We start from the raw sequence: 72089 nt of genomic DNA on the forward strand, positions 1-72089 counted from the left end.
TGCAAATGCAAAGTTAACTTTCACAAACTGCAAAACCTAATTATTAAATGCAGTACATGTTTGCATCTTTCTGAAAGTTTCTACATCAGTATAAATAATTTTTTGTGAATGTGAATTAGTGTATATTTAAATTTATTAAATATATATTTATAATTCATAAGTAATGTATCTATATCTGTATCTAAGTATAATGTATCTAAATATACATTTGCAAACAAAAATTGACAAACTCAAAACCTAATTCATATTCACAAGATTTTATTTGCAAATGCATTTTTTTTGTATTTTTGTCTTTCTGAAAGTTTCCACATTTGAAGTTATTGTAAATATATATTTATAATTTATAAAATATTAATATTAATTAGTATAAATATTTTAATCTCAGTCCTTTCTGATTAAATAAAGATTAAATAAAAAAAAAATAATTATGTATTTAGATATAAATATATTAGTGCTGTCAAGCAATTAATCGCTATTAATCACATTCAAAATAAACGTTTTTGTTTACATAATGTATGTGTGTGGTGTGTATATTTATTATTTATATATAAATACACACACATGCATGTGTATATTTAAGAAAAATGTTACATTTACATATTAAATATAATATAATATAAATGATATGCATATAAATATATGCATGTAAATACATTTTCTAAATATATTCCGTGTGTGTGTGTCTTTGTGTATATATATATATATATAATAAATATACACAGTACACACACATATATTATGTAAACAAAAAATATTGCAAAACTTGATTCGTATTTACAAAATATGATTTGCAAATCATATTCAAAATTTTAAATTTACATTCACAGAAATTCAAAATCTAATCTTGTGTATTTCTGAAAGTTTCTACATGATCGTATATTTTTGTGAATGTAATTAGTTTACACTTTTGTGAATCATATTTTGTAAATGCATTAATTTTGAGATTATTTTAGCTCGATGTTGCTCTGCAGATCAAATAATTGCAAAAGAATCAATGTAGCAAACAGACAAATGACTGAAATGTAATGAACTGTACTACTATAATCCACGATGACTCACAACTGACATGTTTCGCTTTGACACTCGTCTCTGAATCAGAACTGACTCCGGTTTGTTGAATGTCCAGTTTGACATGAATGTGTCTTTGATTGTTTATTGAGGCCTGTGTGGAAGGTCAAAGGTCATTTTTGCTAAAACAAAACCTGAGTTATTATGTAAATGTTCTCTTGGCTTTATTTTCCGTATTGCATGATAGTTCACAACAGAAAGCTCTTTTATCGGCTCTTTCTCTGTAAGACGGCATTGAAAGCGCGACGTGCGATGTTGAGATGGTGGCGCGACGTCGGCTCTAGATCTGTGAAATAAAATGTTGTAAATAACTGAAGCGTCTCTCTGATACATGATCAGCTGCGTGTTTGTGTGTAAGGATGTATTTGATGTTCTCTACATCTTAAGAAACTCCGGAGGAGAAATATCTCTCACGATGCGGCGCGTTCATTGACTGAGTTTGACAAAGCGTCTGAAAATCAATATCTGGCAGCGAAACTGAATTAATAAACAGCCTCAGAGTCACTGAAATCCGCTGTGATATCGGCACACGCTAAAATCAAAGAGCGCGGCTCATGGGAATATGTGAGAATCAGATCATTTATGTTCTTTAATATGTTGAGTGCAGTGCATTATGGGATACTGTATTCCAGCTGTTTCCCAAATGTAGAAGATCATCTGTGCATACAGTCATTTGCATACTGTGCAACAGGGTTATTAGGTTCATTATTATAACTAAACCTAAAAACAACAAAAAAAATGTATTCATTTGAAATGCAATAAACTTTAACCGAAAAATATATATATATATATATATATATAATAACATTTAATTTAGTTGCGAAAACAACACTTCAAAAAAAATTTCTACTATAAACTTAATAAAAACTGGACAGGCATGTTTTAAAAAGGTAATAAATTACTATTATTAATCAGTAAAATTTCTTAAACTTTAACTAAAATTAAAATTTTAAATAATTTACATGATTAATAAAAACTATAAAAGATACTAAATTAAAATAACGAAAAACCTATAATGTTACTAAATTACTACAACTTGAAAATAAAAATAAAAACTAATTCAAAATATTACTCTATATTATAATTGTAAAAGAAAACTTACCACAAAGCTTTAACTAAACAAAGTAGAAAAATGAAAAGTAATTTAAAATATAAATAAAAATAAGTTACTAAACTACTATTACTAAATAAAACTATATTAGTTACTAAATTAATTTAATACTACAATTTGAACTAAAAACTAATATAAATAAAAAATATAAAAGTTACTAAATTACTATTACGAAACAAATGAGTCATTAAATTACTACAACTTTAAAATTAAAATTAAAAGTCTAAAATTAAAAACTAATTTTAATGTTTAATAAAAACTATAAAAGGTACTAAATTAACATTACTAAAAACTATAATGTTACTAAATTAATAAAACTAAGAATTACTAAATTACTACAACTTTAAAATTAAGATAAAACAAAGTATAACAATAAAAACGAACTCAAAATATTAATAAAAACTATATTTGTTACTAAATGAAAACTTACTACAAAATTTACCACAAAGCTTTAACTAAAATTAAAATAAAAACAAATTAGAAAAATGAAAGTAACTTAAAATATAAATTAAATTAATAGTTGCTAAATTACTCTTACTAAATAAAACTATATTAGTTACTAAATTAATATTACTAAAAAACACTGATTCACTAATTTGCTACAACTTTAAAGATAAAATAAAAACAAAAGTATAAAAATCCAACCATTTCAAAAATCAAAACAATTTCAAACTATGAATACATAATAATAAAATAAGACTGTGCACTGTATACATGTATGTACTGCAGAAATAGTAGTATGAATTTACAATTTATGCATTTGGCAAACATTATTATCCAAAGCAGCTTGCATTATTGTGAAGTTGTACATTTTATTCCATGCATTCACATACACTGTATATTTTAGTTCATGCATTCCCTAGGAATCAAACCCATGACCTTGCCGTTGCTGTTTGAGCTACAGTACGGTAGTTTGTTGCAGCTGTTAAATTCTCAGCGTGAAAAGAGAAAAATCTGGCAAAAGAAACCAGAAGGCTTTCAGCATAATGCAGAGGTGACGCAAGTGTTTCAGACTCTCAAACATTCACATTTGCACTACTACAAATTCAGAGTGTTTTATGAACACATTGAGGCTCAAACACACATTTATAACCAATGTAATCACACATGTGCTCTTTATATAAAGACAGTCCCCAGTTAAACTGGTGCTTGTCATCACTGCATCACTGTTTTCACCAGATTTGATGATCAGTGTCAGTGACTGAATGATCAGTGTGAATCTGGGAATCACTGCTGCCTCCTGCTGTTCTGCACTGGAACGGAAGGTTAAAACAGGTTAAAGGAATATTTCAGCCAATAATGACACTAATAATAATGATAATTTACTCATTTACTCACATTAACCCATATGACTATATGACTGATAATATATTCAATAAAACACAAAAAGAAAAAATCCATACACATTTTTCTATACAAAGAAAATTCAGAATTATAACAGTATTGCATATAAATTATTTGCCATAAATTCATCTCAGAATCCAGCTCTCAAATCTCACGCATTGGTGTGAATTACTGTTATGATGCTTTTATCAACTAAAAACAAAGTATTAAAAATAAAAACTAATTTAAATGATTAAGACTATAAAAGGTACTAAATTAACATTACTAAAAAACTATAATGTTACTAAATTAATAAAACTAAGAATTACTAAATTACTAGTAAATTTAAGTATAAAAATAAAAACTAATTGAAAATATTAATAAAAATAATAGTTACTAAAGTATTAACTATTACTAAATAAAACTATATTAGTTACTAAATTAATAAAATCAGTAAGTTTAATGTTTAAGTTAAGTTTAACTTCATTTCTGAAGTTTCATTGGTCCAGTTCACCTACAGCAGGTTTATATATATGTATATATATATATATATATATATAATAAATCAATTTATTTTAGCTAAGAAATAAAATGTTATGTTTGTACAATGCATACAATTACAATAAAGTTATGCTGTAAGAAAATGGTATTTTAATTTAATAAAAAAAGAAAATTGAAAGTAAAAGTAAAAAAAAAACGTTTGTGAAATGTAAATTAAAATCTATAATATATATGTATATATATATATATAAAATAAAGTAAATCTATGTGAAATATCAATTAAAATAAATATATATAAAAGAATAAGTTTATGTATATATATAATTTTTAATTATATTTTATTATTTTTTATATATTTATCTATTATTTATGTGTGTGTGTGTATATATATATATATATATATGTATATATATATAATATACATTTTTGTTATTTTTTATATATTTATTTATATAGAAAACATAATAGAAGAAAATGTTCATAAAACATTATTTGCAAATGCAAAGTTAACATTCACAAAATGCAAAACCTAATTCATAAATACACATTTGAACTGTTGTAAAAGTTGCTACAGCAAACTTTTTTCTAAATATAAATTAGCATATATTTAAATGTAAGTATATATTTATAATGTATAAGTAATGTATCTATATATGTATCGAGGTATAATGTATCTAAATATAAATTTGTTTGCAAACACAAATTGACAAACTCAAAACCTAATATTCACAAAATGTAATCAGCAAATTGACAAAGAAAGTATTTTTGCATCTTTCTACATCAGTAGATTGACTTTTTGTGATTTTGAATTAAGCTACATTTGAAGTTATTGTAAATATATATTTATTATTTATAAAAAATATTAATATTTCTGTATTAAAGAAATAATTATTATAAATATTATTATCATTATATTACATTTAGGGGTAGGAGCTGTCAAATGATTAAACGCTATTAATCACAAAATAAACGTTTTTGTTTACATAATGTATGTGTTTGCTGTATATATATATATGTATATATATAATATAATTTAATTTAATTTTAGTGATTTTTGCACTTAACCCTTAACCAGAGTACTTTATTATTAGTTTTAAAATTGATTACTAGCATTCTGAATTTTAGAAAAAAATCTAAATATTAATTATCAATACATTAAATGTATTTAAGATATAAATATAATAGTGCTGTCAAATGATTAAACACTATTAATCACATCCAAAATAAATGTTTTTGTTAACATAATGCACGTGTGTGGTGTGTATATTTTATATATATATACACACACACACACACACACACACACACACACACACACACACACACACATATACGCATACATGCATGTGTATATTTAAGAAAAATGTTATGATTTTTATGCATTTAATTTGATTTTAGTGATTTTTGCACTTGACCCTCAACCAGAGTACTTTATTATTAGTTTTAAAATTGTTTACTAGCTTTCTAAATTGAAAATCAAAATATTGAATAACAACAGCAGAAACGTTCAAAATACATATAGTTTATATTTGTTTACAGTCTGTTATGACCAATTCCTGTACACTCAAGTCAAGGCTATGAACAATAAAAACACATTTATACTCCATTATACAATATTTACAAATTTGCGAACGAAATTTGCGTCTGTGCCGTAGGCGTTCTCGTATCAGACGAGTCCAAACTTCATCTGATGATCAACAAACGCCGACGGCATCCGACGACAGACACTATATGAACATTATCTACACAAACACTGTACAGTAGAAGATATATTACAACATACTGTAGTTTATAATGCAGAAAGATGCTAAATAAAACTACAACACTCAAGTTTAACAGTGCAATGTAAAAAATCCCAATCAAATGATTCAGAAGCTGCAGGAAGTGAAATGTTGTGTAAAAATGAATGGCTTCATTCCAGGGTTATTTTTTTCCTCGTTTCACACATTCGCAATGACCTGCATGTGCGTCTGCGGTTAAAGCTGCAGCGTCTCAATTGCAATATGACACCTTCCACTTTTAACATGCAGAACAGATGGACTGATGGGACTAAAACGACTAAACCAATCAGTAAAATATCCACTAAAATACACTAAATGATCAGACCAACAGCTCTTATTTATGGATGCTTGTTTCTGCCACAGGATGCAAACATAAAAATAGGGACTGTGAATTTTTATCTCACATTTTTATAGCAATTCTGTGGTTTATTTTTTATAATTTAGACAGTTTTTTCTCACAATTCTGACTTTTTTCTTATTAGAATTACAAATTGTGAGGGGAAAAAAATCAGAAGTGTGAGATAAAAATGCAATTATCTTTTTTATTTTTTTATTCCAGGGTGACAAAAAAAAACAGTATTGAGATCTCACAATTCGTACTTATTTTTTTTAGCATTTTATCATTCAGATGATAAACTCGAAATTGCGAAAAACAATTTTTTTTTGCGAAAAAAAAGTTGCCACTACCATAAAAAAAAACAATTGTGAAATTTCACAATTTGTACTTGTTTTCTAGCAATTCTGAGTTTATATTTTATAATTCAAATGATTTTTCTTGCAGTTCTGACATTTTCTTAGAATTATGAGACAAGAGAATTGTAAAATAAACAATTGCGAGATGCAAAAGTATTATTATGAGAAAGTCAAAATTATGAGATACAAACTCAGAATTCTGACTTTCTTTTGCACAATTCTGACATTTTATTTTTAAATTAAGGGTCAAAAAGAGTCAGAATTGTGAGATATTGTATAAACACTTCTGAGAAGTCAGATTTGCAAGATATAAACTTGAGATTGCGAGAACAAATGTCAAGAAACAAAAAACAGAATTGCGAGATCTCACAATTCATACTTTTTTCTTGTAATTCTGAGAAAAAAAACGTAAAAATTGACTTCAGAAACTCAGAATTATGACTTTCTCACAATTCTGAGGTTTTTTTGTCTTAGAATTGCAAGAAAAAAAGTCAAAATTGTGAGTTATAAACAGAATTATGACTGACTTTCTCATCAGTTTGGAATTTAAATCTCACAATTTTGACTTTTTTCTTTAATTTGCGAGAAAAAAGTCTGAATAGTGAGAAATTGTATAAACTCACTTTTGAGAATTTAGATTTGCTCCATAATAAACTCCAGATTGCGAGAACAAATGTCAAAGCTGTGATATGGAAAGTTGCAATTACCATTTTTCGTGGCCGAAACAAAAAAACCCAGAATTGCGAGATCTCAAAAAAAAAAAAAAAAAAAAACTATAAAAATTATAAATTGTGAGAAAAAATCTGATCACATCAATGATTTTTTTACATTTTTATTCCATGGTGAAAAAAACAACAACTGCGAGATCTCGCAATTCATACTTTTTTCTCACAATTCAGAGAAAAAAGTCAAAATTGCATCTTCAGAAACTCAGAATTATGACTTTCTCGCAATTCTTGAGTTTTTTTCTTAGAATTGCAAGAAAAAAAGTCAAAATTGTGAGATATAAACAGAATTATGACTTTCCTTCTCATTGGTTCTGAATTCATATCTCACAATTTTGACTTTTTTTCTTTAATTTGCAAGAAAAAAGTCTGAATTGTGAGAAACTGTACAAAGTCACTTCTGAAAAGTCAGATTTGCAAGATATGAAAACTGATGTGGAAAGTTGCAATTACCATTTTCTGTGGCAGAAACAAAAAAAAAGAATTGGAAGATCACATAAATCATACTTTTTCCTTGTAATTCTGAGAAAAAACTCAGAATTCAGTCAAAATTGAAACTTCAGAAACTCACAATTCTGACTTTTTTTTTCTTATTAGAATTACAAATTTGAGAAAAAAATCAGAAGTGTGAGATAAAGATGCAATTATCTTTTTTATTTTTTTATTCCATAGTGAAAAAAAATTGTGAGAACTGCAAGATCTCACAATTCATACTTTTTTCTTGCAATTCAGAAAAAAAAGTCAAAATTCAAGAATTATGGCTCTCTCACAATTCTAGAGTTTTTTTCTTAAAACTGCAAATTGCAAAGAAAAATTATACGAAAAAAAAAAACAATTGTAAGTTGTAAATTAATTTTTGTGAGGAAAAAGTAAAAAATGCGAGATATAAAAAGACTTTCTTTCTTGCTGGTTCTGAATTTATATCTCACAATTTTGACTCTTTTCTTTTTATATTTGAGTTTATATTTGATAATTCAGATTATTATTATTTTTTTGCAATTCTGACTTATGAAAAAAGGGGAAAAATTTTTTTTTTCGAGATCTCACAATTCATACTTTTTTCTTGGTTCTTTTCTTAAAATTGCAAGAAAAAGTCAAAATTGCGAAATATAAACAAAATTATGACTTTCTTTGTCATCAGATCTGAATTTAAATCTTACAATTTTGACATTTTTCTGTAATTTGCGACAAAAAAGTCTGAATTGTGAGATAAAGTCACAGTTACCTTATTTCTTAAATTCTGTGTCAGAAACGGGCTTCCATACTTATTGCTGACAATCACAGAGCACAACTAAAATCAGGCCAGAACGAACGCAATCAGTCGATGTACTGCGAGAGCCACCGGAAACCTTCGCCGTAACCCTGCTTCTTCAAGACGCTGCACATGAAGACCTCCAGCGGCCGCACGTTCAGCTCCTTCAGAGACACGCTGCCCTGCAAACACGACTCTAGTCACCTTCAACTATATTAAACTAGACAAACATGTTACTTTGCTGAAAAGTGTATTTCGGCACTGACCTTCCCAGTGGTCTGTCCGTCCAGAGCAAACACCTCTCGCAGTCTCATCTCGCTCACGGCCTCTGGACGGTCGATCTTATTTCCTAAAACCAGCACGGGCACGCTGGAAATCGTCTCGTCTGACAGCAAAGCCTGAAAACACACAAACTGACGTCAGAGAGAGGAACGTCTGCGTGTGATCGGCTGAAGGAACGCAGACTTACGTCCAGCTCCACTTTTGATTCTGCGAGACGCTCGTGATCGGCACAATCCACGAGGAAAACCACGCCGTTGACCGCAGGAAGGTAGTTCTTCCACACTCTCCGTGCTGCAAATGAAAAATAAATAAACATGAAAATAATGTCAGCTTTTTGTTCCGACAGAAATTGAGTGTACAGGTTTGGAGCGACATGAGGTGAGTAAATGATAAATACAAATTCTATTTCGGGTGAACTATTGCTTTCAATTTGTTGAATTAAACCGCATGACTGATGCTGAAATGGTAGTTCTGACCTTGTACGTGTCCACCCAGATCAAATGTAGTGAATGTCATTCCTGCGATGGTCAGCTCCTCTGACGCTGAGACAAAACACAGTCAAACCTTTATTCATCTCACAGCTCGATTGTGTTTTAATTGTAGTAATTGAGTCTTACTGGGGTGTAATGTGGGCACATGCTGTCCTAGTCTGTCGTCTTTGAGCATGTGCAGTAGAGTCGTCTTCCCGGCATTATCCAGCCCAAGAAAAACCAGCTTTCCAGACTTCTTATACAAACCTACACAAAAAATTATGTAAAAAAAAATAAATTATATATATATACACTACCGTTTAAAAGTTTGGGGTCAGTACATTTTTATTTTTATTTTTATTTATTTATTTTTTTTTTTTAAGAAATTAATACTTTCATTCACCAAGGATGTATTAAGTTAATAACTAAAAGTTTATTAAAAGTTAATAATAAATAATTTACATTGTTATAAAATATTTATATTTTGAATAAACACTGTACTTTTTAAACTTGTTATTCCTGAAAAAAATATTTGGCAGCACAACTGTTGATATTATCCAACATTGATCATTCTAATAATAAATCAGCATATTAGAATGATTTCTGAAGGATCATGTGACACTTAAGACTGGAGTAACAGCTGATAAAAATTCAGCTTTTCATCACAGGAATAAATTCTATTTTAAAGTATGTTAAAATAAAAAACATTATTTTATATTAAATAAAGTAATTTTTCAAATACTTTTATTGATCAAGCATGCATTAAATTGATCAAAAGTGACAGTAAAGACATTTGTAACGTTACAAAGTATTTCTATTTCAAATAAATGCTGTTCTTTTGAGCTTTCTATTAATCTGTGAATCCTGAAAAATAAGATGCATCACAGTTTCCACACAAATATTGTGCAGCACAACTGTTTTCAACATTGATAATAGCAGAAATGTTTGATAAAAGCAGCAAATCAGCATCTTAAAATGATTTCTGAAGGATCATGTGACACTGAAGACTGGAGTAATGATGCTGAAAATTCAGCTGCGCATCACAAAAATAAATTACAGTTTAACAGATATTCACATAGAAAATGATTATTTTTAATTATAAAAATATTTAGGATTTTTTACAGTAGTTTTAATCAAATAAATGCAGCCTTGGTGAGCAGAAGACACGTCAAAAACATTAAAACATTTTACCAGACCCAAACCAATTTTGACAGCTACTGTACAAGCAGTCAAGAGTCTAACTATCTCCTCATTTTTTATTCTGACTGTTTTCCATGTTGGAGTAATATCTGAGTGATTAAAGCTCAGAGATCAGTCAAATGTTTGTGACCGCAGCAGGTGTTTTTAATCTGAACTCACCTAAAAACTGCAGCACTCCACTGAAGCCTCTGTAGATCCAGTCGAATATAAATGACATTGCAGATGTTTCCTTAAAAAAAAAAAAGAAAGATTATTACTTTAAACATCTATTTAAAAAAAGCTATTTAATCAGACGGATAACTTAAAGACTGTACGTTTTAAGCTTCTCAAAGAAGAAACACTAATATTCATCTTCTGTAAATATATGCAGAATAAACAGACACACCACTAACAAACATTGCATGTTTTTACACTGTGTGCAGAATTATTAGGCATGTTGATAATCTGGTCATATTTTTTGACCAATTCCAAACCACAACAATCTTAATAACTACTATTAATTTTGTATTTAATCATTTATATGTGATATATAATTGTCTGTGAAGGCTGGAAGTGAAAAACTCCTTATATTCAGGTGTGCAGAATTATTAGGCATGTTTTCTTTTACGGATAAAATGAGCCAAAAAAGAGATTTAACCCAGACTGAAAAGTCCAAATTATTAAATGCCCATGAGAAGAATGCAATACTAATGCATTACAAGAATTTGCAAAGTTCAGGCTTGACCATTAGACAGCGAAACGCTTGTTGAGTCTGCATGGTCAGAAAAAACAGGTGGAGAAGAAAAGACGCATGTTAACTGCAAAAGAATTAGGAATTAAGGTGAAGAATTAGGTGTGACACCATCAGGAACCGTTTCCAGTTCTCCAGCGCCACCATTTTCCAGAACTGCAACCGACCTGGAGTCTTCAGAAGTGCAATGTGTCAGGTTCTCAGAGACTTTGCTTGGTAAAAAATCCTAAAAAATGCCCCTTACTTAATAAGAATAACAAGCTGACGTGTTGTGAAATACATGAAGACAGTTTTTTTATATGCTTTAGAGACAGATAAGTTGAGAGTGACTCTTGAAGGACAAGCATCACATCCTCTTGTGCCTCTGATTCAAGAATTTATCTTCCAAAATCTGGCAGTAAGTTTTGGGAGTTCATGTTTAGTCTCTTATCCTGAAAAGTCTGACTTGCAGAGATGGACTAAAATGAACTCCCAAAACTTACTGCCAGATTTTGGAAGATAAATTCTTCCTAAAGATAAAAGATAAAACTGAAAGATAAGTTTTAAAACAAAAAGATAAAGATGAAGATAAAACTGTCTTCATGTATTTCACAACACGTCAGCTTGTTATTCTTATGAAGCCAGGGGCATTTTTTAGGATTTTTTACCAAGCAAAGTCTCTGAGAACCTGACACATTGCACTTCTGAAGACTCCAGGTCGGTTGCAGTTCTGGAAAATGGTGGCGCTGGAGACTAAACGCTTCCTGATGGTGTCACACCTAATTCTTCACCTTAATTCCTAATTCTTTTGCAGTTAACATGTGTCTTTTCTTCTCCACCTGTTTTTTCTGACCATGCAGACTCAACAAGCGTTTCGCTGTCTAATGGTCAAGCCTGAACTTTGCAAATTCTTGTAATGCATTAGTATTGCATTCTTATTCTTATTTAGACTGATGTGGTTTGGAATTGGTAAAATGTGCTTGGTAAAAAAATACGACCAGATTATCAACATGCCTAATAATTCTGCACACAGTGTAGACATGCAACTAGGTAATACTATAACATTTTCTAAAACATTGATATTTAGGGTGCTGTATTATAATATTAATCAATGTGCATGTAAATATTATGTTAAAAATCCAGTACCATGGTATATCGAGGTACAATAACACCTTTACTGTACTCTATAGTGTACACTACATACAGCAGATCAGCTGTCAGTGATGCACATACACATTCTGTACAGTACATCAGTTTCCTACTTAATATTATATATTATAATTAGCAGTGTTGGGAAGGTTACTTTGGAAATGTAACAGGTTACAGATTACAAGTTACTTGATTTAAAATGTAATAAGTAGTGTAACTTTTCAATTACTTTATTAATGTAACTTATTACTTTTAATTACTTTTTGATTATTTTTCTACATTTCTAACATTTCTTTCACAATCCTTCATCACTTGAATTAAGATTATAATAAGTAAGCAGTGTTGGGGAGTAACTAGTTACATGTAACGGAATTACGTAATTTAATTACAAAATAAATGTAATTGTAATTAGTTACAGTTACTTTTGAAAAATGCCAGTGATTACAAATCTGAATCTTTTCACACACCCACCCACACTTACAGATTTAATTGACTTCTTTTAAATTGCATTGACTGCTCTAAAATGGGACGCCAATGTTTCAGGAGTTTAGGACACAGAATAGGACACATGCTTATTCGATAACTGTTTTATTTCCTATTTGGGTTTATGCATAAACTTTATTTTTTAAGATTGTTTTTTCCAAGGCATTGTTAGATGCCAGTGTTTTCTGTCATAACTATGCAAACATCTGATTTCAAACCCAGTATCATAGCTATTAAACTATTTCTTGTTATGATGTTATTTATGTTATGACATATAACGCAACTGCGTTCACAGTGACCGGAGTTTGATTCCCGTCTCGAGGTCCTTTGCCGATCCCGCTCCCCTCTCTCCTCCCGGCTCTTTCCTGTCATCTCTCTACTGTCCTATCACAGTAAAAGGCATAAAAAGCCCAAAAATATAAATATAAACTCTTTCGGGGCAACTTAAGTCAGTGCTATATGTTTGATAATTTTTCGTGGTGGAAGCTTTGTGTTTGGTTAGCTAATAAAATATTAAAGCTTAATTCAATATTATCTGTACAATTTCTTAATTCTGTCATCCTGGTATCATGGACTTGCTCTATTGTTGCTGCCATTTTTTGTACACTGTAATTGATTATAAGATAACTAACAGACTAGTACTACTACTTAACTATTTATGTGGTGAAATGTTGTGTAAGAAAACTGGTATGACTGCACTGTGTCCCTAAAATGTCTAGTTTGAACTTGACGTTTTCTAGCAACTGATTTCTTCATGGAAGCTTTGCGTTCAAATATTTCAACTCAGATCAGTGTTTCGTGTCTAAGTATTTTGCCACGTAACATCTAAATAATCTATCAAGCAGCTGTGTAATAAGTGAGATAATGTACATTCAGCCAGTTATCACAAAATAAAGATGTATGTTACTTATTATAATCTTAATTCAAGTGATAAAGGATTTTGAAAGTCTGACAGTGATCAGTGTTGAGTGCTACTGTAAGGTTCACTCTGCCTGGTTTAAATGTTTCAAAATGATTAACAGTTGAAAATATTAGAAATGTAGAAAAGTAATCAAAAAGTAATTAAAAGTAATAAGTTACATTACTTTAATAAAGTAATTGAAAAGTTACACTACTTATTACATTTTAAATCAAGTAACTTGTAATCTGTAACCTGTTACATTTCCAAAGTAACCTTCCCAACACTGTAAGTAAGGGATATACATACATCTATATTTTGCGAGAACAACTGGCTGAATGTACATTATCTTACTTATTACACAGCTGCTTGATAGATTATTTAGATGTTTTGTGGCAAAATTATTAGACACAAAACACTGATCTGAGTTGAAATATTTGAACGCAAAGCTTCCATGAAGAAATCAGTTGCTAGAAAACAGTTCAAACTAGATATTTTAGGGATACAATGCAGTTGTTCCAGTTTTCTTACACAACATTTCACCACATAAATAATGAAGTAGTAGTACTAGTTATCTTATAATCCATTACAACGTACAAAAAAAGGCAACAGTTGTGTTTGTATGAAACAACAGAGCGAGTCCACCATACCAGGATGACAGAATTAAGAAATTGTACACATAATATTGAATTAAGCTTTAATGTTTTATTAGCTAACCAAACACAAAGCTTCCGCCACGAAAAATTATCAAGCATATAGCACTGACTTAAGTTGCCCCGAAAGAGTTTGAGCTGTGTAATAATTTTTTATATTTATAATTTTGGGCTTTTTATGCCTTTTATTGTGATAGGACAGTAGAGAGATGACAGTAAAGAGCCGGGAGGAGAGAGGGGAGCGGGATCAGCAAAGGACCTCGAGACGGGAATCGAACTTGGGTCACTGCGTTATATGTCATATATTACATATATTATATGTAATAGCAATGATACTGGGTTTGAAATCAGATGTTTGCATAGTTATGACAGAAAACACTAGCATCTAACAATGCCTTGGAAAAAACAATCTTAAAAAATAAAGTTTATGCATAAACCCAAATAGGAAATAAAACAGTTATCGAAGCATGTGTCCTGTTCTGTCTCATTTTAGAGCAGTCAATGCAATTTAAAAGAAGTCAATTAAATCTGTAAGTGGGTGTGTGAATAAATTCAGATGTAACCCCCTTTGTAATCACTGGCATTTTTTAAATGTAACTGTAATTTAATTACATATTTTTTTTCTCAGTAACTGTAACTAATTACAATTACATTTATTTTGTAATTAAATGACGTAATTCCGTTACATGTAACTAGTTACTCCCCAACACTGATAATTAGTATACTATAAATATATCGTGTAACAATCATGACAGACGAAACACACACAGATCAGATGAGTGACAGAGAGTCATCAGGTGTAAGATAACACACACACACACACACACACACACACACACACACACACACACACACACACACACACACACACACACACACACACACACCGTTAATCCCGGGCCTGAATAAAGCCTCGACCGGTTCTCTGTGTCTCTGTGTGTGTTTCTGTGTGTTTTTATCGTCTCTCACCGTTTGTCAGACGCGTGTCGCGGCCTCAGTGCGTCGTCGTTAAATCCTCGGGTTTCTGACGCGATCGCTGCCGTTATTATAAGAAAGCGCGGAGCCGCGGCGCGCCGGAGCGTCTCTAGTAACCCGCAGAATCTCTCACATGAGCGCGCACGGCACCCGGACCGCACTTCCGCCTTGACGCACGTCACTGTCGGTGCGCGATCTCATTGGTTGGAGAATATTAATAATTTTACAGTTAAATAACATAATTAAATCAAATTTTCGCGTGTGTGAGGCATGAAAATAATGTCACAATACTTAAACAAACAAACAAATAAATAAAAATATGTTTCACATCAAGATCACGACGTCTAGAAAAATGTGTCTTTTGTTTAGATGTAGTTTAAGTGAACCTAAGTTTAATCTTGGTAATATTTTAAAATGGCTTTGTTTGTTTGCTTGTTTGTATTAGTGCTGTAAAAAAAAATCATCGGATTTTTAAGAACTTGTTTTGGAAAATATGTTCAAAAATGTGTTAAATTTCAAGTAAAACCTTCTAAAATTTATGTTTACTAACACTTAAGACCTTGCTCTTAATGCTCTTGTATATATGCTTAAAAAGGAAATTTGTTGATATAAACATGATATTAATGTTGATATTAAAAAATAATGTTTTATATATATATATATATATATATAATATACATAATGTTTGCAAATATATATATATATATACATAATTAATGTTTGCAATATATATATATATATATATATATACACACATAATGTTTGCAATATATATATATACATAATTAATGTTTGCAATATATATATATATATATATATATATATATAAATATATACATAATTAATGTTTACAATATATATATATATATATATATATATATATATACATAATTAATGTTTGCAATATACATATATATATATATAAATATATACATAATTAATGTTTACAATATATATATATATATACATAATTAATGTTTAGTGTGTATATATATATATATTTTTTTATATATATATAATTTTATATTTCTGTTTAATTTAATGTAATTTTTGTTTTCCTGAGCAAAAATAAATACCATACATTTTCCCTAATTTACAGAAGACACCCACTAAAATGTCATTCAGTGTCAATCTTGTCAGGCATATTTACAACAAAAATCAATTTAAGACAAAAGACAAATTACTTTCACCCCAAATACTAATTAGTTGTAATTTTACATTTTTAAAATTAGCCACTTTCCTAGGTTTTGCCTATTTGTCAGTTTTTTATTTCTCATTAAGAAAAAAAAAATTGAATATGCTCACTTATTCTTTTATATATTTTAATATGTAAAAGTCAGAACAAGCTTTTGTTTGAATTCTTACATAATTGTGTACACTGAATGACAGTGTAACATTATTTCAACTAAATTTTAATATTTTATTCTCCAAAACTTTTTATGAAACTTAAAAGTAGACACTTACATTTAATGTGCTTCTTTAATGTGCTCACAAACACCTCTCGTGGTGTGTTTGTGTAACTGCAGGTGAAGATGGCGCAGGTGTGGAGTCGGGCTGAGCATCAGAGCAGCTTTGATCAGCTGTTTCTTTGTCTGTTGCAGCAGCCCCGTATGAAGTGATCCTGTCTGGACCTGATCATCAACTGTAAGTGCAGTTCTTCAAAATGAACGCTTTGATGCGGATTTAATCACACTTTTGTGGCTTTAGAACGCCAGCCTGTGCATGCAGGTGTGTTGCGCATACAATCACTGACCGCTAGATGCCGCTGTTTACACATTATTCCAACACAATATAATTTATTCTGCTCAATCTGATGAGTTATATTTAATAGGCTGATGGGAAATGCACACAGAAAACCATGCATACAGAAATCAGTGATGTTCATCTGGATGTGAACACAAAATTCATTCACTTGTTTTGCACCCACACACAGAGAGACATTTTGGTGAGATTTTCTTAATGTTCATCCAATCTAATTTTTGTAAGTGACTTTTCTTTCTGTCTTAAAGATGTTTTCTTTGGATTGTTTGACTGCTCAAAAGAAAAATAAGGGAAAATAGGGACTATAACTTAATTAAATGTGCCTCCTGCTATCTAAATTTATGCTAAAAATATGATTAATACACTTTTACTATAGTAAAACCAAGGCTAATTTTCTTTTTTGATTTGTATTTTAGTTTACTTTTATTTTTTTCTTTATCCTTTTACGATTATACTGCGTTAATGGATTGAAGTTTTGTTCTGTTTAATAAAATAAAAAAAGATTAAGTCTTGATCTGAATCAAAAGATTCACAAACTCGCATCGAAGTCCCGTTCTGAACCAAACGATTCGCGATCCGCAGTCCGAAGTTCCGATTTGAATCAAAAGATTCACGAACCCAACCCGTTCTGAATCAAATGATTCGCGATTCGCAGTCCGGAGTTCCGATTTGAATCAAAAGATTCACGAACCCAACCCGTTCTGAATCAAATGATTCGCGATTCGCAGTCCGGAGTTCCAGTTTGAATCAAAAGATTCACGAACCCGCAACAAAGTCCCCTTCTGAATCAAATGATTCGCGATCCGCGGTCCGGAGTTCCGATTTGAATCAAAAGATTCACGAACCCAACCCGTTCTGAATCAAATGATTCGCGATTCGCAGTCCGGAGTTCCGATTTGAATCAAAAGATTCACGAACCCAACCCGTTCTGAATCAAATGATTCGCGATTCGCAGTCCGGAGTTCCGATTTGAATCAAAAGATTCACGAACCCAACTCGTTCTGAATCAAATGATTCGCGATTCGCAGTCCGGAGTTCCAGTTTGAATCAAAAGATTTACGAACCCGAACCAAAGTCCCGTTCTGAATCAAATGATTCGCGATCCGCAGTCCGAAGTTCCTAAATCAAAATTATTTATTTATTTATTTTATTATTATTATTATTATTATTTATTTTTATCTAAATCAAATGTTTCGTGAAATCTCTCGAAGTTTCAAAAGCGATCCAACTGGAGCGCTTCGAAACAGTGAATCATTTTTGCGACACAATGATTTAACTGATTTGGAGTTTCGAATATGTTTAAACCCTTACCATATGTGCTTTTTAAAGTCATTACAAGCGATGTCGAAATTCAAAAATGAATTGTTCTTATCATTGATCTGGTTTAGTAAATCGCTTGAACTGAATGACCGAACTTACGAGTTTGAATCAATCGGAGCGGTTCCAGCGGAAATGACTCACTCAATTGATTCAGTTTGTCTTTTTCTTCGCTTTTCGCGTCTTCAGCCATGTTTACAAAACACTGTCAGTACTACTACTGGTGTAGCTCACTAGTGTAATGACATAAACTGAAATAAGCGACAAAAGTATGATGTTTACACATAAAAAATCCATATTTCCATTCCAAAGATGACATCCAACACAAATCCAAGAACAGGTGCGAACTAGTGAAACACTCCATTAATATGACGAGCTGCAGTTAGATGGAAACATTGTGCATTATGATGGAGTTTGTAGCTTAATTCACTATATTTGAAATTCAGTTCATTTGCTGAGAGTTCAATAGGAAATCACTTGAAAGCATCCATTGAAGTCAATGTTACATTTATCAGTATATACTGTAATAAATATTTGAGAAATTATTGGAACGGGCATGTCATGGTATCTTTACTAAATTCTACAGCAGGTATAACAAAAGCTGTTAAACTATATATTTAATATGGGTAAGGTCTGCTTATCAAATGTTAAAACATTTATCACATGCCCAGTAATAAAGATCTGATCTTTGCCTTAATCAACCTATAAGTGGATTTTAATATTGTGTGTGTTGGTAATGACAAGCTCAAAATTAAAACTTCAATACTTGCTTAGAGAAAAGTAATTAAAGAGATGTGATGAAAAATGTTTAAAGCCATTAATTGGCGCTCAAGTTTGGAATAGTTAGGATTTTTTGAAAGAAGCTTCTTGTGCTCATCAAAGCTGCATTTATTTGATCAAAAATACTGTAAAAATAGTGAAATATTTTTACAATTTAAAATAACTGTTTTCGGTGTGAATATCTGTTAAATTGTAATTTATTCCAGTAATTAAATCTGCATTTTCACCATCATTACTGCAGTCTTCAGTGTCAGGATCCTTCAGAAATCATTCTAATATGTTGATTATTATCGGTGCTCAATAAAGCCTGGGTGAGCAGAAGAGACTTTGTTTTAATAACTATAAAAACGTAATTACTCCAGAATTTTGATCCCCAGTGTTTTCCCCCACTTACAGGAAGATCACTCATATGCATCATTCACATGATCCTCACATGCTGTTTTTCCCGTCAACATCATTCAAACGCAAAGTAACAGATGCTGCTACAGTCTCCATGGCGACGGGGCACAAAGTCAAGAAATAACATCATGACATTAGCAACAATTACCTGTAGAACCACAATCAAGTGTTTCCAAGCAATTACACTGATTAAAGCCAGTTACAAATTAATTAAATGTGCTACAATTAGATGTTCCTTAACACATAGATACATAAATAGACATCGGAAAGATGTGTAATGTTCACTATATTTCAATAAAAGAACTGTAAAAGTCACATTGTTTCATTTTAATTGAGTTTGCATTGAAAGGCTTCACGTTCATACAGTTATATTACACAGACTAACATCCAAACCTTTATGAATCAAACTACACAGTGTTTATCAGTAGCTAATGCAATATATAACAGAGCTGTTGATGGATTTGTGTAATAAAACTGTTTTCCGGCCATATGTTGTTGCCGTCAGCGCTGATGATCGTCTATGTCTGTTCGTAGTAGAACCATTTGTCAGCTAGAAAAGAGAACAAAAGATATTATTGTTTATTTTTATAAAAATCCATCTACTTCAACTTAAAATGAAAAAGTTTCATAGTATAATTGAATTAGCTTCATTTTGACTTAAAACCTTGACACTGCAGGTGAATAGGGTAAAAAAACCAACTAATAGTTATTGCTTTACCCAGTTGATAATTGCAAACATTTTTTGTATTAAAATGTTAGGTTTAAATATGCAAATGAGGCATTATTTCCTTAAATATGCGCCAATTTGCATACATTTCTAGTACAAAAATCTAAACACTGGATGAAGTCAGTTTCAAAATCCTTGTCATTTTTAGAACAGAGAGAAAACAATATTTTCACAATTTTGGGGGGAATAAAATGTATATAATCAAGAAAATTATATATGATCAAATCCCTCTGTAAAAACCTTCAGATTATAGACAGAAATAAAAATGTTTTGGTGTGTGTAAGTGCTGCTGAAGTGGAGATTTATGGCTCAGTGTAGAAGAAAAAACTCATTTTGAGAAAACTGTCTTCTGTATGTATTGCAATTGAAATCTGTTGGCACAAAAAGATAAAGTGCTGTAAAAGAAAAACCTAACAGTGTCTTTTGGATGTTTTCTTTCCACTAGTCTGAAAAAAACACTTTATGAAAAACCAAAAAGCCCAAAATCTCAAACTTGACAAGTGCATGAAAAAACTGTGTGTTTTTGCCTGCAGTGTTTCCCCTTGAGCTGACTTTAAAAATAGTTGAAGGTTGTATAACCTATATAAAATAAAACAAAATTTGTTTTTATTATTTTCTGAGCTAAAGTAAAGTAAAACATATGCATGACTTATTGATCATATAATATTATACACACACACAGATCATATAAAATTGTTATATTATTATATAATACATCACATGAAAAAAAAAGTTATATATAATAGATATATAATATATAATAGAATTGAATAGCATTGTCTTCTTCTAAAAACTATTTTTATTTATACATTTTAGGGCTGTCAAACAATTAATTGTGATTAATCGCATACAAAAAAGTTTGAGTTTGCCTAATATATGTGTGTGTACTGTGTGTAATTATTATGTATATATAAATACATTCATGTACATATTTAATAAATATTTGCAAGTATATCCATTTATTATAATTTTTATAGAATTTATATCATATATAAAAACAAATATTTTGTACATAAATTTATCTTAAAAAAAAAAAAAAAAAAAAAAAAAAAATATATATATATATATATATATATTTTAAGATAAATTTATTTATGTACAAAATATTTGTTTTTATATATGATATAAATTCTATAAAAATTATAATAAATGGATATACTTGCAAATATTCGTGATTAATCATTTGACAGCCCTAATACATTTATATAATACAGCTCTTTTTATTTAACATCTCTATGGAATAATTGCAATATTTCTGTATAAATAAATGAAGAGTTCATTTGCAAAAACAGATTTTTAAAATCATTTTCAAAAATCATGTTTTTTCTTTGTGCAGTTCCAATTAATCTCAATCAAACTTGATAACATAATAAAAAACATGATTTTTGAAAAAACCCCCAAAAAAACAGAGTTATCTGTTTTTGCAAATAAACTCTTTTTTATTTTATTTATAAATATGATTTTATCATTGATTTGACTGTACACTGTCATACTTATCTGAATAAAGCATATTGTTTGTGTTTCAGGACTGAAGGATCACTCACCTGAGCTCGGTATCGGCTCCGCATCACCGTACGGATGAGCCTGAAAACAGAAGGTAGATCTTACACCAGCAAAAATTATAATTCTGCCATCATTTTTAACTAAAATATGAGTCCATAATTCATAAAAGTCCATCTCCTGTTGTCTCTCACATCTCACATTAGAGCTGTTGTGGCTTGTAAATGGTGCTTGATCTGTGCAGATTTCTCTCCTGATTCAGACCAGACCACTTTTTCACTGGAGAAAGTGTTATTATGGATTACTGTAATGTTTTTATCAGCTGTTTGAACTCTCATTCTGACGGCACCCATTCACTGCAGAGGATCCATTGGTGGGAAAGTGATGGAATGACACATTTCTTTTGCTATTGAATGCCATTTTTTCAGATCATTAGTGATACAAGATGTAGATGAGTTTGTTTGTTCATCAGATTTGTAGAAATGTGTCATTCCATCACTGTCTCACCAATGGATGTGAATAGGTGGCGTCAGAATGAGAGTCCAAACAGCTGATAAAAACATCACAATAATCCATAATAACCCTTCCTGCAGTGAAAAAGTCTTCTGAATCAGGAGAGAAATCTGCATTAGTATATCTTATGGACAGCTTTTGTCTTCTCAAGATGTGAACTGATGGACTGGAGTGGTGTGGATTACTTGTGGATTATTGTGAAGTTTTTATCAGCTGTTTGGACTCTCATTCTGACGGCACCCATTCACATCCATTGGTGAGCATGTAATGTAATGACACATTTCTATAAATCTGATGAACATCCTAATCTTGTATCACTAATGATCTGAGAAAATTACATTTAATAGCAAAAGAAATGTCATTCCATCACTTGCTCACCAATAGATGTGAATGGGTGCCGTCAGAATGAGAGTCCAAACAGCTGATAAAAAGATAATAATAATATATAATAACGCTTCCTCAAGTGAAAAAGTGGTCTGAATCAGGAGAGAAATCTGCACAGATCAAGCACTGTTTACAAGCCAAAACAACTCTAATGTGAGAGACAACAGGAGATGGACTTTTTCACTGGAGAAAGCATTATTATAGGTTATGGATTTGTTTAATCTTAACTGAATGACTGGAGTGGTGTGGATTACTTGTGGATTATTGTGATGTTTTTATCAGATGTTTGGACTCTCATTCTGACGGCACCCATTCACATCCATTGGTGAGACAGTGATGGAATGATCATTTCTCACACAAAACTATCATGTGATTTCAGGAATGTTGTGTGGATTACGTAAACAAGACTTTAATTGGAGTTAAATGAGTATTTAATGAGACTTTAATCATGCTTTTGACATTGACAGCTCTGGCTTCTGTCTGAAATGACGTGGGTAAAAAGTTTAATTTTTGTATGAAACTCTAAGGCTTTTAGTTGAAGTTTGATCAGACGTCTGAGAAGACGATCAGACTCTGCACTATTCAATCAAATCTCAAACAACTGCATGAACGACTATTAAACCCAAACAGATCTCTTGGTATTGTTTGAAAGAATGCAATCAGAGGTTCATTATGCTCAAAAGTTCCCAAAGGTCTGGAAGCTTCAGCGATCTGGAGACTGAATTATAATTCAGCGTGCGAGTCAGAAAACACTCACCGAATCCACGACGGCTTGGGCTTCGGCGGCGGAGCGGCAGTAGGGACTGTCAGAGACGCAGGTGTTCATACTGATGGATATACATTTCAAACACAAGCAGAACATTAGAAATCAAATCAAAACTACGTTTCTTTCGGTCAAGAGTCATTGAAGGCGATGTGAACTAAACAATCCCAGAAGATCAGTTGTTGATGTCTAATATCTGTTTCCAAATCTGTCACAGTGGATTCGTTGAAACGCCATCAGAAACATGATTTTCAATCAGAGCGTGGCACTGTCTTTGTAGGCAATGTATAGTGTAGGGTGAATGCGTGCTTGTATATTTCATTCTGATTACCTGTTGCATGAAGCTGAAATAGCCAGTAGCAATAAATAAATTCAGTATGCTGTAGACTGAATAATAATGCCTTCCTTGTATAAAAAAAAAAAAATCACATTTGGCCCTGAAATGTGCTCTATGTAGACAGCACGCTAGGTTTTGAATTCACGCTACTGTCGGGAGTTTCGTTTCAATTAAAATTGTTTCATTTTCAGCAGGGTTGCCAAGTTGAAATTTAATTAGGCTGCTTTTAAACTCTTGCCGCGGGTTGATTTTTTTCCTGCAGGTTAAAGGTTTGACATATTGTATAAATTATATTTGATGCAAATGCAAGTGTTTTATATTCTAGAAATGATAAAGCTGTGCTGGATGATGAGTTTTCATAAAAAGTTCATGAGTTTCATAAAAGACGAGCCCTTTTATGAAAACAGACTGTTTATGAAGTAATATAGGGATTTTTTTTTTTTTTTTTTTAAAAAAGGGTTTTACTAAAAATAATATATATTTTTAAAATAATATGTATTATATTAAAAATATTTCATAATACTTTCTTATTTAATATTTTTAAATATATTAAAACATAATTTAACATTATTAGTTTTATGTATCATTTTTAAAACACTTATATACTAAAAATAAACATAAAAAACTATTATATTTTTCCTAATTAAAAAATATATATATATATATATATATATATATATATATATGTGTTTATTACTACAATATAGGGATTTTCATATATATATATATTGTATATGTATATATATATAATTGCTACAATAGAGATTTTCAAGCTGAAATTGTGTATAAAAGTGACTGTAAAATGTATTTTATGTAACATTTTTAAAGCCCTTAAAAATAAAAATGATTAAGTATAATTTACTAAAAATAAACATTTAAAAGCATTTTTAAAAATAGATTGTATTTTTTTGGTATTTATTTTTTGTTTGATTTTCAAGCTGAAATAGTGTATAATGCATAAAAGTGACTGTGAAATGTAACATTTAAAAAGAAAAAGTATTCAGAACATTTACTACAAATAAAAAATGTAAAACTTTTTAAAAAAGGTATAGTATGCTAATTTAAAAAATATTAAAATAAAAACAGGTACAGTATATTTACTAATATGTGTGTGTTTTTTACATTTAAAATAGGAAAAATTAATTTACAGTAACATATTAAAACTTAAACGTAATTTACGAATTACAAACATATAATTACTGAGATTTTCAAGTTGAAATAACAGTGACAAAATAAAAAAAAAACTTAAAACTTGTATGTATGTATGAGAGTGGCATATTTCATGTTTTGATATTTGTGATGGGCTGATTGGGTTTGATTTGTTACACAGACCTGGCAACCCCGATTTTTGTCTTTCTTTATTGTTCTAGTTTATTTGGTGCTGTGGAGCACTTTTAACGCTATCTATCCTCCAGAATCCGCTCAGATGTGTTTATTGAGGCCGATGTGTTTTGAGTCTCTGTTTATTTGTGGGATACTGACACCGCAGAACAATCACTATATACGGTTCGTGTTTGTTTGCTAAGCAGAGATCAGCGGCCACATTCACAACACGTCTGTGTGTCTGATAGAGCAGAGACGGACGCGTCTGAATGCAGATGGACTGAGCTCAGCCCCGTCTATTAGATCCGTCCTCTTTAATCAGACAGCAGAACATCTCCAACCCTGTTTCTGATTTTAACACGCAAAAGCCATTCTACTAGATTAAGAAATAAACATTCACTCATGTTTGGGTGATATGCATGTTTTTAGAGTGAAAGAACAGGCTCTGAGAAGCTCAACGGACAGAATGTCTGTCATCTAAGGACTTTCTGTGTGGGTTATACAGAGTTTAAGCTAAAACTAAATTATAGACAGACCGATTTCTTACCAGTTTAGTTCTCCAGCGTCTGTTTTCTTGGAGATCAGAGCTTTCCAGAAACTGTGAGTGTCCTTAACTGTTTTAATGGCGAAATCCTGCAGGTCAGGAACCAGAAATGACATTTTAAAGCATTTTTAAAAACATACAGTAGATTAGCAGTTTTTTAATGCATTACAAATAGAATTTTGTACATTTACCAAAAAATAAATAAATAATTTTAATACATTTTAAAACGATGCATTTTGTTTTAAGCATTTATAAATAAATATTATTTAGTATATATATATATATATATATATATATATATACATATATATATAAACATTTAAGAAAATATACAGTATATTACACATTTTGTAAAGCATTTAGGTTAAAATTATTTAGTATATTTACTAAAACATTTAAAACACTTGAGAAAATATATAGTTTATTTACAGTATATTTACATGTTTGAAGCATTTTTTAAAATAAAAATGATTTAGTATATTTTCTAAAAGATAAACTTTTTATAAGATTTACGAAAACAGTATCTTTTCAAATTTTGTAAAACTAAAATTATTTAGATTTAGTATTGATATACTAAAAATGATTTAGTATATTCATTAAAAAACATTTTAAAACACTTAAATAAGACAGTGTATTTGTAATCGTTTTTACAAAAAATAATAGTTTTTTTTTAAAATTGAATATGTAGTATATTTCCCAATTTTAAAGCATTTTAAAATGATTTAATATGTTGTTTCTATAGTATATTTATATATAGTTTAGTATATAAGCAAATTTTTGTAAGAATTTAAAAATAAAAATGATTTTGTATGTTTTCTAAAAAAAAAAAAAAAAACTTTTATAACATTTTTTTTTTTTAAATTTTGTTAGTAAGTAAGAATAATTTAGATTTAGTACTGATATACTGAAAACTATTTAGAATATTTATAAAAAAACATTTTAAAACATTTAAATAAGATTAAGTGTATTTGTGATTTTTTTAGTGTTTTTAAGTAATATGTAGTGTAATTCCCATTGTAAAATGATTTAATATATTAACTCAAAATAAACATTTTAATATATGTAAGATATATTTATATAGTATATAATATAGTATGTTTCTATAGTACATTTACATATAGTTTAGTATATAAACAAATTTTTCTATTAAAAATAAAAAATATTTAGTATATTTACTAAAAATCAATAGTTTTAAAAACATTTAAAGAAATATATAGTATATTTACAAATTTTTTAAACATTTAAAATTGGCATGTTTGAACATTTTAGTTAAAAAAGATATATATGCAATATTTTAAATTCTGTAAAAATAAATGTGTATATTTAATAAAAATTATTTTAAAACTAAATGAAAAATATTTAGTATATTTACAATATTTTAAAGGTATAAAAAGAAAAAGATTCAGAATATTTACTAAAAATAAAAAACGTAAAACGTACAAAAAAAGACATAGTATGTTTGCTAATTAAAAATATCTTAAAATAAAAACATTTAAAATAGAATGTTACGTTTTTAGGGAATTTGCCAGGGAATTGTTATGCAGTTTCTAAGATGTTCGACTAAACAAACACCTTTTTTGTTTTTTTAAAACAAGCATGCATCTTTTTGATCTTTGATGTTTTTGACTGAAATGAGAGACAGCCTTCTGAATGTTTAGCAGCTCATAGTTTTGAAAAGTACTGGCTGATCTGAGATCTGTGCGAATGTGTCTAGTAATTTCATCATTGACACGATCACCTCCTCAAAAAGCAATTTTGAAAATTACATGCTTGGATTCTCTTGCCTTCACGACATGATGGGAAAAACATCTTCATTACCAGCCGTCAGGAAGCAGTCATTAATCAAATGTCGTCTCTTGTCTTTCATTTAAACAGCGGCTCGATTTACCCTGTTCTTAAATTCACCGTCGAAGGCAAATTGGTTTTCCGGCTTCCCGTCCGGCACTTTGTACATCTTGAACCAGTCGAGCGTGGCCTCCAGGTATCCGGGCTTCAGTCTGCGGACGTCCTCGATATCTGTCGACGACAGAACACGCTGAGATTCACCGTCACGCTCCTCACACGCGCTCAAGCTAAAGCTCTCAAACCGTTGAAGTCTTGGGCCTCCGGGTCCTCCACGTTTATGACGATGACTTTCCAGTCGGTTTCTCCTTCGTCGATGAGCGCCAGAGTCCCCAGCACCTTCACACGGATGATTTCTCCTCGAGAGCACACCTGACACGTCAAAAACACGCTTACAGAACACTGAAACGCTGGGAGAGTTTCATTCGATTCAAAATGATTCAAATGATTCGTTCAGATTAAAGCTTGAAGCGATTTGAACAACTCACTAAAAACAACAGACTCAAGAATAATATTCTCACAGTTCAGATTTTACTTATTTATATAGCCAAATTATAACACATATCAATAAAAAAAATTTGAATTACAATATTTTTTATATACAATAATAATAATATACAATATAAATTTTAAATCAATTCTAAACATAAAATGGAACTTTATATATACTGTATATGTTGTTTATATATGTAAAGATGTCTGTAATAATAATAATAATGTTAGAAAATTCAAATAAACCAATAAAAATGGAAAATGTTTATTTATTATAAAAATTTTCATGACTTTTCTATGACTGTGAAATTTGTCATTTTATTTGTCTAATTTCCATAACCTTTATTTATTTTTGCATGGGTTTGAAGAGAAAAATATAACTTTATATATTTTATATATACTGTATATGTTGTTTATATATGTAAAGATACCTGTAATAATATTAATAATAATAATAATATGTTGGAAAATATAAATAAATTATCAAATAAAATATTGCATGGATTTGAAGAAAAAAATATGACAAAAATATAACTTTATATATATATATATATATATATGTGACAAAACCTATAATAAAAATAATAATTATTATTAGTATTATTTTATTTAAAAAATATAAATAAACCAATAAAACAATAAAAATAGAAAATGTTTATTTATTTAAAAAAATAAAGACTTTTCTATATACTGTATATGTTGTTTATATATGTAAAGATACATATAATAATAATAATAACAATGATGATATGTTAGAAAATATAAATAAACATAACAAACAATAAAAATGGAAAATGTTTATTTATTATAAAAGCTGTCATAACTTTTCTATAACTGTGAAGTTTTTGATTTTATTAGTCAAGTTTCCATAACGTTTTTTATTATTATTTTTGCATGGATTTGAAGAGAAAAATATGACAAAAATATAACTTTATATATTTTATATATACTGTATATGTTGTTTATATATGTAAAGATACTTATAATAATAATAATAATAATGATATATTAGAAAATATAAATAAACAAAAATAAACATAAATAAATAAAAATGGAAAATGCTTATTTATTATAAAAATGTTCATGACTTTTCTATGACTGTAAAGTTTTTAATTTTATTAGTTATTAGTTTTAATTTTTATTAGTCATTACATACATAAAATACAGGTCTCTAGACCATTTATTTATTTATGTATTTATTTAATTAATTATTTAAAAGTATCATGATCAAAAATAATTGTATTTATATATTTATTTAAAAGTATATAATGTTTATAATAACACATTTCATTTATTTATTTAAAATTCAGATGACATCCAGGGAAACATTATATTTAAAAAGCCCAGAAACCTGTTATCGAGAGTTGGTGCATCTTGCTTTAAATATCGTTTTGAGTGAATAAACTTGGGGTCAGTAAACACAGACTGCACAGATGCACGACGCTGAAATATCCTGCAATACTGAAGTGATTTTTCATACATCAAGTGAAAGTCAGTTCAGAGAGCTGAACGAATTTCTGACCCTGCTCTGTACCTTATTTCCAATGTCACAGATGTCAATGGGATCATTATCACCACAGCAGCCTGTGTCTCCGTCCCGGTGGCCCGGATCCTCCCACGTCTGCAAAAGACGGCAAATCAAGCGTTCGTTCATTTATACGATGTGAGCGAGCCGAGCTCTGATAAAGTAATGCTGTGGGACCAATTTCCAGCGCTGCTTGGTTTGGCATCTAAATGTGCATGAAATCTCCCTCTCTGAGCTCGCTCATGCATCAAACGCGCTTTTCCCTGGAGGTTTCCACACTTTAATTCTGTGCGCTTCACTTCTAAACGTCTGAAAGAACCGTTCGAGCTGTTGGACGTGACACAAACCTGAGGAATGGCTCCATAGTTCCAGATGTAGCCCTTATGAGGAAAGACGTTGCTGACGTAACGCAGATTCCCTTTCTTCACGTCCTGCTTCAGCGGATTGAGAGGATCTTTAGTCGCGATCTGGAGAAACGAGAGCAATATTTCAGAATTTATTCATTTGCTCACACTTATATTGTTAAAACGACTTTCTGTCTTCCATGAAATGTAAACTAGAATGTAAACACAGCTCAGAAATTAAATGCAAATTTATACAAAATGGCTCGTCCCATACAGCAAAACATATATTTTTAAATATATTTCAAAATATATTTATTTTGGCCATTTTTTGTATATTTTTAAAATTATATTTTAAAAAGATAAATTTTGAAAAATAAAAATTTTGTCATATACATTTCATTTTAGGAAAATACATTCCACATATCAGATTCGATTTTATTTATTTAATTAATTAATTAATTAATTTATTTTTTGTCATAACACGGGAATATGTAACACGTTTAAATTAAAGAACATGCTTATCCTTACATATTTAATATTTTAAACGATAAAATATTAAAATTAAACATTATTAACTGATCTAGGCTATTCCATGCAAATTTGCATTTAACCTAAATTTGGTTTTATTACTTTTGGAAATATATGTTTTCTTCATTTTATTTCATATTAAAATATATTTTTTGTATATTAAGCTTGAAAGTAATATATTTTCAAAAATGTATTTAATTGAGCTTCACTGTATACAAAATATATTTAGCATATATCAGCAAGGAACATGCTTATTTCTTATTTCTTAAATATTTCTTTTTTTTTTTTTTTAATACAATATTATAATTAAACATCATAAATCTAGTTTTGATCTAAGCTATTCCATGCAAATTTGCATTTAACCTAAATTTACTTTTAATAATTTTGTAAATGTATTTTTTGTCCCTTAAAGCGTTTTAAAATATATTTTTGTATATAAGCTTGAAAGTAATATATTTTCAAAAATGTATTTAATTGAGCTTCACTGTTTACAAAATATATTTAGCATGTATTTCAAATATATTGTAGCCACAAAAAATAATAAATACATAAATAAATATATAAATAGCTGTATGTGGTGCCTTATATTCCAAGTCTTCTGTCATTATATGATGATATATGTGAGGAACAGATTACAGTTTAAGGTGTTATTGACTGTAAATCACCTTAAATCTCATAAGACTGTGTGATCAGTTAAAAAATGACACATTTAGACACGTTGAGAGTCTTTTCTCCAATCAAAACTTCATCCATATTCAGTTTTCTGCACTTTTTGAAGATCTTGTAAAAGTTTGTGCTCATTTCTCCAAGTCTGAAAACAGTAATTCTCCTAAAATGTTGTATTTATTTATTTGTTTGTTTCAGATAGCTGCAGTCCTGGATGCTGTTTGATGGCTTATTGATGGGTTTCTCTGGCCTGATAAATCAGAAATGTGATAAATGTGTATTAAAATGCGGTAAATCCAGTCACCAAATGAATCCTTCAGGACTCCAGAAGCTTTGAAATGAACTGAGCACAGACTGACTGTAAAGCAGCAGAAAATCTCTCTGCACACTCATGCGGTAAGTCATACTTTTGATCTTTTGAAAAGTTTTTGATGATCACAACTTGCAATCGAGCTTCAGTAGATTTGGATTTTCCTGTCGGTTTCCCACATGAGCTGGAAAATCAGCCTGTACTTCATTTCAGAAATTATTAGTGCACCAGTTTCAACTAAAAAAACTTAAGTTCAGCTTAAATCTACAAGTCATTTGAACTCATTACATTAAAATGAGTTAAAATGACTTGCACTTTTGAGTTGATTTAACTTGTGAGTTGAAATGACTTGTACTTCTAAGTTGATTTAACTTAAATTTTGAGTCAGCTGCTAAACTTAAGTTTTTAAGTTGAAACTGGTGAAAATGTTTTACAGTGTATAAGTACTGATTTTCAGTTTTATGTAAGTGTACTTAAGTACCAAAACATTAAACATCAATATACTAATATATCAATTAAATTACTGATACTTTAAGCATGCAAACGAGTGAAATTAATAAAATATATCATTTAGTATTTTAAAAATGAGGAAAAACAACATGAGGTGACAAGTAGTATAAACGTTAAATTTACGAAATCATTGTATGTACATAAAAACCATATTAAATGTAAATTTAATATGTTTAAAAGTTGCTACTTCAGTGTTTTAACTTTAGTAAAAATGTCAAAATATGGGTGAAATAATGTTATATCATCATTCAGAGTAAAAATATATTTTTGTAAAAATGAAATGATATTACAGTTTTGAACTGTATTTATTAAATATGTAAAATAATGTCATCTAATTTTTTTTTTTTTATATTTTGTTAGTATTTGCTCAGAAGAAAAATGTGAAATGTGAAAATGAAAAAAACAGGACACATTTTAACACATGAAAAATAAAAATACAAATAATTTGATTAAATTTTATTAAATTTTAATTGTTTTGATGCTTAAAAAAACTTAAAAACAACACAGACCCTAACATGGGGCAAAATGTGTTTACATTTTAAGACAAACTTTACATTTCTTCAGTTCAAAACATCAAGAAATGATGTGTTTTTATGAACTGTAGTGGAGTTAAAATTCCTAGAAATGTAAATGTAAAGGTTTCCCAAAAATGCTCTGATTCAGTATATATACTTGAACCGTTTACTTAATTATAATAATGAAGTAAAATGACTTCATTACTGTCCACTGCTGTGCAGGACTCATTCAATCAGTCCGTTCTTAGTATTCATCATTAGAGTCAATTTGTTCTTTTCCCTTTCACTATTATATTTCCTCGAATTCCTATATTTAGTTAAGGATAATCAGATGAAAAGCGTTCAGTGCCGTTCGTGAGCTCGAACACGTCATAATGGTTAGAGATGGTCTGGTCTTTCAAGCAATGATTTTCTTTAATGTATTCTAGTGCATGTGAGATAATTGGCATGTAATATGCGCGTGTGTGAAGATCGAGAGCCGGTTGTTTCATTTCTTACCTCCATTTTTGCATTCGTCCATCTTGGGACCTCCACGACAGCATGGAAGATGTTCTGAAAGAGAAAAACGGATTTGGTCAGAAGATCACAACCGCATATGGATACATGCAGTTAATGCAGTTTATATGTACATGCATGCAATTAAATTGGCCTTTTATAACTGCATTTTACAATCAGAGGATGAAGCAAATGCTGTGAGTTTCTCTAGAAATGATTCTATAGAGCATGTGGATACATCCAGTTAATGCAATTCATATGTGCATGCATGCATGCAATAAATTGGCCTTTTAGAACTGTATTTTGCAATCAGAGGATGAAGCAAATCCTATGAATTCCTCTAGTAATTATTCTATAGTGCATATGGATACATGCAATTAATGCAATTTATATGTGCATGCATGCAAATAAATTGGCCTTTTAAAACTGTGTTTTACAATCAGAGGATGAAGGAAATGCTATTTTTTTTCCTCTAGAAATGACTCTATAAAGCATATTCATATGTGCATGCAATTAAATTGGCCTTTTACAACTGCGTTTTACGATTAGAGGATGAAGCAAAAGCTACAAATTCCTCTGAAAATGATTCTATAGAGCATGTGGATACATGCAGTTAATGCAATTTGTATATGCATGCATGCATGCAAATAAATTGGCCTTTTAGAACTGCGTTTTACAATAAGAGGATGAAGGAAATGCTATTTTTTTCTCTAGAAATGACTATAGAGCATATTCATATGCGCATGCAATTAAATTGGCCTTTTACAACTGGGTTCTACAATCAGAGGATGAAGCAAAAGCTACAGATTCCTCTAAAACAATTCTATAGAGCATGCGGATACATGCAGTTAATGCAATTCATATGTGCATGCATGCATGCAAATAAATTGGCCTTTTAGAACTGCGTTTTACAATAAGAGGATGAAGGAAATGCTACTTTTTTTCTTTAGAAATGACTCTATAGGGCATATTCATGTGCATGCAATTAAATTGGCCTTTTACAACTGCGTTTTACAATCAGAGGATGAAGCAAATCCTATGAATTCCTCTAGAAATTATTCTATAGTGCATACAGATACATGCAACTAATGCAATTCATATGTGCACGCATTGCAATCAGAGGATGAAGCAAATGCTATTTTTTCTCTAGAAATGACTCTATACAGCATATGGATACATGCAATTAATGCAAATATTATGCGCATGCTTGCAATTAAATTGTTTTTTTTTACAACTGCATTTACAATCAGAGGATGAAGTAAATGCAATGAATTCCTTTAGAAATGACTCTATAGAGCATATGGATACATGCAATTGAATGCAATTCATATGTGCATGCATGTAATTAAATTGTAATTAAATTGTAGGCAGTGAAAAAATGTATCTTGATGCATAACTACCTTGCACTCAATATATATTTAATTGGGAATAAAATAATATCTAATTCTGTTTTCTAGCATTATTGTAAAAACAAATGGTCCCTAAAATTTTCGTCTGGTTTTGTATAATATGATCTGGAATTATCTATGTGTTTTGAATGATTTTTATTCATGTCTTGAACCTGTCTTTATTGTGTTTGCAGATGTGTGTGACAGTCTTTGTAAAGTAAGTATATTCATCATAGGTTGCTGAAGCGTCTTTACTTAAATTTGCATTGACAAAATCATTTTATAAGGTGTGTATACAGTGTACTTTGATGTGCAAAATATTTTTCTCTATTAAGGTCTCATACTGTTAAGGTCACACATTGTCCTCTGTTTTTCTTTTTGTTTATGCTCCTGCATGATAATTCTGCCCTCTTGTTGTGTTTATATTAATCAAACCCCCTGTGATCTCAAATAGAGGTCTATTCCCATAAATCATCTGACATATTAACGTCATTGTGAACTCAAAGGCCGATCATCATGCGAGAATGCATCTAATTAGATTTAATTTACACACACACACAGAGAAAGACAGAGAGGAGTATGTGAGTATCTTTTGAGACGTCTTTTATGTTCATGAGCGGCTTGCTGTTGGTTTTGTTGTTTGTTTTATCATTGAACATGTCAGTTCATTTAGCTGACACTGACAAGGGGCCACATTTAAAATGTTTTGGCCCTTACATTTTTAATTAGAGATACAGTATCATCAGAGTCACAAAAGACAAACTGTTTTGTCAGAACAGTTCTGACAAAATAAAAAGTAATTAAATCATTACAGTACATTTAACTACAGTAATTAACCTATTCATTAGCCCTGGTAAGAATAAATGATGTAAATAATTAAGCATTTCTTTAAAGCAAGTTTGATGCTGTCAAAACAATTAACAACCAATTTTAATTTTAACCACAAAATTAATTTCATTTAATGTATTTATTAAAAATAAAGTATTGACGTCACATGCTGAATTCTCCAGTTGGTATAATATTTTTAAATAAATGTTTTTTTTTTTTTTTGTTTTTTTTACATTTTGTAATTCTCCATATAACAAACAATAATGCTTTAATGAAAAAAAACTTTTAATTGCATCACTAGTTCAATTTTTCAATGCAAAACCAAAATTTGTAGTGGATTTGAGCTGCTTTTGGCTCTCATTTACTGTATGTAGACTGCTTGTATTCTTAAATATTTTAATTTAATTATTAAAAATAAAATATTGACGTCACAAGTTGAATTTCTAGTTTCTATAATATTTTTAAATACATATATATGTATATTTTTAATTTTGTAATTCTCCATATAACAATAATGCTTATAATTTAAAAAAGCACTTTTAATTGCATCTCTGGCTTCATTTTCCAATGCAAAACCAACATTTGTAGTTGATTTTAGCTGTTTTTGGCTCTCATTTACTGTATGTAGACTGCTTGAATTCTTGAATATTATTATTTAATTATTAAAAATAAAATATTGACGTCACAAGTTGAATTTCTAGTTTATATAATATTTTAAAATAAATGTTTTTATTTTTTTTTATTTTTTAATTCTTCATGTAACAAACAATAATGCTTATGCACTTTTAAATGCATCACTAGCTTCATTTTCCAATGCAAAACCAAAATTTGTAGTGGATTTGAGCTGCTTTTGGCTCTCATTTACTTCATGTAGACTGATTGATTTCTTGAATATTTTAATTTAATTATTAAAAATAAAATATTGACCTCACAAGTTGAATTTCCAGTTTATATAATATTTTAAAATAAATGTTTTTATTTTTTTTTTATTTTTTAATTCTTCATGTAACAAACAATAATGCTTATGCACTTTTAAATGCATCACTAGCTTCATTTTCCAATGCAAAACCAAAATTTATAGTGGATTTGAGCTGCTTATTTACTGTATGTGGACTGCTTGAATGTCGACAAGGTTTGACATGATGATTGATGAGCGAGTCAATCTGGGGTGCATTTCCCAAAAGCATCATTAGCTAACTATGGTCATAAGTTCCATTGAACTCTGTTGCTAACGACGGAACTTGCAAGCATAGTTGCTTTTGGGAAATGCACCCTTGTGTGCTTCACAGAGGTGAAGGGAACAACTTCTGTTCCTCATTAAAACCCAGTTCAGAGATCTGAGAAAATAACGGCATAAATCAGGATTCAGATATTCCTTACCTCGGCCTCGTCGGCGTAGATGGGAATGTCATGAAATGGAGATATGTATTTTCCCTCTGCGTTTTCTGTGAGACGAGATAAAAGAGCTTCACAAAGGATCTAAAATACTCAGAGATTAAAGAGATTTTCATCACTTTCTGATGTCTGATGGTGAGAACAGGAGGATTTATCGTGATGTTTGAATTTGTTAGGCAAAACAGATTTTCTCCGTGACATATAATGATTGGTCACGTAGCAACAGTAGTTACTTCCACCTGTTACTGCCACCAGCAGATGCTCAAGAGTCTTCTTGTGTGTGTGTGTGTGTGTGCACGTGTGTTTTTCATTGTGTTGTCTATGTGATAAGAGAAGATGATTAAATATACCTATGCATAATTATATCGATGCAACTAGATGGGTCATGCCTGTCATGCAGCATCCTTCAAACAATTATAAACTGAATATGCTTGTGTAATTTAAGAAGGCATATATTCAAAGCATATATTCAGCTTCACTAATAATGTCTTGATGTATGAATAATGTTTTGTTTGCATTTTGAATGCAAAAAGATCATGAACATTCACTCTAGTAGAGAAATTATTTAAATGTTAGTCTGTTTATTTTATTTTGAGACTGTGAGAGAAAATACAAGTTTGGTATTTAATCTACTGTATTGATTTGGAGATGAAGATGTGCTGCATGACAGGACATGAATGAACTACAGAGCAGTTGAAATCAGTCGATCAGAGTGTGAGTGCAGTGCTGATGATGAATGGATGTGCTGAGACACTTACTGAAGTAAAGTCTGTAGTCGGGTGTGTTTTCTCTGCCTCTCTCCTCCACGCTGAAGCTCATGCTGCCTGTTCTTCCTACTCTGTCGTGTTCTGACTGCACTTACTGTCGGCCGCTGAGACGCCGTTAATCCGATAATCAGACGCTGATCCTGCAGAGAGAGAGAGAGAGCAAATCTGTCAGAGTTCACCAGACTGTTATTGCATAACATTATTTATTTATTGTGCCTTTTTTTATATCTATCTATTCATCTATCCATCCATCTATCTGTCTGACTGTCTGTCTGTCTGTGCGTCCATCTAAATAATATCTATCTATCTATCTATCTATCTATCTATCTTTTTATCTATCTATTTATCTATCTATCTATCTATCTATCTAGGTCTGTCTATCCGTCCGTCCATCCGAACGCCTGCCCATCCATCTAAATATCTGTCTATCTGTCTGTCCATCCATCCATCCGTCCATCTACCTATCTGTCTGTCTGTCCATCAGTCCATCTACATATCCATCTGTCTGTCTGTCTGTCCATCTATCTATCTATCTATATATCTCTCTGTCTGTCTGGACGTCCATCCATCTAAATATCCATCTGTCTATCTGTTCATCTACCTATCTGTCTGTCCTTCTGTCCATCTACCCTTCTGTCTGTCTGTCCATCCATCTACCTATCTATCTGTCCATCTGTCCATCTACCCTTCTATCTGTCTGTCCGTCCATCTACCTAGCTGTCTGTCTGTCCATCCATCTACCTATCTGTCTGTCTGTCCGTCCATCTACCCTTCTGTCTGTCCATCCATCCATCTACCCTTATGTCTGTCTGTCCATCCATCTACCTATCTATCTGTCCATCCGTCCATCTACCCTTCTATCTGTCTGTCCGTCCATCTACCTATCTGTCTGTCTGTCTGTCCATCTACCTATCAATCTGTCCATCCGTCCATCTACCCTTCTATCTGTCTCTCCGTCCATCTACCTAGCTGTCTGTCTGTCCATCCATCTACCTATCTGTCTGTCCATCCATCCATCTACCCTTATGTCTGTCTGTCCATCCATCTACCTATCTATCTGTCCATCCGTCCATCTACCCTTCTATCTGTCTGTCCGTCCATCTACCTATCTGTCTGTCTGTCCATACGTCTACCTATCTGTCTGTCTGTCCGTCCATCTACCCTTCTGACTGTCCATCCATCCATCTACCCTTATGTCTGTCTGTCCATCCATCTACCTATCTATCTGTCCATCTGTCCATCTACCCTTCTATCTGTCTGTCCGTCCATCTACCTATCTGTCTGTCTGTCCATACGTCTACCTATCTGTCTGTCTGTCCGTCCATCTACCTATCTGTCTGTCTGTCCATACGTCTACCTATCTGTCTGTCTGTCCGTCCATCTACCTATCAATCTGTCCATCCGTCCATCTACCCTTCTATCTGTCTCTCCGTCCATCTACCTAGCTGTCTGTCTGTCCATCCATCTACCTATCTGTCTGTCTGTCCGTCCATCTACCCTTATGTCTGTCTGTCCATCCATCTACCTATCTATCTGTCCATCCGTCCATCTACCCTTCTATCTGTCTGTCCGTCCATCTACCTATCTGTCTGTCTGTCCATCCGTCTACCTATCTGTCTGTCTGTCCGTCCATCTACCCTTCTGACTGTCCATCCATCCATCTACCCTTATGTCTGTCTGTCCATCCATCTACCTATCTATCTGTCCATCTGTCCATCTACCCTTCTATCTGTCTGTCCGTCCATCTACCTATCTGTCTGTCTGTCCATCCGTCTATCTATCTGTCTGTCTGTCTGTCCATCTCCATCTGTCTGTCTGTCCATACGTCTACCTATCTGTCTGTCTGTCTGTCCATCTACCTATCAATCTGTCCATCCGTCCATCTACCCTTCTATCTGTCTCTCCGTCCATCTACCTAGCTGTCTGTCTGTCCATCCATCTACCTATCTGTCTGTCTGTCCGTCCATCTACCCTTCTGTCTGTCCATCCATCCATCTCCCCTTATGTCTGTCTGTCCATCCATCTACCTATCTATCTGTCCATCCGTCCATCTACCCTTCTATCTGTCTGTCCGTCCATCTACCTATCTGTCTGTCTGTCCGTCCATCTACCCTTCTGTCTGTCCATCCATCCATCTACCCTTATCTGTCCATCCATCTACCTATCTATCTGTCCATCTGTCCATCTACCCTTCTATCTGTCTGTCCGTCCATCTACCTATCTGTCTGTCTGTCCATACGTCTACCTATCTGTCTGTCTGTCCGTCCATCTACCTATCTATCTGTCCATCCGTCCATCTACTCTTCTATCTGTCTCTCCGTCCATCTACCTATCTGTCTGTCTGTCCGTACATCTACCCTTCTGTCTGTCCATCCATCCATCTACCCTTCTGTCTGTCTGTCCGTCCATCTACCTATCTGTCTGTCTGTCCGTCCATCTACCTATCTGTCTGTCTGTCTGTCCATCTACCTATCTGTCTGTCTGTCCGTCCCTCTACCCTTCTGTCTGTCTGTCTGTCCATCTACCTATCTATCTGTCTGTCCGTCCATCTACCTAGCTGTCTGTCTGTCCATCCATCTACCTATCTGTCTGTCTGTCCGTCCATCTACCCTTCTGTCTGTCCATCCATCCATCTACCCTTATGTCTGTCTGTCCATCCATCTACCTATCTATCTGTCCATCCGTCCATCTACCCTTCTATCTGTCTGTCCGTCCATCTACCTATCTGTCTGTCTGTCCGTCCATCTACCCTTCTGTCTGTCTGTCCGTCCATCTACCCTTCTATCTGTCTGTCTGTCCATCCGTCCATCCATCTATCTATATTGTTTGTCTGTGTCTGTCTGTCCGTCAGTCTATCTGTCTATCTAAATATCTATGTCTGTTTTTCCATCTATCTACCTATCTGTCTGTCTGTTTGTCCATTCATCTAATCATCTATCTGTCTGTACATCCATCCATCTACCTATCTGTCTTTCTGTCTAACAGACTGTCTGTCTGCCCATCTACCTATCTGTCTGTCCATCTACCTATCTGTCTGTCTGTCTGTCCATCCATCCATCCATCCATCCATCCGTCCATCTAAATATCTGTCTGTCCGTCCATCTATCTATCTATCTATCTATCTATCTATCTATCTATCTATATATCTCTCTGTCTGTCTGGACGTCCATCCATCTAAATATCCATCTGTCTATCTGTTCATCTACCTATCTGTCTGTCCTTCTGTCCATCTACCCTTCTGTCTGTCTGTCCGTCCATCTACCTATCTATCTGTCCATCTGTCCATCTACCCTTCTATCTGTCTGTCCGTCCATCTACCTAGCTGTCTGTCTGTCCATCCATCTACCTATCTGTCTGTCTGTCCGTCCATCTACCCTTCTGTCTGTCCATCCATCCATCTACCCTTATGTCTGTCTGTCCATCCATCTACCTATCTATCTGTCCATCTACCCTTCTATCTGTCTGTCTGTCCATCTACCTACCTATCTGTCTGTCCCTCCATCTGCCTATCTATCTGTCTGTCTGCCTGTCCATCCATCTACTGATTTCTCTGTCTGTCTGCCTGTCCATCCATCTACTGATTTCTCTGTCTGTCTGTCTGTCCGTCCATCTACCGATTTATCTGTCTATCCGTCAGTCCATCTAAATATCTATGTCTGTCCATCCATCTGTCCATCCGTCTGTCCATTTATCTATCTATCCATCTGTCTCTCTCTCCATCCATCTATCCATCCATCTGCCTGGACATCTGTTTGTCTGTCTGTTTATCTGTGTGTCCATCCATAAATCATTACACAGGCTGTTAAGCACATTCCAAGGCTGTTTTAAAGTGCGCACACTCGTTATTAAGGTCACTTTTGTGGTTGACTTCATCTGAACTTCTCATCTACTGTAGGCGTCTAAAAGCAAAAGCATTTTTCTCAGAGCATTTCCTCTCACAGCTGCTTGACTCCAGGAGCTGAGACCTCAATTTCCCCTGCATTTGATTCATTCTGCGTAAAACACAGCAGATCTCAACTCTCTGACCTTTGAGTGTGCTGCTTGTTTCTGTGTCGTTGCCGCAGTGCTGTATCTTGAGGGCAGGTGAACGCGTGGATATCTCGGTTAGTACGTCAGCAGCGTGTGTAAATGTCAGTGTGTGAAGGAGGATGCGCCGTGATTTACAGCAGCAGGTGGAAAAGACAAGAGTTTAGTGCAAAGCCAATTACCTGCCGGATTACCCTCCTGCTGCGCTGATTTCACCAGCGCTGTTTGATAAGATGCTTATGGAAGCTAATTTTTAACCTGGTCACATTATAGATAGTAACACAGACTATAAAAAAGGCTGGGGAAATTCCTCCTCATTAGTGTGCAGTAGAACAGAGTCAAATCAGTGTTTGAATGAAGTGTCACGCTGTGCGTAAGAAGAACAAACAAACAAGAAAAAAAGTGTGAACAGTTCAGTGCTGTATTTAGTCTTGGTTTTCTCTGAGCTCTTTTAGAATATATTCCTACTGCAGGATTTAATGAAGTCCCACTGAGTGCAATTAAAAACAGTAGAGTTGTTTTTGTTACAGCAGAGCCATTTCTGTTACATGTTTCAGCACAACCCCCAGTCTGATACATTCTATCATTCTACACAGCTAAGAACAAGTTGTTTTGGAATGTTACTTTTTGAAAGTTTTCTGAATGTTTTGAAACAGAGCGTCTGATTGGATCGCTGCCTCCTGCGGTGCCGCTGTTCGCCAGTGGGAGGAGCTTCTGCAGATCTACAGCTGTCAATCAAGCGGATGGATGTGCTGGTGTTCACAGAGGTCAGAGATGTTATTTCATGCTTGAGTTCACTCAAGTGGACCAAAGATGCAGACATCAAAACGGTATCACAGTTACTCACACAAAACCACTGCGTTAGATTCAGCTGAGCGTCACTTATAAAACAGACCGGGGCTAGTTGTCACAAAGTGATATTGCAGATAAACTGCACAGTGCTTGTTATCTCCATCAGTGGTTTTGCTGGTTTCACACATGTAGAATAATGTTTGTGAATTCTCACAACATAAGATTCAGATTGGGGCAAGTTGTCATGTGCATTTAAACTGTTGTAATTTCAGTGCGTGCTTGTTTTCTCTGCTTTCCATAGGCTTGAAGCAATCATTTTTAGTTGTTTTTCCATTTTTGCATGTTCAGGAATTGTTTCACTGTATAAATTTTACTGCAAAGGCTATTTAATGGCAGGTTTGCACTGTGACAACTTACCCCATGTAGTGTGACAGCATGCAGCATGATTGTTTTTTGTAGGTAGTAACATTAAAAAACAGCAAAAAAATATGACAAGTAGCCCCGATCTCCTATTTATATAACTATAACTTTGTTTATTTGAGTTTGAAAGATTAATCAAAGTTGATTAGTCCAAAGTTTTGTTTTAACTATTCATAATTGTTGTTTTGTGACTTGTCAGCTTTTTCAAGAAACATTACTTATAAATAGGAATTTTCACAAGCATGTGAATTCATACAACTTAATTTCACTAATTAGCTGTCAGCGCTTTTCTGAAGGTAAACAGACACTTTACAGCATGAATGCTAATTGCTGTTTGTTTTACAGAGCAAATAGTTTTACATACATCTGCATATCAGACAACACCAGATCAGCAGAACAACACCGCAAACACTTACTTCCAGATATCACTTCATGAATCGTTTAATACATTGACTGTTTTTCTTGCACTTAATGAACACATTTAATGTGTGTGCGCTGTACATTTCTGCAGCATGCTAGCATGCACCGCTCTATTAAAGCAACAGTTCCTCAAAAATGAAAAATCATTCTTTTATTGAGCCTCATGTTGAGCAGAAGAGAGCTTCCGTTAGTCACAGATAGGGCTGCACGATTAATCGAAAGGTGATTATTAGGGCTCTAATTTAATGTTTTACATTTGAAAATGAAGACAGACAGAAATTTTAGCACTAAAATAAAATTATTATTGTTATTATTATTACATTCTACATTTTTTTATTTTACAACAACATATCACAATCGTAGTTTTATAGTAGTTTAATTTTGTTACAATAAAATATCTTTAGTTATATATTTTATTGATAATTATTATGATCATTATTATAGAGTTTTATGTGAGTGGAATTGCAGTGGCAAAATTTTGTTACAATAGTAATCTGATGTTAATTTTTATTGTTACTATGATAACTGGGGTGGTTGCTAGGATGTTGTAATATTTCTTTGCTAGGGTTAAAAAGGGTGGTATTTAAGAAAAATATAATAATAATGCGGTTGCTAGGGTTATTATTTATTATTATTATAAATATTTATAATAATTATTATTATTATATTTTTCTTAAATACTAGATCATTTTAATTTAATGAATCAAATAAATATAACAATAGTATAATAATTTTTGTTATGATCATTATAATATTACCATTAGGTTTTTACAGTGAATTATTACAATTGTAATATGTCTTGTAATAATAGTAGTAATAATAATAATAGTTATTATTATTATTCATGTTCATGCAAGGGTAATAATAATGGGGTGGTTGCTAATAACTAGATGTGTACATTTCCTGAAGAAAATGTGAGTGGTGCTTGCAGTGGCAAAACTCTGCACTCGGTTGCTAGGGTGTTGCTATGCGGTTACTAGGGTAACTGGGGTGGTTGCTAGGATGTTGCTATGCGGTTGCTAGGGTACCCAGGGTGGTTGCTAGGATGTTGCTATGCGGTTGCTAGGGTAACCGGGGTGGTTGCTAAGGGGTGTTGCTATGCGGTTGCTAGGGTACTCAGGGTGGTTGCTAGGGCGGTTGCTAGGGTACCCAGGGTGGTTGCTAAGGTGTTGCTATGCGGTTGCTAGGGTAACTGGGGTGGTTGCTAGGGTGTTGCTATGCGGTTGCTAGGGTACTTGGGGTGGTTGCTAGGGCGGTTGCTAGGGTACCCAGGGTGGTTGCTAAGGTGTTGCTATGCGGTTGCTAGGGTAACCGGGGTGGTTGCTAGGGTGTTGCTATGCGGTTGCTAGGGTAACAGGGGTGGTTGCTAGGGTGTTGCTATGCGCTTTCTAGGGTACTCGGGGTGGTTGCTAGGACGGTTGCTAGGGTAACTGGGGTGGTTGCTAGGGTGTTGCTATGCGGTTGCTAAGGTAACAGGGGAGGTTGCTAGGGTGGTTGCTAGGGTGTTGCTATGCGGTTGCTAGGGTACTCAGGGTGGTTGCTATGGCGGTTGCTAAGGTACCCAGGGTGGTTGCTAAGGTGTTGCTATGCGGTTGCTAGGGTACTTGGGGTGGTTGCTAGGGCGGTTGCTAAGGTACTTGGGGTGGTTGCTAGAGTGTTGTTAGGCAGTTACTAGTTGTCACAGATCATTACTATGGAGTCTTATAGAGTTCTTAGCCTGATTTAACACTTAGCTAATCACTATTAGCATGTAGCTATTCACTGCTAGCATGACTAGCATCTTAAAGATACCTATTTGCTAGCATGAGTCAAAAGAACCAAGTCCCATGTCTCTACGATGTTCTGATGTAGAGATATAGGACTTGCTAGATGGTTGCTAGGGTACTCTGTTTGGTTGCTAGGGAGTGGCTTGGCAGCTACCAATGATGACACTCCAAAGGCTGCCTGCCAGTATGAATGATATAAACCAACCCCCATGTCTCTATGACATTCAGGTTTGAAGATATGCCTCTTCAGGTTTGGGTTGCTAGGGTGCTCGATAGTGGTTGCTAGGGCGTGGCTAGGAAGTGGTGAAGCTGATTCATGATTGGCTGTTTACTGCCCCGAATCAAATGAGCCCACCCCCATGTCTCTATGACACTGTGATCCAAAGATATCCATCTGGGCTTTTATAATGGCAGTCTATGGGATCAGTTGCTAGGGTGCTCTAAATGGTTGCTAGGGCGTGGCTTGACAGCTTATCGGTGATCCTGAGAGTCTGATTGGTTGTCTGAGTTAAATGAGCCCTCCCCCATGTCTCTATGACATTGTGATGCAGAGTTATGTTCAATGCAAAATTCCTATGTAAATTACCATAGTAGGAAAAAACATGCTTTTTAATGGGCCGTCCCTCCCCATAGTATGTCAATGGGGCAACTTTAGGGGGCTCTTGCGCCCCAGGGGTACAACTTATACCCCATTGTGAGGTATGTTCTCGCACAGCTTGCCAGCCCTCCAAATGTGGTGAATCACATGTTTCTATGAAATTCTCGCTCGGCGCTACGACCCCTCAAAGTTGGCCCCAATGTTAAGTCTATGGGAATTTTTCGGCTGATTTTTCGCCCATGGGGCGAACATCGTACACCCGATCGCTTATAAAAGTCATAGCACACCATTCCCGTATAGGCCGCACGATTTGACGCCCGTTTCATGGGTCTGTGACAAAAACTGCGGGACGAGTTACGCGCCGAAATTGTACGGACGGAATAAAAAAAAAGAAGAAGAAGAATAATAATAATAAGTATGTGAGATAATAATAGTGATGCTTTATCTGCTGTTTTCATATCTTAATAATAATAATAATAATAATAATAATAATAATAATAATGTAGTTATTATTGTTTTTATGTTTTTCTTAAATAGTAGATCTTTGTTGTTTTACAGTAAAACATTAAGTAATAATAACAACAACAACAACATATTAGTATTACAATAATACAATTAGGGTCAAATTGTGCAGTTAAACACATCAAACCTGGAGTTTTTAAAAACAAAAAGCCTTTTTTAAATTTCAATCCTGGTATCAGAAACATCGCCCTTTTTTTCCCCAAACCGTGCAGCCCTACTGTCCTGCTGTGTGTGTGTGTGTGTGCAGTGTTTTTACAGGAGTCTTCTTGAGGGTTTGTAAGTGTCTCATGACGCTCCTTCAGTCCAGATCCTCGAGCACCAGCTCGTCGCGCTGCTGTCCGCTGCAGAACTCTCTCCTGCCGTTCCCCTGAGCGTTCGGCCCGTCTCTGTCCGCAAACACGCGGTTGTGTTTCCACGTGCCGTTGCGTCTGGGCTGCGGCGGCTCGTCCACCAGACACAGGCCCATCTTAAACGCCGCCTGAAAGCCGCGCCGGAAGTTCTCGTTGAAGTAGCCGTACACGATGGGGTTGACGCTGCTGTTGAAGAAGGCCAGCCAGTGGGCGAACGGGAAGACGTAGACGGCCACCAGGTCCAGCTGAGCGGCCGACAGGTTGCCGTAGTCCGTCAGCAACATGAGGATCCACAGCGGCAGCCAGGAGACGGTGAAGAGCAGCGCCACCATCAGAAGCATGTTCACCACGCGCAGCTTCCTGCGGAAAACACGCCGGCTCTCGTCCTCGGCGTGCGCGTCGCGGATGGACGCCGGCGGTTTGACCAGCTTGACGGCGATGCGCGTGTACATGATGACGATGACCGTGACCGGAGCCAGGTAGATGTGCGAGAACAGGACGGTGGTGTAGATCTTCCTCATGCTCTGGTCGGGCCAGGCCTCCCAGCAGGTGTAGAGCGGGGACGTCACGTTGTGCTCGTCCACCGTGAAGTGCAGGACGTCCTGCGAGACGGTCAGAGTGACGGCGGACGGACACATGATGGCGACGGCCAGAGCCCAGATGAAGGCGATGGTGATGATGGCCTGACGCCGCGTCAGCTTACGCTGGAACGGATACACGATGCAGCGGAACCTGGAACGCAGGAGACCGAGATTGTCTGAGCATACTGGACAGGAGAAAAAAATCATGCATGGGTAAACTACAATACTTAGATTGAGATGTCCAAATTATGACAAAAAGTTGACATTTATGAGATTAAATAATCAAAATTATAACAAAACAAATACAATAAAAAATCAGAACATTTTAAATATGAGATTAAAAAATACAATTCTGAAATAAATAAATCTGAAGTATGAGACTAAAAGTCAAATGTATGACTAAAATGTATATTTATAAAAAAAAAATTAATTATAATAATAATAATAATACAAATTTAAATTATCACAAAAAAATGAAATTATGACGTACTAAATCATATATGATATAAAAAGTCCAAATTATGACAAAAAGTTGAAAATGAAATCAAATTTATGAGATTTAAAATAGTACAAATTATGAGATTAAATAATAATAATAATTAAAAAAAAAATCCAAATGATGACAAGGTCATAATCATGGGATTGAAAAAGTAAAAATATGAGATTAAAAAATACAATTCTGAAATAAATACATCTAAATTCTGAGATTAAAAAGTCAAATGTATGACAAAAAATGTATAATTAAAAAATGAAATTATGAGATTTAAATGATCACAAAAATGTAATTATGAGATTAGAAAGTCAAAATTATTACATACTAAATCATAATTGAGAAAAACTCCAAATAATGAGATAAAAAGTCCAAATTATGACAAAAAGTTGAAAATAAAATCAAATTTATGAGATTTAAAATAGTAAAAAATTATGAGATCAAATAATCAAAAAAAAAAAAAAAAATCCAAATGATGACAAGGTCATAATCATGGGATTGAAAAAGTAAAAATATGAGATTAAAAATGCAATTCTGAAATAAATACATCTAAATTATGAGATTAAAAAGTCAAATGTATGACAGAAATGTATATTTAAAAAAATTATGACATACTAAATCATAATTAAGAGAAATTCCAAATTAAGACATAAAAAGTCCAAAGTATGACAAAAAGTTGAAAATAAAATCAAATTTATGAGATTTAAAATAGTAAAAATTATGAGATTAAATAATCAAAAAAAAAAAAAAAAAAAAAAAAAATCCAAATGATGACAAGGTCATAATCATGTGATTGAAAAAGTAAAAATATTATATTAAAAAATACAAATTCTGAAATAAATGCATCTAAATTATGAGATTAAAAAGTCAAATGTATGACAAAAAATGTATAATCAAAAAATGAAATTATGAGATTTAAATGATCATAAAAAACTAATTATGAGATTAGAAAGTCAAAATTATTACATACTAAATCATAACTGAGAAAAATTCCAAATTATAAGATAAAAATTCCAAATTATGACAAAAAGTTGGAAATAAAATCAAATTTATGAGATTTAAAATAGTAAAAATTATTAGATTAAATAATCAAAAAAAAAAAAAAATCCAAATTATGACAAGGTCATAATTATGGGATTGAAAAAGTAAAAATATGCCATACCAAAAATCTAAATTATGACAAAAACTTAATATTTTCATGACTATGACATGATAATAATGAGATAAAAAATTAAGATCACATAAAATGTCATAATTATTAAATAGTCACTTAATTAATTAATCAAAATAATGAAATTATGATAAAAGTTAAAATGTTAAGATTAATACATCAAAAAGTGAAGTTATAATACTCCAGAAATTCAATCAAATCAATTTATGAGATAAAAAAATCAAAAGTATGACACACTAAATCATAATTATGAGACACAAAAAATCGGTATTCGAAATTAGGAGATGATAAATCAATTATAAGGTAAATGTGGCGGAAATGAGTTTAGAGGCTGAAAAAAGATGAAGTCGACCTCAGAGATTTGACTTCTCTTAAATCGTTAAATTATTGTAACCTACTGCATCGCCTTACAATCAAGCTGATGGACTGATTACAAAAGCCGAACGCTCACTGACTCATGCAGGTCGAGGACGAGCCAATGATCGGATTCAACCCAACAATTTCAGTTTCTGTGTACAACATGTACAGACTGTGGGCGACTCACAGACGCCGCTCCAGCCTGGAAATCACAGCTCTGTTCAATATGTGACATAATGTGTGAATGTGAAGGAAGAACGGCGCTCTCATTGACACCAGCTGTCAGATTCTACTTAACGCTGCTTTTTGTGAAACACAAATGGATTTTTTAGGTTCACCTGTTGTTCTTTTTCAAACAATACAAGCACATTGTAACTACATCTGTCAGTGACCAAACCGAAGCTTTATAGCTGTAGTTCATATTACTCTAAACTAAAAAAACAAACAAAAAAACATGCTTTGGTAAGTTGCAATGATGAGACTAAAATGACCAAAAATATTTAATTATTAAAAAAACACAATTATTAAATGATTAAAATTATACATTTAAAAATAAAAAAATATGAGATTGAAAATGATTAGAAAACTGTTGAATTTATGATGTCATCATTATAAAATAAAAAAGGAAATATGGCATAGAGCAACAAAATTTAAAAAATCTAAATTATGACATTAAAATGACAAAAATATTAAATTATTAATAAACACAATTATTAAATTATTAAAATTACACATGTAAAAAATATATTAAATTATAAGATTAAAAAAATTATTGGAAAACCATTGAATTTATGACGTCATAATTATAAAATAAAAAAAAGAAAATATGACACAGACCAACAAAATGTAAAAAATCTGAATTATGAGATTAAAATGACAAAAATATTAAATTATTAAAAAAACAATTATTAAATAAAAATTACACATTTAAGAAGTAAAAATTATGAGATTGAAATTATAAGAAAAACATTGAATTTATGACGTCATAATTATAAAATAAAAAAAATGAAAAAATGAAAAAAGAAAAAAAAACTACAAATTAATCAAAAAGATTTAAAAGAAAGATCACAATTACTAAATAAAAAGACAAAATTCTAAATTTAAGAAGTCATAATTATGGAATTGAAAAAAAATATGACTACGCCATACTAAAATATAATTATGACATACAACAAATATCATAATTATTAAATAAAAAATTATGACATACTAAGTCATAATTATAAGATAAAATGTAGAAATTAGGACATTATCCATTATCAAAATTATCCAAAAAATTAACATATAACCTCACAGTTATTAAATTTAAAAAAATTATGATGAAAAAAATAAAAAAACTATGAGATTAGAAAAACATAATTATGGGAAATACATCATAATTCTGGCATAAAAGATCTAGATTATAAGAAATTATGACAAAAAATTTACATTATTGAAACATTTACATAAAATATTACATTATTAAATAGAAAATCAAATCTATACGTTTAAAAAGTTTAAATTATGGAATCATTCAATCAAAATTATGCCCAAAAAAATCAGAATTATGAGATTAAAATGACAAAAAATATTCAATTCTTAAAGAAACCCCACAATTATCAAAATAAAAATTACACATTTAAAAAGTAAAAATTATGAGATTGAAATGATGAGAAAAACATTTAATTTATGACATCATAATTATAAAATAAAAAGTTAAAAAACTTTTTATTCTACTTTTTATTTTATAGTTATGATGTCATAAATTCAGTGTTTTTCTCATAGTTTTCAGTCTCATAATTTTTTACTTTTTAAATGTATAATTTAAATAATTATAATTAAATAAAACATCACAATTACTAAATAAAAGACAAAATTCTAAATTTAGGAAGTCATAATTATGGAACTGAAAAGTAAATATTATGACTATGCCATACTAAGTTATAATTATGACATAAAAGTCAGAAAAAAAATCAACATCAAATATCACAATTATTAAATAAAAAATAAAAATTATGGGATTGAAAATTTAAAACTATGAGATTAGAAAGTCTTACATTATTTTTTATTAAATAAATTATGCCCAAAAGTAATAATTATGTAAAAAAAACCACTCAAAATTACAACATACTAAGTCATAATTATAAGATAAAATTAGGACTAAATTATAATTATGACAAAAACATTCAAAGTCATAAAAAATCAACATCAAATATCATAATTATTAAAAACTCAAAATGATGGGATTGAAAAGTTACAAAATTATAAAGAGATTATAAAGTCTGAAATTAAGACAAAAAGTCATAATTATGGGAAAGAAGTCATAATTATGGCATGAAAGATCAAGATTATAAGATAAAAGGTTATGTAAAAATGATGACAAAAAAATGTACATTATCGAAAAGTCAAAGTTTGGGATAAATTATGGGATCATAAAATCAAGCCAAAAAATCTGAATTATAAAATTATGACAAAAAGTCATAATTATGAGAAAAAAAAGGTTGAAATTATGATGTCATAATTATGACATAAGAAGTCATAATTATAAGATAAAAAGGAGAAATGATGACTGTTTTATTGATTAATTGATTGTCAGTGTCAGATACGTAAGTTTTATAGCAGTATTTATATGAGAGCTGAATATTTTTGTGTTCCACAGAAGAGAGAGAGAGAGCGTCGTACGGGTTTGGAAAGACATGAGGGTGAGTAAATGATGACAAAACAATGATTTTTTTGGCTCCGTTATTAACTGAAGTCACACACAAAGATGCCAGAATGACTGAGCGGAGCTGGTTTTGCGTGTACAGTAGCACAGATGAGATTGGTAAACGTGTCATTCTGTCTCAGCGGGTCACAGACAGCGAGTGAATGATGTTGCTTGTTTGTATTCATGTGAAATGCAGGAGAGGGTGAGAGTTATTAACCTTTCCACAGCGATGGCCACCAGCGTGAAGACAGATGCCGAGACCGAAGCTCCCTGGACGAGTCCACTCATTTTACAGATCACCACATCAAACGGCCACCCTGAGACAACATAATGACAGAGAGAAGAGTGCTTATGTACAGCTAAACACACACGAACACACGCACAGATCCAGCTCACGACCCAATGTGAGATGAATTCATAACCTCTAATTCAAAGTAACTACATACTTCAAAACTAGGGGGATAAAAGAGACAAATGTGGTGTTTATATTTATTTATTGAGTGAATAAACCACTTATGATACTTCACGAATGGTGTGATCAAATAAAAACGTGGAACCATAGAAATTGAGTGTTAAAATAAAAACATGGTATCAGTAACTTCCCTAAATCCATGTCAGTTATGACATAAAAATTCATGTTTACAAAGTAGAAATTGTCATAAAAGTTGAAATCATCAACAAAATCAACATAAAATATATTTGTTAAATAAAAATGTCATAACTATGAGATTAAAAAGTAGAAATAAGGACATATGTTGAAATAAAATGCCATAATTATTAAATAGAAAGTAAGAATAATGTTTAAAAAGTCACAATTATGAGATTAAAAAGTCAAAATTATACCAAAAAGTAAGAAATTAGGACATATGTCAAAATGATCCAAAAATAAAAAAGACAAAATACCACAATTATTAAATAAAAAGTAAGAATTATGTTGAAAAAGTCAAAATTATGCCAAAAAGTAACAGTTATGATTAAAAAAAAAACCTTCAAAATTACAAAATGCTAAGTCTTTATTCTAAGATAAAATGTAGAAATTAGGACATGTGTCAAAATAAAAAAATTAAAAAATTTAATAAATTAAATAAAAAGTAAGAATTATGTTGAAAAAGTTGTAACTACACCGACCAAAATAATAAATGCAACACTTTTGTTTTTGTCCCCATTTTTCATGAGCTGAAGTCAAAGATCTAAGACTTTTTCTATGTACACAAAAGGCCTATTTCTCTCAAATATTGTTCACAAATCTGTCTAAATCTGTGTTAGTTCATCATAAAAATCGACTCGAGTGGGCAAATGCTCTTTGGCACTTTGGAGAGGTGTTCTCTTCACGGATGAATCCCGGTTTTCACTGTACAGGGCAGATGGCAGACAGCGTGTATGGCGTCGTGTGGGTGAGCGGTTTGCTGATGTCAACGTTGTGGATCGAGTGGCCCATGGTGGCGGTGGGGTTATGGTATGGGCAGGTGTATGTTATGGACAACGAACACAGGTGCATTTTATTGATGCCATTTTGAATGCACAGAGATACCGTGACGAGATCCTCAGGCCCATTGTTGTGCCATTCATCCACGACCATCACCTCATGTTGCAGCATGATAATGCACGGCCCCATGTTGCAAGGATCTGTACACAATTCCTGGAAGCTGAAAACATCCCAGTTCTTGCATGGCCAGCATACTCACCGGACCCCCCTGGACCCCCCCAATACAATAAAACTGCACATTTTAGAGTGGCCTTTTATTGACGCCAGCCTAATGCACACCTGTGCAATAATCATGCTGTCTAATCAGCATCTTGATATGCCACACCTGTGAGATGGATGGATTATCTCGGCAAAGGAGAAGTGCTCACTAACATCTAACAAAGTGTAGCGTTTATAATTTTGGTCAGTGTATAAGATAAAATTATCCCCCCAAAAAATCAACATAAAATACCACAATAATTAAATAAAATGTAAAAATTATGTTGACAAAGTCAAAATGACAAGATCTGCAAATCAAAATTATGGCTTAAAATTTTAAATATGATATAAATAAGTAAAAATTACGGCCAAAGGTACTAATTACTGATTTGTCTTTACAGTAATATTATTACTGAAATATAATTAGTTCATGATAAGTCTTTAATTTGTTGTTCTAAAAATTAATACTTAAGGTTTTACTTGTAGAGGTTTTGTATGTTGGTTAAATAATAATAATAATAGAAATAAATGTTTTGTTTGTTTAAATATCTGAGATGGAACACCTGGACTCCAGCACTAATGACTGTTTTAAAACAACATTTGCACTGACATTAATTTTCTTCATTTAAGATCCTGCAGCTGCAGAAAAACAAAATTGTTGCCGCATTTAATATAAAACAATTCTCGATTCTGATTTCACTTATAATTAAAGTTTAATGCAAAATGTGTGAGGGTTAATATTAAATATCTGACTAGACAATTTTTTGTGTCTCACAACATTGACAGCAGAAACAATGTTAAATGTCATTACATGTTCAACAGATTAGTCTAAATGAATTAGATTTTAATGATCTCATTGGGTGTTAAGTCAATAAATCAGATGGCATATGGTTGCTTTTCACAACACATGGTCTGAATGCAAATGTTGAACAGCAAAGGCTTTAATCTGAGTCAACAGTGTATAATGCTGACATCATGCAAACAAACACTTGTGATGATTCATGTTTACATTTGCTGAACCGTTGTTGACTCCTGCAGTCTGCAGTCTGGGCACAAAGACGCGGTGTGCCGTGAACCGCTTTAAAAGCCCCACATTACTTTTCTTCTGCTGTTTTCCTCCTGTTTTCATTTTACTTTGACAGTAATGAATGCACGGAAACACAAAGGTAGTGTGTTCCTTATGCAACAGGCGCACAAATCCTGTGTAAGTGCTCCTGCTTCTAAAATCACAGCTTTTCTTCAGCACCCGCCATAAATGACTGAAATGTACCGACAACCACAACGATTCAATAACCAGAGAAATCTTTAAAAAAAAAAGTTCATTCAGAAATGCATCAGGCTTTTATGGCTCATATATTCTGAAAATATAAAGAAAAAATAGCTTAAATTTATCCAGAGACTGTGCATAATTATTACATTTGAATGATTAATTTCATGATCAAAAAGTGATGCTTGTAAATCAATGAGATCTTTGCAATGTTAGAGGTCACTCTGTATCTCCAATAATATCTCCAATAAAATACAAAGGAATCCAATGATGATTGAGAGATGAACAAATAAACGTTCCTCAAAAGATGTGAGATGTTTTGGAGGCTTGGGAAGATCATTCCTCCACTGAGGAACAGTGAAAGTAAAGCTTCTGGAAACAAATGTTTCTCAAAAGATCCTGATGATCAGATTTGCCTTACCAAAAGGAAGTACACTTCAAGTTTATTTTATATACTTAAGAAAGTTCAAGTATATTTTTGAGTATACTTTATGTAATAAGTATACAAATATCAGTGTACTAGTAGTATATTTGTAAGTGTACACCGTTTATCAATACTCTTTGGGACTAAATTGGCCCACTTTCTTGTATATAAAATATACTTTTAAGTATAACAGTAGTAAACTCTGAGTACACAACTAGTTCTACATCTATGATTTTAGTTTGTACTGCAACTATACTAACAGTGAACTGGTACTGGTAGTTTACTAATTAAATACTTGTAGCATTTTTGTTACTTTGAAGTATAGTCTCAGTAAACTACTAGTTTAGTAGTTTTATACTGGTAATTTACTAATTAAATACTTGTAGCATTTCTAGCACACTTTGAAGTATGGTCTCAGTAAACTACTACTTTAGGAGGTTTATACTGGTAGTTTACTAATTAAATACTTGTAGCATTTCTAGTACACTTTGTAGTATAGTCTCAGTAAACTACTAGTTTAGTCGTTTTATACTGGTGGTTTACTAATTAAATGCTTGAAACATTTTTAGTACACTTCAAAGTATGGTCTCAGTAAACTACTTGTTTAGTAGGGATATACTGGTAGTTTACTAATTAAATACTTGTAGCATTTTTAGTACACTTTGAAGTATAGTATCAGTAAACTACTAGTTTGGTACTTTTATACTGGTAATTTATTAATTAAATACTTGTAGCATTTCAGTACACTGTCAAAGTAAATTACTACTGTAGTAGTTTTATTCTGATAGTTTACTAATTAAATACTTGTAGCATTTATAGTACACTTTGAAGTATAGTCTCAGTAAACTACGAATTTAGTACTTTTATACTGGTAATTTACTAATTAAATACTTGTAGCATTTTTAGTAAACTGTCTCAGTAAACTACTAGTTTAGTAGTTTCATACTGGTAGTTTACTAATTAAATACTTGTAGCATTTATAGTAGACTTTGAAGTATAGTCTCAGTAAACTACGAATTTAGTACTTTTTTATACTGGTAATTTACTAATTAAATACTTGTAGCATTTTAGTACACTTTGAAGTATAGTCTCAGTAAACTACTAGTTTAGTAGTTTTATATTGGTAGTTTACTAATTAAATACTTGTAGCATTTCTAGTACACTTCGAAGTATAGTCTCAGTAAACTACTAGTTTAGTAGTTTTATACTGATAGTTTACTAATTAAATACTTGTAGCATTTTAGTACACTTTGAAGTATAGTCTCAGTAAACTATGAATTTAGTACTTTTATACTGGTAATTTACTAATTAAATACTTGTAGCATTTTTAGTAAACTGTCTCAGTAAACTACTAGTTTAGTAGTTTCATACTGGTAGTTTACTAATTAAATACTTGTAGCATTTTTAGTAAACTGTCTCAGTAAACTACTAGTTCAGTAGTTTCATACTGGTAGTTTACTAATTAAATACTTGTAGCATTTATAGTAGACTTTGAAGTATAGTCTCAGTAAACTACGAATTTAGTACTTTTATACTGGTAATTTACTAATTAAATACTTGTAGCATTTTAGTACACTGTCAAAGTAAACTACTACTGTAGTAGTTTTATTCTGATAGTTTACTAATTAAATACTTGTAGCATTTCTAGTACACTTCGAAGTATAGTCTCAGTAAACTACTAGTTTAGTAGTTTTATACTGATAGTTTACTAATTAAATACTTGTAGCATTTTAGTACACTTTGAAGTATAGTCTCAGTAAACTACGAATTTAGTACTTTTATACTGGTAATTTACTAATTAAATACTTGTAGCATTTTTAGTAAACTGTCTCAGTAAACTACTAGTTTAGCAGTTTTATACTGATAGTTTACTAATTAAATACTTGTAGCATTTTAGTACACTTTGAAGTATAGTCTCAGACTAGTTTAGTAGTTTAATACTGATAGTTTACTAATTAAATACTTGTAGCATTTTAGTACACTTTGAAGTATAGTCTCAGTAAACTACGAATTTAGTACTTTTATACTGGTAATTTACTAATTAAATACTTGTAGCATTTTTAGTAAACTGTCTCAGTAAACTACTAGTTTAGTAGTTTCATACTGGTAGTTTACTAATTAAATACTTGTAGCATTTTTAGTAAACTCTCAGTAAACTACTAGTTTAGTAGTTTCATACTGGTAGTTTACTAATTAAATACTTGTAGCATTTATAGTAGACTTTGAAGTATAGTCTCAGTAAACTACGTACTGTAGTAGTTTTATTCTGATAGTTTACTAATTAAATACTTGTAGCATTTCTAGTACACTTCGAAGTATAGTCTCAGTAAACTACTAGTTTAACAGTTTTATACTGATAGTTTACTAATTAAATACTTGTAGCATTTTAGTACACTTTGAAGTATAGTCTCAGTAAACTACGAATTTAGTACTTTTATACTGGTAATTCACTAATTAAATACTTGTAGCATTTTTAGTAAACTGTCTCAGTAAACTACTAGTTTAGTAGTTTCATACTGGTAGTTTACTAATTAAATACTTGTAGCATTTTTAGTAAACTCTCAGTAAACTACTAGTTTAGCAGTTTTATACTGATAGTTTACTAATTAAATACTTGTAGCATTTCTAGTACACTTCGAAGTATAGTCTCAGTAAACTACTAGTTTAACAGTTTTATACTGATAGTTTACTAATTAAATACTTGTAGCATTTTAGTACACTTTGAAGTATAGTCTCAGTAAACTACGAATTTAGTACTTTTATACTGGTAATTTACTAATTAAATACTTGTAGCATTTTAGTACACTGTCTCAGTAAACTACTACTGTAGTAGTTTTATTCTGATAGTTTACTAATTAAATACTTGTAGCATTTCTAGTACACTTTGAAGTATAGTCTCAGTAAACTACGAATTTAGTACTTTTATACTGGTAATTTACTAATTAAATACTTGTAGCATTTTTAGTAAACTGTCTCAGTAAACTACTAGTTTAGTAGTTTCATACTGGTAGTTTACTAATTAAATACTTGTAGCATTATTAGTAAACTCTCAGTAAACTACTAGTTTAGTATTTTCATACTGGTAGTTTACTAATTAAATACTTGTAGCATTTTTAGTAAACTGTCTCAGTAAACTACTAGTTTAGTAGTTTTATACTGGTAGTTTACTAATTAAATACTTGTAGCATTTTAGTACACTTTGAAGTATAGTCTCAGTAAACTACGAATTTAGTACTTTTATACTGGTAATTTACTAATTAAATACTTGTAGCATTTTTAGTAAACTGTCTCAGTAAACTACTAGTTTAGCAGTTTTATACTGATAGTTTACTAATTAAATACTTGTAGCATTTTAGTACACTTTGAAGTATAGTCTCAGTAAACTACTAGTTTAGTAGTTTAATACTGATAGTTTACTAATTAAATACTTGTAGCATTTTAGTACACTTTGAAGTATAGTCTCAGTAAACTACTAGTTTAGTAGTTTTATACTGGTAATTTACTAATTAAATACTTGTAGCATTTTTAGTAAACTGTCTCAGTAAACTACTAGTTTAGTAGTTTCATACTGGTAGTTTACTAATTAAATACTTGTAGCATTTTTTTTAGTAAAGTCTCAGTAAACTACTAGTTTAGTAGTTTCATACTGGTAGTTTACTAATTAAATACTTGTAGCATTTATAGTAGACTTTGAAGTATAGTCTCAGTAAACTACTAGTTTAGTAGTTTTATACTGATAGTTTACTAATTAAATACTTGTAGCATTTTAGTACACTTTGAAGTATAGTCTCAGTAAACTACTAGTTTAACAGTTTTATACTGATAGTTTACTAATTAAATACTTGTAGCATTTTAGTACACTTTGAAGTATAGTCTCAGTAAACTACGAATTTAGTACTTTTATACTGGTAATTCACTAATTAAATACTTGTAGCATTTTTAGTAAACTGTCTCAGTAAACTACTAGTTTAGTAGTTTCATACTGGTAGTTTACTAATTAAATACTTGTAGCATTTTTAGTAAACTTTGAAGTCAGTCTCAAACTACTAGTTTAGCAGTTTTATACTGATAGTTTACTAATTAAATACTTGTAGCATTTTAGTACACTTAGTATAGTCTCAGTAAACTACTAGTTTAACAGTTTTATACTGATAGTTTACTAATTAAATACTTGTAGCATTTTAGTACACTTTGAAGTATAGTCTCAGTAAACTACGAATTTAGTACTTTTATACTGGTAATTCACTAATTAAATACTTGTAGCATTTTTAGTAAACTGTCTCAGTAAACTACTAGTTTAGTAGTTTCATACTGGTAGTTTACTAATTAAATACTTGTAGCATTTTTAGTAAACTCTCAGTAAACTACTAGTTTAGTAGTTTCATACTGGTAGTTTACTAATTAAATACTTGTAGCATTTTTAGTAAACTCTCAGTAAACTACTAGTTTAGTAGTTTCATACTGGTAGTTTACTAATTAAATACTTGTAGCATTTTTAGTAAACTGTCTCAGTAAACTACTAGTTTAGTAGTTTTTTACTGCAAGTATACTATACTATATATAAGTTTTCTTTAAGTGAACTTTACATTATACTTTAAGTATGCTTCTATGTCCCTATTCAGGTATTAATTTGTATATTTTTTGTTATATGAATATCTTACCTTACAAAACATCAAAAGAAAGAACAGAGTATTGCTGGTAAACAAAACATTTTATTCTAGCTTCAAGCTTTCTCTTTTATAAACACTTGAATGCGGGTAAGTTTCATAAATAAGAAAAAAAAACATTAAAAAACAAAATATATTTAGACTTTTTCCTAAGTATAAGTCAAGTATACTTAAATGTCATTTAAAGTATATGAATAAAATGTAGACTGAAAGTATACTTCCCTGTTTTTAGTTTAAAAGAAGTATACTTGTAGCGAAACTTCTTTTTCGTAAAGGTGACACTCACAGATTTTTCTAAAAAATGATTCATGGAGAATCAAGTAAAGCCAAGCTGCTTCAGTCCAGTGAGAGTTCATCTGGAAATATTCCTCAGGTTATTCTTACATTAACTTTATGTTTAAGAGACCTCGGCTCTTAAAGCATGAAACAGACTCATGTTTTGTAAAAGAGTGATGAGTCACATGACATCCTCGGCTCTGCTGATTGGCTGCAGAGTCTTCATGAAGATGGCAGCATGGAGATGCATGTGAATACTACCAGATAAACTCTCTCCAGGTACATTAAAGCTCCTCCAGACACAATAAATTTAACCTGATGCATCTGAAGTGCATTTACCTGTGATCAGATTGTCCACCAGCGTGATGGGAAGGCATAAGATGCCCACCAACAGGTCGCTGATGGCCAGGTTGAGTATGAAGATATTGGTGACGGTTCTCATCTGCCTGTTTTTCAGCACGATGAAGCACACCAGGATGTTTCCCAGCATGCACAGCAAGAAGATGAGCACGTAGGCCAGGATAATGACGGAGGCCACGGCCAGGGAATGCTGGTAGAACGGTAAGAAGGTGAGGTTCCGGCTGTCGTTGAAGAAGGTGGTGGGGTTAATACTGATATTCTCGCTGTAGAAGAAGCTGAGATCCATTGGTGAGAGAGTTTCCAAATCTAAGACTGAGAACAGAGAGATCCATGCTCAGAAATTTCTGAGAATTCTTGCAGCAAATCAATGCATTTTTGTCTTGTTTTTCAACACTAATATTGAAACATTTATAAATCAAGACACATTTATTTGAGATCCAATGTCTTGTTTTCTGAAAAATGCATCAAAATTGTGTTTATGCTGAAAACTAGACCAATATCTGCCTGCGGGGTTAGAAAAATAATCTTGTTTTCCCTTCGAATCAAGTTGGTTTTTCATCAACTCAATGCATTTTGACAGATTTTTCAGAAAACAAGACATCTCATGTCATTTTGCATTAAATGTGTGTTAATTTCAGTGTTTAGGTGTCAAAGACTAAACGTTTAATTTTGGCATCAAATTAAATTAGCAAAAGTGATTTCATGTACACAGAAAGCATTTAATATTTTGAATAATTTACTGTAACAAAATACATCTACTGTTTATATTTATTCATGATACTTTGTGAATGAGCATAAAAATTAATAATGATAAGATAAAAAGTAGAAGCCATTATCAAAAAGTAATAATTATGATTTAAAAAAATCTAAATTATGACATACTAAGATAAAAAGTAAAAATTTAGAGACATGTTGAAATTATACCCAAAAATTAGCATGAAATACCACAATTACTAAATAAAGAAGTAAAAATTATGTTTAAAAGGTTAAAATTACGAGATAAAAAAGATAAAATAATGCCAAAACATTTTAGTTATGAGAAAAAACTTAAAATTATGACATACTAAGTCATAATTATAAGACTAAATGTAGACATTAGGACATACATCAAAATTAAAATGGCATAAAATACCACAATTATAAAAAGAAAAAAGTAAAAATTATGTTGAAAAAGGCAAAATTACAAGTTAAAAAAGTCCAAACAATGTAGAAAAATTATAATTATAAGATTAAAAAGTCAGAAGTATGACAAAGTAATAATTATGATTAAAAAAACGAAATTATGACATACTAACTCTACTAATTATAGGATAAAAAGCAGAAATTTAGCATGAAATAATTAGCATGAAATGCCACAATTACTAAATAAAAAGTAAAAATTATGTTTAAAAGGTTACAATTATGAGATAAAAAAGACAAAATTATATGAAGTGATAATTATAAGACTAAAAGTAGACATTAGGATATACATCAAAATTATCCCAATAAAATGACTTATAAAATACCATAATTATCAAATAAAAATTAAAAATAAATTGAAAAAGTCAAAATTACAATATCAAAAAGTAATAATTATGATAAAAAAATTATGACATACTAAGTCACAATTATAGGATAAAAAGTAAACATTATGTTTAAAAGGTTAAAATTACGAGATAAAAAGACAAAATTATATGAAGTGATAATTATAAGACTAAATGTAGACATTAAGACGTACATCAAAATGATCCCCAATAAAATGACACAATTATTTAAAAAAAAGTACAAATTATGTTGAAAAAGCCAAAATAAAGGGTGAAAGGGTGAAATAATGTTCCATCGTCATTCAGAGTAACAGATACTGTATATTTATGTAAAAATGGCCTGAAATGAAATGAAGAAAATGAAAGAAAAAGGCATTATACTAAATTTGATTATATTTTATCCCAAGTATGGGACAAAATGAAATGAAAGTCAATATTTTTACTTAGAAAAAAATGCATTTTAAATGGGATACATTCTGAAAAAAACATTTTAATATAATTTTAAGCCTGTAACTTTATTTATTTATTTATTCATTCATTTATTTGATGCTTGCAAATCCCTTTTTATGACCCTTAGATACTGGTACTGGAAAACAAGACAAAAATACCTTTTTGCAATAACTGCTGTAATTGTGGAGAAGATTCTGCTGAGTTTAAAAAAAGCATTAAATTAAACTGTGAAGGTCCTTCACTCTTATCAGTCTTTAAATAGGCTGTAATATATAAAAGTGGCTGCGAGCAGCAATTACGTGACCAGAAGCTGAAGGCAAATCATTTAAATTGAGATCAGAGTAAAAAGAACAGTAGTTTAATTTTATACCGACTGTTTTACGGGTTATGCGCAGATGTGACATTAATTTCTACCTTGCGCCTCAAGGCCGCTCATCCCAGTGACATATATTACATTTCATTTTAATATGCCGATGCATAAGCATAGTCCAGCCTCTCTGTTGACCGGTAAGGTCTGAAGATTAACTCTACATCAACATAACAGACAGGCAACATGGCTGACCTTGGAAAGATGGATGATATTATATTGCTAAGGACAAAAGGAGTCTATAGAAAGCAGAGCCAAGGCTGTAGGCCAAGGATTTTCAGTAATAAGCAAATTTGCATGCTTTTACAAACACTTGGTGGTGCTGTTCTGAAACTGTTAAGGTTAAGGTCGCACTTAACAAGTTGTATAAGTATCATAACACTAATGACTCTAAAAACACTCATAATATTTGACCTAATTACTACAAAATGTGTTTAAAAATTCTATTATATTATATAAAATATATATTAAACTTCATCAATATTTGGATTATATAAATGTATTTTTTATTTATTAAAAAGTACACATTTAATATATATATATATACATTAAACTGAATACAAATTATTAAAGTGTATTTACCATTTTAATTATTTATTTATATTTCATACATTTAAATTAATCATCAAATAAACAAATAAATTACATGTATATTTTTTATTTTATTTTATTTTATTTTATTTTATTTTATTTAAACCTCAAAACAATGCAAATCGACTTGCACCAAGATCATAGTTTCGATTTCCAGGAAATGCATGAATAAATGTGTAGCTTCAGTGGTGCAGTGTTTGTCATTTTATATAAAAGCCTCTGCCCAATGTAATATAAATATTTTCATGCTCAGATACTGTGTGCTAAACCTATTTTGCCGTGTAATAGTGTTTGAGATGAGCTTAGCCTCGGCGTTTTCTCACAGGGTTTGTAGCTGGAGCTCAGATAAACAGGTTTGCACTTTAACCTGCTGCATGTCAGCGTCTCCTGGGCTTCCTTTCGTGTTCTTTAACTCTCTGAGCTACAGCTTGAATTAAATCTACTTCCCACGGCGAGCACACGGCCGTCGATGCTCCCTAAATGAGTTTAATAGCTGGAATTGAGTGACAGCGAGGGCTCTGTGTGCTGTCCGTTTAGTGCTAATCAGCAAGGAATCCGTCTCGGGCCTGCAGTGGTTATTTCAGATTCACCTGCGCAGAGATTCATCGCATGCGTTAAAACAGCTGCTAGGCATATGTGGACTGAACGTTTTCTGAACGTGTTGTGTCTTCGGTGGAACTGATGCCAGAGACAGATGATGGTTTGGAAGTATTTGATTAGTGTCACGAGTGCCAGTGGGCAGGTTAATTTGGCCCTCTGTCAATGAGTGTTATTGCACTCTCGTTCCCTTTTTAATTATTCATCGCCATGGGAACCAGAGAAATGTCTCACCTATTGCTTCTGACACTCGGAAACATGTTTAGCTCAGTTGCTTGAGCGTGAATCTCAGACGCAGCGTGTCTCTCCTCTGCGTCTGTCATGGTAACCCTGCTAGCTAAGATTCTCAGTTCATGTCATCAGACTATCACAGGTGATATCAAGTGATGCAGGTGACAAAAAGAATGAAACTTTACATGCATGTGCAAAAACACCTAAATGCCATAGCTTCCCAGAAGTATACTTAAGTAAAGTTCAAGTATATTATTAAGTATACTTTACGTAGTAAGTATACAAATGTCAGTGTACTAGTAGTATACTTGTACACTCCTTGGGACTAAATTGGTCCACTTTCTAGTATATAAAAATATACATTTAGGTATACTTTGGGTATAAAAGTACACTGTAAAAAACAACTTGCTGAGTCAACTTGAAATAATTTGTAACCTGGTTGCCAGTTCAGTCAACTCAAAAAAAAAAAAGTTTATTCAGCTTGAAATGTTAAATTATACTAAGTGACAACTTAGATATTTGAGTTGAATCAACTTAAACTTTTAAGGCAGCTTACCCATCTGTTAAGTTTAGCAAACACAAATATAAAGTTGTTACCTAGTACAACTTAACATTTCAAGTTGACTTAACTTTAGTTGACTGAACTTCAAATTTTAAGGCAGCAGGGTAACAAATTATTTTAAGCTGACTCAACAAATTGTGTTTTTTATTTTTTACAGTGTAGTAGACTTTGAGTACACAACTATTTTTTATCTCTGTTTTAGTTTGTACTGCAGCTATACTAAAAGTGAACTTACAGGTATACTGATAGTTTACTAATTAAACACTTGTAGCATTTTTAGTACACTTATATAGTATAGTCTCAGTAAACTACTAGTTTAGTAGTTTTATACTGCAAGTATACTCGTACGTTTTCTTTAAGTAAACTTTACATCATGCTTTACGTATACTACTATGTCCCTATTTAGGTATTAATTTGTATATATTTTGTTTTATATGAATATCTGAACATACAAAATATTAAAAGAAAGAACAGGGCAGCTGCTTGTAAACAAAAACATTTCATTCTAGCTTCATGGGTCACATTTTAAAAACATGTGGAGGCATCTGTTGGTTCAATTTCTTCTTCGCTTGTGTTTTGGAAATTCTGTACAGAAGATGTGTAATAGCGCCCCCTACCATATAGCAATGAAAACATGGATTCTCTGAGAACAATATTGCTCAAATATAATAAGACTTTTTAAGTCAAGTACACTTAAATGTCATTTTAAATATATATCTGAGAAGTACATAAAAGTAGACAAAGTATACTTTCCTATTTTTAGTTTAAAAACATAACATGACAAAAAATTAAGTCAAGTATACTTAAATGTAATTTTAAGTATATTTCTGAAAAGTACATAAAGCACATTTCCGAGAAGTACATAAAAAGTAGACTGAAATTATACTTTCCTATTTTTTAGTTCAAAAGAAGTATACTAATAGCACACTTAAATAAACGTCTTTTTCGTAAGGGTTCTTGGTCGACTAAAAGGGTATAATTTACACTGCAAAGGTGGCAAAGAAGTGCTTTTGAGGCATTTAGGTGTCTTTACACAGATTATTGCTGCTCAGAGGTGGCATAAATGTATTTCCACAGCAATTACAACTGTAGATTTTGATAGTAGTGGCTGAGGTGGGTCTGAGCAAGCATATTTTAGTCTGTCTTTGATGTGGCATTGTGCAATTACACCCAATTTTGAACAGACACAAAGCACTTCTAAAGCGACATTTAGGTGTCTTTCCACAGACTGTTTAATGCTGCTCAGAGGTGGCATTAGGTATCTTATGCATGTTACACAACAATTACAACTGCATATTTTAAAACTAGAGGGCAAGGTGGGTCTGATCAGGCTTAATTTAGTCTGGATTTGATGCAGCATTGCATCTTTGTACTAAATTTTGAGCAGGCACAAAGCAGCCTTAACTTTGCTGTCTAAAGAGGCCTTTAGTTTACACTGCAAAGGTGGCACAGTAGTGCTTTTGAAGTGGCATTTAGATGTCTTTACAATGACTATTTAATGCTGCTCAGAGGTGGCATAAATGTATTTCCATAGCAATTACAACTATATATTTTGATACTAGGAGCTGAGGTGGGTCTGAGCAGGCTTAATTTAGTCTGGCTTTTATGCAGCATTGCATCTTTACACAGTACCTTTTGGCAGGCACAAAGCAACCTTAATTCGGCTGTGTAAAGAGGTCTTTAGTTTACAATGCAAAGGTGGCACAGAAGCGCATCTGAAGTGGCATTTAGGTGTTTTTACACAGACTGTATAATGCTGTTTAGAGGTGGCATAATTGCATTTCCACAGCAATTAACAAATATATGCATTTTGATAGTAGGAGCTGAGGTGGGTCTGAGCAGGCTTAATTTAGTCTGGCTTTTATGCTGCATTGCATCTTAACACTGAATTTTTAGCAGGCACAAAGCAATTAATTCAGTAATGTAAAGAGGCCTTTAGTTTACATTTAAAGCTGGCACAGAAGCGCTTCTGAAGCAGCATTGAGGTGTCTTTACGCAGACTGCTCAGAGGTGGCATAAATGCATTTACACAACAACTACAACTGTATATGTTGATCGAAGGGGCTAAGGTAGGTCAGAGCAGGCTTAATTTAGACTGGCTTTTATTCGGTATTGTGCGTTTACACTGAATTCTAGCAGCCTTAACTCAGCTGTGTAAAAATGGCTTTAGTTTACAATGCAAATGTGGCACAGAAGCGCATCTGAAGCGGCATTTAGGTGTCTTTACACAGACTGTATAATGCTGTTTAGAGGTGGCATAATTGCATTTCCACAGAAATTAACAAATATATGCATTTTGATAGTAGGGGCTGAGGTGGGTCTGAGCAGGCTTAATTTAGTCTAGACTTGATGCAGAATTACCTCTTTACACTGAATTTGAGCAGGCACAAAGCAGCTTTAACTTGGCTGTGTAAAAAATGGCTTTAGTTTACAATGCAAAGCTGGTGCAGAAGCTCTGAAGAGGCATTTAGGAGTCTTTACACAAACTATTTAATGCTGCTCAGAGGTGGCATAAATGCATTTACACAGTAATTACAACTGAAGACTTTGATACTAGTGGCTGAGGTGAGTCTGAGCAGGCATATTTTAGTCTGGCTTTAATGTGGGATTGTGCTATTACACCTAATTTTGAGCAGACACAAAGCAGCCTTAACTCAGCTTTGGTTTACATGGCAAAGGCAGCACAGAAGCAAATTTAAAGCGGCATTGAGGTGTCTTTCCACAGATTGTTAAATGCTGCTCAGGGGTGGCATCAATGCATTTACACAGCAGTTAACAGCTGTATTGATATTGGTGGGTCAGAGCAGGCTTAAGTCTGGCTTATATGCAGCTTTACATCTCCACACTGAAGCAAACTGCAAAATATGCAATAATGTAAAACATGGTGATCAGTCATGCAGTGCACCTAAATTATGCTCTTTCCCTTATGCATTATGCATCATTTTAAACTTAAAACATTGATGCTGAATCGCAAAATTCCTGGGCATTCTTTATCAGCCTGTGATTCCTGCTGGGCACCAGTAACATCTGTAACATCACTGTTGATAGCAGAGAATCCAAACACATTACAACATGTTCTGATCAGTCTGAGAGCATCAAAGAGTGCCTGAGCCTGTTAATCTCCTCTGCTGTCATGTATAATGTATACAGGAATAATGCATACGAATTCCCTTCTATAAACTGCCATAGGAGCTTACAGGTGGATACAGTACAAAGATGAACAGTATTGTATATTAGTATGTTTTGAGGTTAATTACCTCTAAAGGTGCTGTTTGTGTTTTATGTTTTTACATTTTGAGAGTGTACAAACATATCTAATAACAGTACATTTAACATATGTTATGCATTTATATAGAACACTGATTTACTTCCTTACAATACATAAATATGCAATAAAAAAGTAAATGGAAATCTCACGTGTGCTTTGTACAATGCTGTCGGATAGTGTCATGATGCTAGAAGTTAGATGTGTAGATATTATTATTATTAAAGTTATATCTACAGATGCTATTATGGAAGTTGTGTATAAAGATATGAAAAGTTCTTACCTGGTAAAGTGTGCGGATCCTGCATCTGTTTTGCTTTATGTCAGTAAACGACTGACACTGTTGATAATACACACATCAGAGCTCAATCCTGGCGCTCATTAATTATATCACGTGCTAATGGGTTCCTCAGATAAATGCGAAGTGCTAAAATAACACTCATCAAATGTCGATACATTCAGACACATTCCTGCTCAGATGCTCGAACCGCACTGCGCGATACGACTGACACACAGAGAGAAGCAGAGTTACTCTATTATATGTCTCTGTGTGTGTGTAAAAGAGAGAGAGAGAGAGAGAGAATCAGCAACTCTGTAACTTCTCAAATATTATTGCTTGTTTATAAAAAAATTCTGCTCATCAATCAAATGCGCTTAGTCCGCGCAACGGCGACGCGCCTTAGAGACGAAATTGATTGTAATGCATAAAAATTCACAATAAAATATAAAATAATGTAATATAATATAACACAATAAAATCCATATAGAGGTGCTGCAGTACCACATGCATTAATATATACATATTTTTACATTTATTTATTACATTTTGGAACAGCACTCAGAAATTAGGACTGAACCACTGATCTGTAATGGAACGCTGTCTGCCTGTCAATCATTTGCGCGCTTAGGTTTGCTGACGTCAGGTTGGCTGACGTGTGTTTGGGGGCGGGGTTTTGGGAAGGGGGTGTGTCGTAAACTTTTGTTAGATATTAACTTCACAGTTTTTTTCTACCAAGAAAACGCATTCCTGGAAAATTATAAATACCACCCATTTACTACTTGAACTATATAAAACTTTTTTTTCAGCTAGTGGCCAAGTTAACAACATTTTTGTTTAGTACTTGTTGGTACTTAATGTAAAACTAAATAATGTAAAACTAATAAATACAATTTTTTTTTTATAAGAATAGAAAAAAATAATATTTAGACATTTACAAAAAAAAAAAAAAAAAAAAAAAAAAAAAAAGACAAAAGCACTATGATATATAACATTTTTGGTACTTGAAACAGAATAAACATTAATTTACATTTAATCAGCAGATATAAGATAAATGTAAGTTTATATATATATATATATATATATATATTTATTTATTTTTTGTAACAGCACTCAGAAATTCTGTCCCGTGTCTATTAAAAACAATTATTTAAGAATAGAAAAAAATAATATTTAGACATTTACAAAAGCACTGTGATATATAACATTTTTGTTACTTGAAGAATAAACATTAATTTTAACCAGCAGCTATAAGATAAATGTACATTAATATATATATTTTTTTACATTTATTTTTTATTATTACCAAAACAAAAAACAACAACAACAACAACAAAAAAACAGAACCACTGATCTATAATGGAACGCTGTCTGCCTGTCAGTCATTTGCCTGCTTGGGTTTGCTGACATTAGGTTGGCTGATGTGTGTTTGGGTTTTGAAAAGGGGGTGTGTCGTAAACTTTAGTTAGATATTAAATTCATCGTCTTTTTCTTCCAAGAAAACACATTCCTGGAAAATTATAAATACCACCCATGTGACTACTTGAACTATATAAAACTTATTAAAATATTTAGACATTTACAAAAAAAAAAAAAAAAAAAAAAAAAAAAAATACAAAAGCGCAATGATATGTAACATTTTTGTTACTTAAAACATTTTTTTTGTTACTACATTTATATATATATATATATATATATATACATTTATTTATTACCGTTTGGAACAATACAGAAATTCTGTTTCTGTATCTGTTTAAAAAGAAACAAAAACAAGAAACCACTGATCTATAATGGAACGCTGTCTGTCTGTCAATCATTTGCACACTTGGGCTTGCTGACGTCAGGTTGGCTGATGTGTGTTTGGGGGCGGGGTTTTGAAAAGGGGGTGTGTCGTAAACTTTAGTTAGATATTAAATTCACCGTCTTTTTCTTCTAAGAAAACACATTCCTGGAAAATTATAAATACCACCCATATGACTACTTGAACTATATAAAACTTATTAAAATATTTAGACATTTACAAAAAAAAAAATAAAAATACAAAAGCGCAATGATATGTAACATTTTTGTTACTTAAAACATTTTTTTTTTGTTACTACATTTATATATATATATATATATATATACATTTATTTATTACCGTTTGGAACAACACAGAAATTCTGTTTCTGTATCTGTTTAAAAAGAAACAAAAACAAGAAACCACTGATCTATAATGGAACGCTGTCTGTCTGTCAATCATTTGCACACTTGGGCTTGCTGACGTCAGGTTGGCTGATGTGTGTTTGGGGGCGGGGTTTTGAAAAGGGGGTGTGTCGTAAACTTTAGTTAGATATTAAATTCACCGTCTTTTTCTTCTAAGAAAACACATTCCTGGAAAATTATAAATACCACCCATATGACTACTTGAACTATATAAAACTTATTAAAATATTTAGACATTTACAAAAAAAAAAAAATAAAAATACAAAAGCACAATGATATGTAACATTTTTGTTAATTAAAACATTTTTTTGGTTACTACATTTATATATATATATATATATATATATATATACATTTATTTATTACCGTTTGGAACAACACAGAAATTCTGTTTCTGTATCTGTTTAAAAAGAAACAAAAACAAGAAACCACTGATCTATAATGGAACGCTGTCTGTCTGTCAATCATTTGCACACTTGGGTTTGCTGACGTCAGGTTGGCTGATGTGTGTTTGGGGGCGGGGTTTTGAAAAGGGTGTGTGTCGTAAACTTTAGTTAGATATTAAATTCACCGTCTTTTTCTTCTAAGAAAACACATTCCTGGAAAATTATAAATACCACCCATATGACTACTTGAACTATATAAAACTTATTAAAATATTTAGACATTTACAAAAAAAAAAAAAAAAAAAAATACAAAAGCACAATGATATGTAACATTTTTGTTAATTAAAACATTTTTTTGGTTACTACATTTATATATATATATATATACATTTATTTATTACCGTTTGGAACAACACAGAAATTCTGTTTCTGTATCTGTTTAAAAAGAAACAAAAACAAGAAACCACTGATCTATAATGGAACGCTGTCTGTCTGTCAATCATTTGCACACTTGGGCTTGCTGACGTCAGGTTGGCTGATGTGTGTTTGGGGGCGGGGTTTTGGAAAGGGGGTGTGTCGAAAACTTTTGTTAGATATTAAATTCATCGTAGTGTTCATCATCTGTCTCATTAACATGTTTATTGATTTCATTAACATTTATGTTCTGAAGGTGTCTCAGCACTTTGACTGCTCCTCTGCTTTTCCTGTTGTCTCAAATATCGTTTCCCTCTGATTTATTTCTGTTCAGTCTTCCATGCGGCTGCTGTGAAATTGTTCTTTACGGACTGTTTCTCCTCCGGGTTCGTGTCTTTCCGTGCATCACAATGAATCGGGATGAATGATGCGTCTCTAGACTCTGACAGAATCTATAGTGTCCGTCTCTGGAGAACTGGGGAATGACAGCCTTATCAGCACAAACACACCGGACACTGGCTCAAAACTCTTCAGTATTTCCACTCATTTATTGTTTTGAAGCCATCTGCACTGAACTTACATCATTCATTTATTGCATTATTTAGAAAGACCTGTGGAGCGCCACCAACTTTCTGCAGCTTTTGTAAAAATCGGTGTGATTTCTGCTAATGATGAGTGTGTCTGTGCAGAACAAACAGCTGGAGTCTGAATATCTAGTCTGGACGGTCAAATATTTAGTAGGAAATAGAAAATGAATGAGAGTGGTTGGAAACAGCGACCTGCCGTGTGAACTTGACTGGATATTTGACCATCGTACGTGAGATTCTAGATCGGTCAGAAGGGTTATGAACTAAAATAAAGACTAAAAACCATTTAAAAAATCAGTAATTGAACTGTTAAACTTTAACAGAAATCAATGTAAAAAAAATACACTAAATACAGTAAAACTACTAAATAAAAATTAATATTTAAGAATATAAAAAAATGTAGACATTAAAAAATATTTAAAAAATGACAATGACAATGATACTTAAATGAAAATAAATATAATTGGAAAAAAATATTTAAAAACTTATGTAACTAAAACAAACAAATAAATAAAAACTAGACATAAAAACTAATAAAAACTTAAATCATT

General features: G+C 31.9%; 4 protein-coding genes across 5 annotated transcripts in view; 1 reads left to right on the top strand and 3 right to left on the bottom strand.

The window, feature by feature from the left end:
* LOC127174491 (testican-2) overlaps positions 1-1383 on the top strand; it is a 46445-nt gene extending 45062 nt beyond the window's left edge. The window contains exon 10 of the mRNA XM_051124947.1: positions 1-1383. This exon is cut by the window's left edge and continues 1360 nt beyond it. The gene's annotated coding sequence lies outside the window, so the exon portion shown is untranslated.
* Positions 1384-7225: 5842 nt separating this feature from the next.
* sar1aa (secretion associated, Ras related GTPase 1Aa) lies at positions 7226-15406 on the bottom strand. The gene is made up of 7 exons (XM_051125132.1): positions 15268-15406; positions 10566-10635; positions 9354-9473; positions 9213-9278; positions 8924-9027; positions 8721-8852; positions 7226-8636 (listed from the first exon to the last, which is right to left on the bottom strand). The coding sequence occupies exons 2-7, from the start codon at positions 10621-10623 to the stop codon at positions 8520-8522; spliced, it is 597 nt and encodes a 198-aa protein (XP_050981089.1). The 5' UTR covers positions 10624-10635; positions 15268-15406; the 3' UTR covers positions 7226-8519.
* A 4057-nt stretch (positions 15407-19463) lies between these two features.
* ppa1a (inorganic pyrophosphatase 1a) lies at positions 19464-37357 on the bottom strand. The gene is made up of 11 exons (XM_051123770.1): positions 37218-37357; positions 36445-36509; positions 32852-32905; positions 29828-29947; positions 29490-29576; positions 27709-27835; positions 27510-27637; positions 25625-25710; positions 23412-23481; positions 21802-21841; positions 19464-20080 (listed from the first exon to the last, which is right to left on the bottom strand). The coding sequence occupies exons 1-11, from the start codon at positions 37276-37278 to the stop codon at positions 20049-20051; spliced, it is 870 nt and encodes a 289-aa protein (XP_050979727.1). The 5' UTR covers positions 37279-37357; the 3' UTR covers positions 19464-20048.
* Positions 37358-45795: 8438 nt separating this feature from the next.
* Positions 45796-68148, bottom strand: LOC127173796 (neuropeptide FF receptor 1). 2 transcript variants are annotated; one of them, XM_051123768.1, is made up of 4 exons: positions 67953-68148; positions 60063-60389; positions 51623-51722; positions 45796-46852 (listed from the first exon to the last, which is right to left on the bottom strand). In XM_051123768.1, the coding sequence occupies exons 1-4, from the start codon at positions 67975-67977 to the stop codon at positions 46069-46071; spliced, it is 1236 nt and encodes a 411-aa protein (XP_050979725.1). In that variant the 5' UTR covers positions 67978-68148; the 3' UTR covers positions 45796-46068. The 2 variants fall into 2 exon arrangements, with proteins under 2 accessions (XP_050979725.1, XP_050979723.1); XM_051123766.1 differs by having other exon boundaries at positions 60063-60395.
* Between the last annotated feature and the right edge of the window lie 3941 nt (positions 68149-72089).

The sequence above is a fragment of the Labeo rohita genome, chromosome 12 (assembly GCF_022985175.1).
Source record: "Labeo rohita strain BAU-BD-2019 chromosome 12, IGBB_LRoh.1.0, whole genome shotgun sequence".
Classification (NCBI taxonomy): domain Eukaryota; kingdom Metazoa; phylum Chordata; class Actinopteri; order Cypriniformes; family Cyprinidae; genus Labeo; species Labeo rohita.

Excerpts from the sequence above, each read along its gene's own strand:
- sar1aa (XM_051125132.1), bottom strand. The coding sequence starts at position 10,623 with ATGTCATTTATATTCGACTGGATCTACAGAGGCTTCAGTGGAGTGCTG. Across the intron at positions 9,028-9,212 it reads TCTGGGTGGACACGTACAAG|CACGGAGAGTGTGGAAGAAC; the intron begins GTCAGAACTACC and ends TTTCATTTGCAG. Across the intron at positions 8,637-8,720 it reads ACGGACAGACCACTGGGAAG|GGCAGCGTGTCTCTGAAGGA; the intron begins GTCAGTGCCGAA and ends TCGTGTTTGCAG.
- ppa1a (XM_051123770.1), bottom strand. The coding sequence starts at position 37,278 with ATGAGCTTCAGCGTGGAGGAGAGAGGCAGAGAAAACACACCCGACTAC. Across the intron at positions 32,906-36,444 it reads TCTACGCCGACGAGGCCGAG|AACATCTTCCATGCTGTCGT; the intron begins GTAAGGAATATC and ends TTTCTCTTTCAG. Across the intron at positions 23,482-25,624 it reads GACGCTGGAGAACTAAACTG|TATGAACACCTGCGTCTCTG; the intron begins GTAAGAAATCGG and ends TATATCCATCAG.
- LOC127173796 (XM_051123766.1), bottom strand. The coding sequence starts at position 67,977 with ATGCAGGATCCGCACACTTTACCAG. Across the intron at positions 60,396-67,952 it reads GGATCCGCACACTTTACCAG|TCTTAGATTTGGAAACTCTC; the intron begins GTAAGAACTTTT and ends CTCTGTTCTCAG. Across the intron at positions 46,853-51,622 it reads GTGGCCATCGCTGTGGAAAG|GTTCCGCTGCATCGTGTATC; the intron begins GTTAATAACTCT and ends CCTGCGTTCCAG.